The following is a 72,089-nucleotide window of genomic DNA, read 5'->3' on the forward strand; positions in this document are numbered from 1 at the left end:
CACTGAAATTTTAACAGACCCATCAGGACACCCTGAGGAATATTTCCACCTTTAAGATATTTTTTAAAGCAGTTGACAAATTTCCTCTGATTTTTCTAATGTAAATATCTTCTCGAGTACTGAAAAGGGGGTTTCAGGAAGAATGTTGAAATTTCGCTTGGCGATATTTGCACCTTCCTTGTCATTGACAGTGATTTTGATGGCTGTGTAGGCTGGGCAGGCTTTCCTCAGACGTCCAGAGGCTGTAAAGGGGGAATCCGAAATCTGGGCAGATTCAGAACCATGAGCACATGTTTATTAAGCTGAACCGAAATTTTATTCCAATGCTCGAATCCCTAAGAATTTATGAGAGGTAAGTGCTGAAAATATTGACTGAGTTTATTTCACTCTCTTTCAGTTTCCCAGGAGAAGGTGGATTGGAAGGGTTTGATGTCGATTTGCACGGATACCTCAAGCCACAGTAATTAACGAGAAAATTTACATTGAATGTGCAAAGTTTTTCTCTTAAATTCTTTGACTCCAAATCATTAAGCAGTGTCCACAAGTAATATTAGTTACCTGTTCATTGCTTATGATGTATTAGACTCTTTATGAATTTCTCAAACCTCACTCTATTATTATTAGTCCAATTTATAGATGAGAAGACTGAGTCAAGGAGTGTTTGAATTCTCAAGGTCCCACAACCAAGAAGTGGTTGAGCAGCATATTAACACAGGTATTCTGAGTCCTGAGTCCATGTTGTTAGTAGGCAAACTTTGTCACTCATGAGTGGCTGCCACGGCAGGCACTCTCCCCCAGATAAAGATCATTATGGCACTTTAATGGCAACAAAGCACCCAATGAACCCCCAAACAATTGTCCCAGGGAATGGCTACAATAGAAAACCTACAACATTGAACAATCTTTTTTTTCTTTTTGAAATGGCTCAAACGGCTTGTTGCTCCCTTGCCACCAACCAAGGGCTGCCATAAGTGTATGAAGACCAATTAGAAAGTTGCTCCATTTCCCCCTTAATAGAACACTTGGCAATCAGAGACTATCTCAATATTACATCTTTTTACTCTGTGAAACTGACTTGTCTTTAACACCTTGAACACCTGCTGCAGTGAAAGTGACAGTGGATGGTTTCCCTTGACACGTTTATAAATAAGGAGTCCTTACAAATTTGGTTTCAGACTTACCTTTGTCTTTAATGATCTAACACAAATCAGTTTGATCCTTTTGATTTACAGTTATGTTAAAATAATCCAATTCAAAGTACTCTCAATTCCTCTCAACCCACTGAAATTATAATAAACTTTATTAAAACATGAAAAGGAATCCATGTCACACTCTAATCAAGTATTAATTTTGAAAGACATAACTGAATGTTGGATTCCGGATGTACCGAATCATTATAAAATAAATACTTATAATTGATTCCCACAGAGGGATCTGTACAGAAAAATAGAACTATTTCATCCTTACTGGTTTGTGTCCTCATAAAGAGATGGAAAAAATGTCCCTACAGTGTATCAGAGTTAATGAGATATGTCATTTGCCCCAAATACGTCAAGCTGGTCCTAAGCTTTAAGCTATCCCGCTGATCATTGTTATATATCCTCACAAAACCCTGATCTGTGAAGGCTACAAAATAGTTTACTCTTTATACCCTTCATTTGTAGCTGTAAGAAGCAGCAAGACTGTTTTTGCCAAAAGATAAACACTGCCACCTGCTGAGAAATGAGGACAAGTAAAAACAAAGACGTGCAAGCTTATTTGCTTTTTGTTTTTTCACTTTTGGCAGATAAGACCCTCTGGGCTTTGGGACAGGCAGGACTATGCCCCTTTGATGGCAAGAAGCAGCTACAGAAGATGAAACCTTCATCCATTAACACTTGTAAGATTGCAAAGCCTAAGGTGTTTGGGGTGGGGGTGAGGAGCAATGTTACTATACGTAGTTAGCTAATCATTAATAAGAGAGGAAAGAGAATTAGACATTGAGCTTAATAAACTGGAGGGCATAAGCCTGCTTGCCTAGCCAAGAAGCTATAGCTTCACACCCCAGGGGATTACAGTTTCCTCCACCGAGGGGATTAACACTCCTCTCTTTCCCCCTCCTCTACCAGATTGTTGGGGAATGCACAGAGAGGTGCTTAACCAAAAGAGGCCTGTCAGTCTAGCCTGGGGAAAGGAGGGATTAGTTGGGAGCTAGACCAATCAAAAGCCCACAAAAGGCTAGGAAGTTGATTGGTTATTTTGAAAAAGCTCCTAATTATAATCCCAGGGAAACAAAAAAAGCTCACTGGTGCTCGCTCTTGCTTTCTCCTGCTTTTTCCCTCTCTCCCTCTCTCCCTCTCTCCCTCTCCCCTCCCTCTCTCACTAACACTTGCCCCAGGTGTTCATGTGTTCTCTAGCCTGGGCATGCAGCATATTCTAGTTTTCATTACTAGGAGCAATAAAAAGTGTGTTCTTCATTGTTCAAAAAAAACACACAAATATCTGATCTGTTGTGGTAGTTACCTGACTAAGACCCCAAAGCAGAAAGTAGTAGCAATGGCAACTTCGTTCAAAGAGATGCATCCAACATTTTTCAAAAAGTAAAATAAGCATCAGTCCTTGCCTTCATTGCACTTACAATTTCTATATAACTGTTCAGGATTCCCATCTCTTGCATGCCCACAAGTTGTCATAAACTCACCAAGTTCTAGATAATAAACCTAAAACTCCAAACTCAAAAGAAAATTTAGAGAGATAATGATGGTTTTGCTTTGATGCATGTAATTCAAAAAGGACCCCTACCACACATTCATATAAACACACACTCAACTTTATCAACTCTTCTCCATATTTTAAGTCAATATCCATCCTGACATTTCTTATAAAAACCAGGGCATTTCAGAGAAAATAAGATGTGAGAGAGCAGTAAAAGGGTTTAGTAAAAGGCTCCAAGATGAAATCTCAACTCAAAGATGAAATCTCCCATTTATTATCATTGATCTCAGAAGCCTGTGTGCTCCCACTGGGTTTACCTAAAAGATGAGCGTGGTGCTCATAGTGGCATTCCTAATAAAAGCATACTCTCGTATAACCCAAGCAATGGTGGAAAGCATAAAATGATGAATTTTTAAGAAAAAACTTTTTGAGAACTTCTGGGTCTTATAATTTTAAAAGCATCAAATACCAACTTCAAACCTCCCTTTCTGAGCCATATTTTATGCCATAATGAGAGAGTGTTTTTCCCATCAGGATTCAATTACTTCATCGTTCAGATTTTATTTCTTATGTCCAAGATGTCAATTACATTAGTTATTATACTAAACTTCAGAAACTAACTGGTGTTCTCAAAAATATACTCTTAATTTTGGAAGGAAAAAAAAAGAAACTCCCAAACTTCCATAGTCTACTTTTCCACTAAAAACTTAAATTGCTTATAAACACAGTTCCTAGCATAGTGTCTCAGAAATAATAATTGTTGAAAGTTTGTAATCCAACCTCAAATATACCCAATGAATCAATACCAATACCTTTATGGCTTCTGTCTTTTCCCCAATGAAGTCAATGTTTGGTTTTTCTCTAAATAATATGCTTCTAAAAGGTAAACACTAAGTATCATGCTGTGAAAACCAAGAAAACTGATCACCTACCTCAGAAATAACAAATTGCATTTAAAAATGAAATCCATTGTAAATAAATACTGACCATTAGAGAAATATCCAGAGTCAGAAATGCAGTTATATAAGTCACTTTCCACCAACATGGAGGCATAGGTAGATACACTGTGCTTCCTCAAACAACCAAAAGAAGAACCACAAATATAAAACCAAAACAAACAAACAAAAAAAAACAACCAGAACTGCCAGAAAACTGAACTGTATGGAAATCTGACAACCAAGGAGTTAAAGAAGAAACATTCATCCAGACCTGTAGGAGGGGCAGAGACGGGTCGCCAGGCAGAGAGGGTTTGTGGCAAGGTGGTGGAAGGAGGACCAGGGCAGGCAAGACGGTGGCTGGTGGAGAGGGTGACGTGGTGGCTGGCAGAGCAGGTGGTCCCACATTTGCGTGCATATAAACAGGGAGGAACAAGTGGGGAGCAGGACAGACCATGCAACGGCAGGTTCCAGTACAGGGAAATAAAGCCTCAAACCTCTGACTGGAAAAACCTGTGGGGGTTGCGGGGGTGGAAGAAACTCCCAGCCTCACAGGAGAGTTCATTAAAGAGACCCATAGGGTTCTAGAATATACACAAACCCACCCACCTGGGAATCAGCACCAGAAGGGCCCAATTTTCTTGTTGGTAGTAATGGAAGTGGCTGAAAGAAGGCCAATAGCCAAGCAAGTGGCATTGTTCCCTCTTAAACCACTCCCCCATTTACAGCAACACAATGCAGTAATGTGGGTTGCCCCTCCCTGGCAAATAAGGCCCCACCCCTTACTACATAATAGGCATACTGAGACCAAAAAAAAAATGGCCCAAATGAAAGAACTGATCAAAGCTCCAGGAAAAATACAACTAAGTAATGAAGAGATAGCCAACCTATCTGATGCACAGTTCAAAACACTGGTAATCAGGATGCTCACAGAAATGGTTGAGTATGGTTGCAAAATAGAAGAAAAAGCAAAGCCTATGAAAAGTGAAATAAAGGAAAATGTACAAGGAACCAACAATGACAGGAAGGAAACCAAGACTCAAATCAATGGCTGGACCAGAAGAAAGAAAGAAACATTCAACCAGAACAGAATGAAAAACAAGAATTCAAAAAAATGAGGAGAGACTTAGGAAGCTCCAGGAGAACTTTAAATGTTCCAGCATCCTCATCATAGGGGTGCCAGAAGGAGAAAAGGAAGAGCAAGAAATTGAAAACTTATTTGAAAAAATAATGAAGGGGAACTTCCCCAATCTGGCAAAGGAAATTGACTTCCAGGAAGTCAAGGAAGCTCAGGAGTCCCAAAGAGCTTGGACCCAAGGAAGTGCACACCAAGGCACATCATAATTAGATTTCTCAAGATTAAAGAGAAGGAGAGAATCTTGAAAGTACAAAAGAAAAGGAGGCAGTTACCTACAAAGGAGTTCCCATAAGACTATCAGCTGATTTCTCAAAAGAAACCTTACAGGAAAGAAGGGTCTGGAAAGAAGTATTCAAAGTCATGAAAGGCAAGGACCTACATCCAAGATTACTCTGTTCAGCAAAGCTATCATTTAGAATGGAAAGGCAGGTAAAGTGCTTCCCAGATAAGGTCAAGTTCAAGGAGTTCATCATCACCAAGCCCTTATTATAGGAAATGTTAAAGGGACTTATCTATGAAAAAGAAGCAGACCAAAAATATGAACAGTAAAATGAACAAACTCATAACTATCAACAACTGAACCTAAAAAAATGAACTAAGGAAACAACTAGAACAGGAACAGAATCACAGAAATGGAGATCACATGGAGGGTTATCAGTAGGGAAGGGGAGGGGGGTGGAGTGGGGGGAAAGGTACAGGGAATAAGTAGCATAACGGTAGGTAGAAACTAGAGAGGGAGAGGTTAAGGATAGGATAGGAATTGGAGAAGTAAAAGAACTTGTATGTGTGACCCATGGACATGAACTAAGGGGGGAATGAGGATGGGAGGGGGTGTGCAGGGTGGAGGGGAATAAAGGGGGGAAATGGGACAATTGTAATAGAATAATCAATAAAATATATTTTAAAAAATAAATGCAGTTATATAAATCAGAGGTGAAAATCCATATAGTGATAATTCATTAATTATATTAATCTAATAAAGCATCAATTTCATTAAACAAAATTAACTCAATTTACTTAATGTGATGAGTATTTTGACTTTTTCTTGTGGTCTCTTTTGCTCTACATTTTCTAAGCCTTTTTTTCAGATTCTTTGTTTCATATAAAGATGTTAAGATTAGACCACTTTACTAAGCAATTAAACAAATACATATTTTAATATACAGGGAGCCCTGTTTTACACACATATGACTTTGTCTTTTTCCCACTGTCTTAGCAAGAGTGTTTGTCTTGGAAAGAGTGACTCTAACACCTGCATTTATGAAATGAATTCCATAGTAATAATGAGTGGAGCCCAGTTTCATCTAACTGTGGCAATTGTTACAGAGGAGAAAAATTTCGAGTTGAGAATGGGCAGCTTTGTTTTTTTATCTCATGCAAGCCTTTCTATTACCAAAAGGAGCTCCTAGGTAATTATTATATCTACCTTTTCACTGTGTAAGTGTGAACAATAAGAACATAAGCATTTGGCCCTGGCTAGTGTAGCTCAGGGGATTGAGTACAGGCCTGCGAACCAAAGGGTTGCTGGTTTGATTCCCAGTCAGGGCACATGCCTGGGTTGTGGGTCAGGTCTCCAGTGGGGGGCGCGTGAGAGGCAACCACACATTGATATTTCTCTCCCTTTCTTCTTCTTCCCTTCCCCTCTCTCTAAAAGAAAAAACAAATGAAATCTTTTTTAAAAAATGAATCTAAGCATTTGCGCCTTTACATTTCCAAAAGACATTATTTTTAATTATTCATTTAGTTTCTGTAATGTCTAGAGGAAATATTTCTAATCTGTTACAATATTGTTGCTGGCATAAGAGTGAATTTAGAATTATCAGGCCATTTGGAACTGGGACTCAATTACAAAAAAAAAATTATATGCAAAATAAAGATCCAAACTCAAACTCTTATTAACTGGGGAAAAATCACCATGTTTTGTAATGTTTATTTTTTTTAAACTTATTTATCAAGAGATGAAAAATAAATTTGGGCAAAAAAGAAAAAAGAAAAGAGCCATACATGTCAATCCACAACCACGTGGGAAAACTCATACACAGTGCCTCACTATTTAATAGTCTCATTGGGCTATTTGTAGGACAACAGCCTCTCTAGGTTTGAGCTCATGTCTGGCCACCTATTGGCCAAATGGTGTCGAGCAAGCCACACTCCAATTTTTTAAGGTTTATTTTATCCTCATTCAAGAGAGATGGGAAGGCAGAGAGAAAGAAACATTGATGTGAAAGAAAAACACCAAGTGGCTGCCTCCTGCACACACCCCGAACGAGTCCATAGCCCCAGCGTGCACCCTGATGGAACTGAACTGGCAACCCTTTGGTTACAGCCAGGGCAAGCCACCCTCCTTTTCCCAAACATGTTTCATCACCTCCAAATTAGGGATCTAATCATCTTTATTTTATTTCTTTTAATAAATAAAAAAAGTTATACAAGCCTTGTAAACTGTAAAATATGTAAATATTTGGAGATATTTTTCTTTATATTTCAGGAAAAAATAATCCGATAGGGCAAAGAAAGCAAGGAAATTAACTAGAAGATTCGGATTTTAGTGTGGAAGGGAAGTAATGGAATTATAGATTAAAAGGGCAATAAGATTGGCTAGCTGAAATTTGTTTCTTAATGAAGGAAAATGTTGATGATTCGGTGGGGAGATGGAGGAAATAAGGGTGGAAAAGTGACGGGTGACTCCACTGTCAGCAGGACTAAAACTGCTACAATGCTAGGGCGGATGGTAATAGGGCGGGGGGCAAGATGTTCTCTTCTGAACTTGATGAGATTAGAAGAGAAGTCAAGCTACTTAAACTAAGAACGTCGTGCCCATCGTCTTGCACCTGGGGAGGAGACACAGGACAGATGCGGGCAAGAACGGCAGAAAGCAGATGCCCACGCTCCAGGTGCTTGACTCATCCTGCCTGCGAACAGGCGACTTTGGGGCTGACCTGACCTTGTTCTAATTGCCCTTTGCTACTTGCCACCCAAAACATCCTAACCAAGATAGAGTTTAAAAGTTGAAAGAAACAAAAAACATAAAATAATCATGGTAAGACAGCTAAAATGATTGTAGGTATTTTGACTCAGTGTATATTTCCTTGTGTTTGAGAACTGTATTTAAATACCTTAATTGCTTTTTTTCACTTCAAATTTCATCCCTTTGGAGATCCAAAAAGATAAATTATTTTTAGAGTAACAGCAGCAGTGGAAAAAAACATAAGATAATAAATTTACTTGTAATTTCAATGAGAAGATTACTGATATGTTTTTAAATGTAATATAAGATTTACAGGTATAAAAACATTGTTTAGCTCAGGATGCATTTATTTTGCCTTTAAGCATAATCACAAGCTACTATTGTTTTAGATAAAAACTGTTAAAAAAAAGATATCTTATTTTTATGACAATTGATCTACTTTCATAAATCCCACATGAAATCAAAATATATGGAGATGGCTTAGACCATAATCTCCTATAGTGATGATCTTACATCTCAGCTCCTCTGTTCAACAGAGAACCTTTAAAAGAAGATTTTTCCAGGGCTCTTCAATATTCATTCAATTGATAAAAACTCAACTTACAATTCTTCCCAAGAGAACTACAATAAATGAAGTGAGTTATATTTCAACCGTGATTTATGAGTGAATCACACCATGCTCCTTCCTGAAGTTTTTGTCTGTATATGACACACAATTTTTAAAGGATGACTGCTAACTATTGAGCATAAGCATAATAGCAGGCACTTACCACCACGCTTGTGATGTGCCAGAAAGAGCTCTCAAAACAAGAACTATTATTATTACCACTCTCCAGATGAGAACACTGAGACAGATTGCAAAGGTAACTTGCCAACAGTTAAGAGTTTGGAAACAGAACATACGATGCGTACATCCAGGCAATCTGACTCCAGAGCCCACACACATCATTAAACCCTACAGTACCTCAGGTGGAAATGAAATAGGCGTATGTAGTGTAAGTGCCTGACAATAAGCTTTTTTATTGCAGTGGAAGTGCATGACATTAAGCTTTGGATTGCTGAGGCATCCATTTCAAAGACATCCATCTCGAATAAACCCTGCCAGCTACGTGACCCAGCAGCTACTAGCTAGACAACCACGTAGGAAGCCAGGGCTCACCCACCCGTGAAGTTTCCCTTTGGGGCAACCTGGAGAACTCACTGCCTGAGTAACACCGCATTTCCCTGACTGCGCACCACTTCCCAGGAAACCCCAGGCACCCCGCCCTTGCCCGTAACAAAGGCAGACGCCCAAGTCTGCACACCCTCTCTCTCTCTCCCTGATGGTTGTTGCTGAGGTGCATCTTGTGATTGTAGTAAGAACCACAAGGGCCGGGCCAGCCATGACATTAGCTCCAGGTGGGGACATGCCTCTGGGGGCAGCCACAGCAGTAATAGGCCCAGGTGAGGGCCTCCTAGCCAATAGCATCACTATCTGTAGGCTGAGAACCAACACGGAAGAGTATATAGCTTTTCTTATGATTTTAGGCATTTAAACACTTATTTTTAAGTAGGTTGTGATGCCTGGAAACATTCATAAATAATGTATTTAGAAATTCTTCAATACATGGAAATCAGAGGACCAAGTCTTTTTCTGGCCGGGGCTTCCTATACCTAAACTGGTCTGAAGGCACTGGATGATCTCTATAACCACAATTAGCTGACCATTTGGAGTGATGAAACCAAATGGTGTCACTCCTTTCCCCAAAGCCATCAGAGAGTTAGAGAGGAAGAGCCCGTATCTGCTGCTTCTTTAGAGCTTTAAAAGAAGTAGCTAAACTTCGGTCTAGTGTCCTCGAACCCAGGCTCTCCTTGTCCTCCCATCTCTGAACTGCCTCCTTCCAGCAGCCGCCCAGAAATTTTGTTCGCTTTGCTTCTGTTTTATTTTTCTTCTTCTTGAGGGTTAGATGTACACAGATGATCTGAAAGGTGATTCTTTCCCCCAACCTTCCTACTGATAGATCTGATACTCTCCTGCCATAATCAAACCTCATTCACTTAAGAATACAGTGTTTTGGAGTTCAACCTCCTAATATCTAGATGCCCTATTTATCTTTGCTGCAACTCACCTTCCTCCCTCTAAAATCAGGACGATCACCTGCTTTGGAACAGTTGCTGGGGGGATCAAATGAGATTATCTACTATATGGTTGGCCAATGTCTGATGCACGATAAACCACAATGACTACTATTTTTAGTACTAGAAAATAATTCTGTAAGGTTTTCTTGCTCTGGCTTCAGGCATCACTGGTTTTATCTTGTGTTTTTTTTCCTTCAACTTAATTTGCAACATGTATATAAACATTAACTTGTAATATGTGGCACTTTTACATAATACAGCCTTTTATAAAACATTTCTAGTGTCTCAGCTGCAGTCACACTGGTGTTTGGTTATTTCCCCTAGTACAGCGATGGTTTTCCACCTAGATTTCATAATTCAGTCGTCTGAGTGTCTATTCTGTTTAACTCTCCCTTATAAATAAACCTGCCTACACTTTCTTCAGCCCACTGTGAATCCAGAATATATTTGTTATTAAGTGAGACTCACTTGATTTTCTCTACATGTTGCCTTAATCTTAGAGTGTAGGTCCTCACCTTTTGGGGGAGGGTGGGTAGAGGAAACATATTCTTGAATGTGAGAAGAAAAATTAACCTTCTATTCCAGCTTCCTTTCTCATTCTTAGCTGAAAAAAGTAAAATAACTAACTAAATAATGAAACTTCTAATCACATATTTAACATAACTGTCCCCCTTAAAAACACATTATAAATACATACAATTCACACAGAATTTCTCCAAAATCTTTATTCAGCAGAAATCTACATAACACCCTTCAAAGTGGAATCTAGGAGACACACTGTTAAAGTACTCTGGTTTCATTTATTAGTGTCATGATGCTATTAAAAAATAAAACAAAACTGAAATTACTAGTGACATTTTCCAAACAGCAGGCTGTTTCCTGTCATCTCTAGCAAATGATACCAAGAAATGACACAACTTCTCCAGTTTTAATAGTCATATCTGTGAAGCTAAGGACAGTGTATAAACAGTTGACTCACGGGAAAAGAGAATGCGGGAAATATCAACACAGCGCGGGCGCCATCTGGGAAGCTCTGGATCCTGTTCCCACTGCGAGCAAGCGTGCTTGTCGGCTGGCTCTCTCCAGTCAGCGCCATATCCTGCACGTATTATCCTTGCTGCCTATTAAGACAAATGTCACCAAGTTATTTTTTCTTTTTTATTCACTTCACTCTCTCTTTACACAAGTTGACATTTTCGGGGTCACTGTTGATTTTCAGTGTGCTACATGTGCCCACCTACCCACCAAGCTCCTGAGGCACTGAGATCAGGTATCTGGGGAATGGGAATCTTTTTCCCTTTTTCTTTCTTTTTCTTTTCTTTTTCTTTTCTTTTCTTTTTTCTTTTCTTTTCTTCCTTCCTCTCTCCCTCTCTCTCTCACACACTCTGTCTCCCCCTCCCTCTCATGATTCTGTCAGTCCTAAAATGTACAAGTTCACGTCCTACTCACACCAGTAAGATCCATAGTAGGCTAAAATTGCAGAGGACCTGGGATTGCAACTGCATCAGCCATCCTTCTCTGCTGTTCCCTCTGTTCCCCCCCCCCCCCCCGCCAAGCATCACCACCAGGCAGAAATACAGCAAACGTGAACATCTCCAGGTCCCGGTGTTCGCACATGAGAAGATAATGCATTTCACTTTAGAGCAGATCCAAATGTTAATAGATGTTTCTCACCATCAGTTAAAATGGAAAACCTACATCTTTCCTATTCTCCCCACGACTATGACTCACTGTCTTCCAAAGCAACCCCTCCCCTCTGCCAGGGGTCACCTCTCACATTCCCCCTATGGAAACGACAGTCCCAGTGTGGTTTTCTCCAGAGACCAGGTACATGCCCTCAACATAAGAAGTGAGGGCTACGTGGATGAGGAAAGCCTGTGAAAACTGCACATTCCACCAAAAGCACCTTACACTTTAAAAATGTAATGACCATGCTGGCCGATTCCCTTCCGGTTTGTGCTTCTTCACCTCGCCTTCGGCAGTCCCCTAAAACATGTGCGGTGGACGCTGGGGTCGGCCAAACAGAGAGAGCAGATCAATTCAAACAAAGAGAAGGCTCTGCTGTTGGCAAGACAAGCGTTTCACCCCCTTTCTGATAAGCCCTGTCGCCCAGTGGGCCAGTGGCATCTTGTTGCCTGGGGATGCACTAAATAAATAAAAACACCTTTCAAAGAGCTCAGGAACCAAAGTGCCAGCACTAAAACAAGGCACAGACAAAGGGAGTTCCTCCCTGAAGCTCTCCAGGGACTTCATGAAAAGTGGCTGAGGGGGGAGATGTTGCAAAGCTGCCTCACAGAGGCACGTGGACTGGGAGAGGCTGGTCCTCTGCCAATGCAGCCAGGCTTCCTTCTTCCCTCCTTGGCGGCAGTCCCCTGCAGAGAGCATCCTGTGCCTTTAATCACAGCCCCCACGCTTTCCTCTTCCCCGGAACGGATTCAACATGCTGTTCACGATAAAATATATGGCTTCTGGTGGTACTCTCTTAGGAGTAGCTACATGTCAGTAACCCTCGAAAATGATAAACCCAAAGAAAGTAATCTGTAATTTTAGAATTTATTCAGAATTGAGAAGAAAGGGGGAGGTATTTTAAGGCAAAAGGGGAGATTATTTACAGCACTCCTGAAGCTGTATGACTATGAAGCAGCCAGCACACAAAGCCAAACGTGCATGTGGGACATTGAACTTAGTAGATAGTTAGGCAATTTTTAAATTTGCTCAGCACATCGGGAGTCACTGAGTTAGGCACACTGGGTCTTAGTGACTTCTTAGGGTGTCCCGGCCCCACACTGTTGTAACACCCACCCCTGCCAAGTCTCCTCCAGGGGCACCGCACTCACATTATACGGTCTTCTTGTCACTTTTCTCTCCTTTCCGCAATCTACACTAATCTATTCTCAATTCAGTTCTTATCAAATGTCAATATGATCAATTCACAATAAATTGTGAATGGTTAAAAAATGCTCAATATGTGTTTTCTTCTCCAAGTATTTGCATGTTAGCAGGGGACAACAACTTATGCTTGGAAAGGAGCAAGGAAAACACAAATTAACTCAAAGAATAAATCTCTAATGAGCTAAAATCCAACTGGGATGAACCCAGGGTCCTGACTTGTTTCAGCTCCTAACACGTAACTGACATCAACTGAATATTAACCATCCGATCGACAGTACCTGGGGAGATGTAGTAACCAGCAAGGCAGGCTACCAAATTCTTACTTTGCATAGAGCAACTACAATTTAAAATCACAAAGCCTTCCAGCCAGTGGCAGGGCTCACTCCTGTGGTTCTGTGATGCAGCTAAAATTAAATAATGCACATAGGGCACCCCTAGATGTACATGAGCCAGGGTCCCTGGAAGAGAGGTAGGGATGGAGGTGAACTCCTTTTGTATTCAGCTTAGGGTCCCTATGCGCCACTTGAAAATGAAAGCCAAGTCTATGGTGTCTATGTCTCCCCACCTGTAATGATGATGTTGCCTTTATAGTTGAAAGCACATGAGAAGATCTCATCAGTGTGCCCCTCGAGCACCTGGAGGCACTGGCCAGTCTGAGCATCCCAGATCCTTGCTGTTTTGTCCGAGCTGCCTGTTAGAAGACGGTTCCCTTGGGGGTTGAAAGAAATCTGCAAAGAGAAAGAAAATGCTGTGACAGATTTGCATGATGATTCCCAACACATTTTTAACCAGCAAAAACAGGACATTACTAAGCACCTGTCACCTTCCCAGCCTGGTATTTATTCTTACCCAGAACAGTTCCTTCATGATGGGAAAGATATTGCAGGGACTAATACATGCAAATTAAAATCTAGACAGAAAAATGTTATTGCTTACCCACTCACAATTCCAAGGACAAAGACAAATTCCACTTTGTTTCAGTGTTAAATATTTCCATGCAATACTTCCTCAATTGCATCTAGTTTACAGAATACTTGATACTTCTACATGACGTTTTCTTTGCACAATATAAATTTGTGTGTCCACTACCACCAGGACAAGCATTCAGTCAACTTCTTAAATACCTTTAATAAGTACTTTCTGCTCATTAAATCGTTTACTAATGACTGAGGGGAACACTGTTTATGGTTTCTGAAAAGTTTTAGAAATCACTTATTATTCTGAGCTTGAGGACATACTTAAAAATAAAGTCTTTAGGAAATTGATTTCTAGAAAGAAGGAGAGAATTGGATACACTTTAGTAGCCTGGCAATATACCTACTTACACTGAACATGCTATCTATTTTTTGAAAGGAAACAAATTGCTCCAAATGAGAAAGGAACTCACCTTTGAAATCTCACCTTCATGACCTTCCAATTTACTAATGCATTTTCTTGTGGCCGCACTGAAAATTCTTGCTGTTCCTTTTGGAGAGGAGTGGGGATATTCATATAAATAACTTTATCTGAAATACAGAGCTTTGAACCACATGCCTCCCATTATCTACATACCTATCCCTCTGAGGCACAGCTGTTAGCTTTGCCTTCTTGCCCACAAGGAGAGCCAGCCACTTGATTCTGTAAATGCAAGCTGGTCCCACTTGGGTAAGAGCTTCTTGCAAGAGATCATGGGTCCCAAGGTAGAAAAGGCAAAGAGACACCAATTCAGAATGAAAAAAAAGATTTTAAAGGAAAAAGAGGGAACGAAAACAAGACTTGGTAGGTTGGGGCTGTAATAAGCAGAAAGCTTAGCATCATACACCAAACATGAGCCTAAGGTTACAAGAAGGTGCAAGTGGCCCTGAGAAGGAACAGTGGCCGCCACTCAGTGACCAAAGAACAGGCATGAGGAAGCCCTTTTCAACCGATAGAGCTGAGAGAATGATCTCTCCCTGCATCCCTGTTGTATCCACAGAGCTCAGGAGTGCCACTCGATAAATAGATGCGGTGTGGGTAGGCAGACGGACAGATGGATGGATGTATAGATAAATAGAAGGAAAAGTATACTTTTCTTTAGAATTGAGGAATGGAAGAGTTAAATAAGCACAAAGGAGAAAAATAGCAGTAATGCAATTGTTACCAGAAAAAAAGGTAAACTCTGTCAGACCAGGTGAAGGATACTTTCTTATTGCAAATCACAGTGTTATATACAGGTAAAATTAGCAAGGATAGGGTGTTTTGATTACTTAATTTTCTTTCAGAGAAAAGCAAAATATCTTAAAGTATTACTTGCCTTCCTGACAATGTCAACTCAGGAGGAAGTGGACAAAGTGATAAAAATTGCTATTTTAGAATGACTATAATAAAAAATATAAAACTTGCCACTTAGTGGGACATTTCAAAAGCCTCAAAGGCAAGTGACCAACTTGTCTGACAAGTTTGTTAATAACACAAAGGGGGGTATTCTGCATGGAGCAATACTCTAAATTAACACAAAGGCATTTTTAATCTTCAGAAAATATAGAAATAAGATAACGTTGAAACTGTAATTTTTTAAAAGATAGAAATATGAGTAAGACAGAAAATTAAGCCTTCAGCGTAATTCCAGTGAGGAAGATAAAGGTAACACAGAGACAGGGATGCAGGTGAAGAGGTAGTTCACTACACGGATACATTCAAGTTTAAGGAAGAAATGAGGAGCAAAGACCAGACATAAATAAAGAAGATTGGTATAAACATCGATACTTCTCAGGAAACACAGAATGAGAAGAGGTTCACAAAACCTCTCACAACACCAAAAGAGAAAACGAGTTTTTTTTAAGTAATAGCTAATCACACAAGAAAAGAATAGAATCAATCCTAGGAAAACTAGCAAATCAAAGGAAAACAAACCTAGAAGAATTGAACTTGTATTTTATTCTTACCCATTCTTTCGTGTCCTAACCCCCAATCCTGCTTATTTCCCGCCACCACCACCCACCCCGCCCCCGGCACTGACCAACTCCTCCCATTCTGTATATTCTAACATTTCACATAAAACAAATGTGTGGTGTTGGTCATTGCTTCCCTCTCCATGAGAGCAGGCATTTCTGTCTCTTTTGTTTACTGATATACCCCTTGGTTCTAAAACAATTCCTGGTACAAAGTAAGTACTCCATATATACATTTATTGAATGGAGTTTTTGTATAAATGAGAATGATATTTAAAATGAAAAGAGCAGATTAATTTTATAGTTAAGAGATGATTTTTTAAAGGCAAAAATCTGTTAGAAAAATGAAAAAATAAGTAGTTACTTTTAAAAAAATTGTCCACTGCTTTCCACAGTGGCAACACCAATCTGCATTCCCACCAACAGCAAATACGGAGATACCGCCAAAAATTCAACTTGGATCTGCCTTTTGACCCAGCAATCCCACTTATGGGAATATATCTGAAGAAACCTGAAACACTAATTCAAAAGAACATAAGCACTCCTATATTCATTGCAGCGCTATTTACAATAGCCAAGATATGGAAGCAGCCCAAGTGTCCATCAGCAGATGAGTGGGTAAAAACAACTATGGGACATTTACACAATGGAATGTTACTCAGTTATTTTTAAAAAGAAGGCAATTTTACCATTTGCAACAGATAGATGAACATGGAGAATATCATACCCCGTGAAATAAGTCAGTCAGAGGATACCAATACCATATGATGTCACTCACATGTAGAATCTAACAAACAAACTGAACTAACAAGTAAAATAGAGAGAGGCTCAAAGACAGAGAGAAAGATGACAACTAATGCGGGTGGTTAGGTAGTGGAGGGATCAAGCAAAATGGAAAAAGGACTCGTGGACATGGACAACAGTGTGATGATTGCAGGGGTGGGGATAGAGGGGTATAAGGGAACTAATGATAATGGAAAAAATACAATAAAAAATAAAATTGTTCAGATTCAGAGGTATTATATTTACAGGATATCAAAACAACTTATTTGTACAATCAAAGAATTGCCTTTGAAAATCCTAGTAGGACAATGTAATTTTAAAAGAGAGACAAGGAAGAAATAAAAACAGGGTAGTTCAAATGAATCACTAGCAAAATAATGTAATGGCCTATGTGGTCAACAGGGAAATGATGCACATGTGTTGCAGCATCACATGCGGTCTTCTAGAAACTGAGGCACACAGTGCAACACCAGCCTATGGTTATCAATAAGATGGCACGGACGCGGCATAGAATCGTAAGTAGTCATCAAGAACACGAGGTATAGCAGAGCATCATATATGTCTGTCACAAAGATTTGTTAGACATAGTGGAACAGCACATGTGGTTATAAAGGAGACAATGCAGATTTATTATAATAGGACCATTGACAGTGGTCAAGTTGATGAGGTTGACATTGTGTAGCATAATGCACGAAAATCAGGAGGATGACCCAGAACATACCATTGTATATTGCCACCAGAGGTGATGAAGACCTACTATTAAATCATTTGTGGCTGTCAAGGAGGTGATGCAGACCTTGTATAACATCGCACGTGGTTATCAAGAACATGATACAGATATAGTGAAGTAACATACATGCAGAGATGAGGCAGATACAGTGTCTATCAAATCTGGTCCTCAGGAGGATGACCTATAGTGTAGAATCACACATGTTTTTCAAACAAAGCATTACTCCCTCCACAAGTTAAATGTATGAACAGATGTCCTACCATCAGCTGAAGCAGTTGCAATAAGCTTTCCAGTGTAATCAAAACAGCAGTCTAGAATTTCATCATCGTGGCCTGTTAGTGTTGCCAGGCATTTTCCACTTGCAGCATCCCACAACTGCAATTATGACAAAGCAGAAGAAAAAAAAGAAGAATATGACTTCTTGTTAAAATGCAAAGATGGCCACAAGAAGTCTTTATGACATTTTTACGGCTGGTTAAACACCGTGCCAAAATCATGTGGCTAGTCTGCACACATTCTGTTCATTTTACGTTGATTCCTGACAAGAGGACACAGCTAATCAGCTGACGAGGCACACTTTGGACACACAGGAGCCCAGAGAAAGACCTTTAGAATGGGTGGTGCAAATGTGACACTACATTAGGGAAAAAACATCTAAAAGTGTACACTTCACTGACTGGAGTGGAAATGTGCTCTTTTCATGACAAGAATGTTGATCTAAAACTAAAATGTGAGAAAATGAAAAGTTCATTGAGATTATAATACAACTGATATGTAATTAAATAATAACTCCAGAGTATAAGCTCTTGGTAACAGAAACTTAAAGGCAGGGAAGAGAAGCGGGGTAACGGGGGAAAGAAGGGTCAAGTCAAGGAACAAGTACGAAGGACCCATGGACCATGGACAAGTTCAACGGGCGGGGAGGATAGAATGTGGGAGAGGGGGTGTGGGTAGGGCAGGGCAGAGGAGTGGAGTAAAAATGGGGACAACCATAATTGAACAACAATAAAAAAAATTTAAAAAATAAAGGCAGGGAGACACTGTGTTGAGACTTCTTGAGCTTCACCCTAATCAATGTTTAATAAATGAATAGAGGAACAGTAAACAAGAATAATGTGCCTTCTTAAAATAACATCTCCTAATACATTTAAGTCAATTAAAATGGTTTTACTACATCACAGTTCCTTTCAACTTGAGGCATCCAAAACTTGAAATTTAAAAATTACTATTGATAAGTTAACATCTTAAGTTCATGGCACCTTAAAAGTCGTTAATGTTGCCATGAGGGCCTGACACAGCGAACAGCACAGACGTGAGAATCGCAAAGCAGACCCGTTCCTTGAGCTCACCATGCAGGTTTTGTCCATGGAGCCGGTCAGTATCATGGAGCAGTCCCAGTTGAAGACGGCACTGCTGATCTCGGCGCAATGCCCGATTAAGGTGTGCACCTTCCTGCGAAGTGGAAATGACCCAGAGGTGCCTTACGCCGGGGTATGGGCACAGTTCGTGATGGCGGCAAACCCACTCAGGGAGGGGTCTAAATTCTAGTTTTCACAAAATAGCGTCTTTCGTGACTAAACAAAGATGGTTTTACTGTAACTCAAAAGGAGTCAACTACTACTTTCATTTCAACACACATATACTTAAATTTTAAACAATCAAAGATAACATTACTCAAGATAACACTGCAGGCAAGCATGGATAGAAGAATAAAGGCAGTCTGGAATTCCGGCAGTGTTCCTACACCCGACGAGGGGGCCCTTGGTGGCTCAGAAGCCACCCCCCCCAGTCCCCCAGTGTCTGCAGGGCGCCTCCTGTCTCTCATTCCTTGTTGCCCCCTCCTTGATCGCTGCCCCTGACGACAACCCCTCCCGTCCAAGTGCAGACAAGTCCATGAGCGCAGTTTAACAGCACAAAGAGGCTAATTTAGTTACCTTCTTAGCAACTAGAACCAAAAATAATTAGGAAGGAAACTGAAGTTCTCGGGCTAAATTAAATTTGGGAAATTAGCCATGATTTTATGTATTCACGATAGCCATGCCTGCCATAATCACAAGCCATTGAAATTTGATTACTAGCACAAGGGACAAATAACAGCTATATAACCAGGGTATTGCTACCATTCCCCTTTCGTGTTCCTCGTTGGCATTCTTTGTTCAGAATTCTGAGAAATCACATATTTTTTTGTGGATCAGAAATATCATTAAAGAATGAAATACTTATTTGTGCCCTAGTCCTATGTCCCACGGAGTGCAGAGCACAGTTAATACATTTAAGACTAAACTAATAAATAACAAAGATCTGTCTTCTTAACTCTCTGATCCAGGTTGAAAAATTCTAAAAAATTCAGAGTACCTTCCAGTCCCAGCATCCCACACGACAACTGTGTGGTCAAAGGACCCTGTGATGATTCTGTCCCCTGCGGTGTTGAACGACAAGGAGATGATTTCAGCTGAATGTCCCTGAAAAAGAGCAGACATCATCACGCATACTTTTAGTGAAAGCAGGTGCTACAAATGCATAATATCAGTGCCTAAAAGAAAATGCCAGAAAAGGCAAAGCTGTGCATATTGGGGGGGGGGGGGGGTGGAGAAGATTAGTGGTGGGCTGGGGTAGGAATGGCGCGTGACTGCAGTTGGGCATGACATGTCTTTTCAGGGTGACAGAAATGTTCTAGACCTAGGTTTGGGGGGTGCCTGCACAATGTTGTAGGTTTATTCAAAATGGACATACGCTTAAAGCAAGTTCATTTTAACTCAATGCAGCCATTTGTTTGTTTGTTTATTTGTGTTTTAAAGGAAGAGGGCGTGTCTGGGCATTCAGAAGGCTCCTTCACAATGTCTTGGAGACACGAGAGAGGGCTGTAGGCTTCATGGGCCAATAATAGGTGATGAGTAAAAGAAAAAGGTTTGTGAAGTTAATAACCTTAAAAATAGAAATTCTTATGATAATTTAACATGAAATGATGAATAAATACCTGGCCTTTGACCTGACTTCCCCCTTGTTAGGGTCTAGAACCGAAGACACTGAGACAGCGAGAAAAGCCTCTCTCTGCAGTGGTTTCTGCTTGGAGAAGAGCCTTTGTTTTTCTCATTATTTTAGTGCATTCACATAATTGCTTTTTAAAATAATACAAAAGTTCATTTACAAATTAAATTTCTGGTTTATTCCAAATAACAAAAATCAAGCATAGCTAAACATTAAAATTCTGAACACACACACACACACACACACACAATGTAATCTCTGGCAGGACACAGGTGTGCCAGGCAGGGCTCATCCTTTCTAATGTTCTGGAGGAAGAAGCAATAAGAGTCAGCAACCCACAGAAATCATGAGAACAATGATCAGAAAGATACTTTTTTAAATAACACTAGGCACACACACAAAAAAGCTAGGCACTCTGAGTTAAGGAAGAAAAACCCTTAGTGCTGGTTAAAAACACTTTTTTTCTCTCTTGTTTTAGCCATTTCTTAGTCATTGTAGTCATTTTTAAACTTTCTTAGAAAAAGCTCTCCTAGAAAAGAGTTTAACTCATTTATAATTTCAAAAAATAAGAAAACTGGATTTCCTATCCAGCTGTCCCTACTTATTGCCACAAAGAACTGCTCTATTTTTGTTGGGTGGTTTGGGATGGGGAGGGAAAAAGAAAGTAGCTGGTCATTGGAAAGTGCTAGACTCATGGTGGTGACAGGCAGGGGCCCCAGTGGAGACATAGCACCAGCATTCACTCTGGGACAGTGCCCTTGGACCTGTTTCTCTCCCGCCACTTGCCCCTTGTCATTTCAGAGTTTGTGTAATACCAAAGCTGGAGGGGAGGGGAGAAGAGAACCAACAGTCATCCCCTTGAGGAATTTTCCAACAAGGTTCCCTAGTTCTTTCTCTTTCTAAAAGTGTCAGGCTCCACCTACTTTGCTTTTGGCCAGAAAGATGACGATGGTTTTTGAGCTATTATAGGTGTGGACTACAGACTGAAGTGAGTCTAAATAAACATGGCTTCCTCCGGCTTCCCCAGCATGTCCAGCCACATCGTTGAGAACAGCCAGCAAACCTACTGGACAACTCTCTCATTCCCATCTAAAAACCATTTCTAACTTTGTAACCATTGAGCTAATTATGTAATAAAAATGCAAACAAAAACAAACACAAATAACAGGCTTCTCCTAAGGAATGGCTGATAAAAAAAATAGAAAACTATTGAAGTTATTAACATTGTTAACATACGGTTAATGTGACGACTTCCTCTCCATTCTGAATGTCCCACAGTTTGGCCATTGTGTCCATACTTCCTGTAGCCACCAATGTGCTTTGGGGATTGAATGACAAGCACACCTGGGTTACATAAAATGAAAAAGGTTTTAGAAATACAGCATTTTAGCCCTGCCTGGTGTAGCTCAGTGGATTGAGTGTGGGCTGTGGACCAAAGTGTCGCAGGTTCGATTCCCAGTCAGGGTACATGCCTGGGTTGCAGGCCACAGCCCCCAGCAACCACACATTGATGTTTCTCACTCTCTCTTTCTCCCTCCCTTCCCTCTCTAAAAAAATAAATAAACAAAATCTTTTTAAAAAAGAAAGAAATACAGCATTTTTAATTGTTAATTTTTATGTAGAAAAGCTTCAAGATGCATTACCTTAGCAGATTCAGCCTAATTCTTTGTACAAATACTCAGCAAAATACCAACTATGAGCAGTCTGCAATCTGCAGGTTGCACCTGGAAGCAATCTCCTCTTGAGAGGAAGCTGCTTGCTCCTTTGCAGGGGCACCGGCTCCCTTTACCACGTACAGACCACCGAAGGACAAGAACAAAACCCATCGCTCCCACCTTCCTTGTAGCTACCATCACAGTTCTCTCAATCACGCCCCTTCACTCACCACGGGCTCTGGCTGTCTGCTCGGTCTCAAGTCCATGTCTCGGTGGCCTTGGTGAGGGCCATCCATGCAATACCTCCAAACTCCGATCCTGGACTCCTTTTGATAATCACTTCCATGGCCATACCTTAACCTTGACATCAACTTCTCTAGAAGACTCACTACCAATACACTAGTCTCCAGTTACAGTTTCTCAAAACTTCAACTGCCACTCTTCTTTATCACACACCCTTCTCCAACCAGAATATCTTCTATCTCATTAAGGCCACTTCCTTTCCTCCTGGTCCATCATCTACCATTAAACTGGCCCCCTGGAAGCATCACTTCTGCCAGCATCTTCAACACCCTCAGTCCCTATCTTTCAACTGCACCATCCACAGAGCTCCTAGAAACCAGTATGAAGATGGAATCTTTTATCCATGCATTTGCCCTCCCTACCTCATCACTCAGCAAAAGAGATGAATGAGCAATACCGGCAGCCTGCCCTGCTATAAGAGCAGAGCAGACCGCCAGTGTTGCTCATTGATGCTTTCTGGCCTCATCTGTGTCCTCAGTACCATCCCCTACTTTGTCTAATAGGTCTTTAGCTCACCACATTCTCCCATTGCCCACTCTTGCCCACACGCCCATGCTCATCCTCCCTAGCTGATAACCTGGCCTCCTAGTACTTCCCTGAGAAAACTCACCCATCAGGTAGAAATTTCCTCAATGAACCTCATTTCCTGTTCTTCAGTCTCAGATTCAGAGGATCCCTTTGCCTAGTTTAAGACACTGCCTTCTCCCCTGCACTCCTGGGGGAGATGTGCCCACCAACCAAACTAGATCCCGCCCAATGGCCTAAATATGTCTGAGCTTCTCCCACATAAAAACAATTCCTCCCTTGACTGTATGTGCTCCTTAACTACTTTCTTTTCCATCTAAATTCCTCGCAAAAACAGCCTACCATCACTCAGTGTTTGCCCACTTTCCACTCTTCGGCTCCACTTAACCACTCCAGCTGCATGTCCACCCCAAAGGGTGTGACTGGTCATTCCACTTAACCTCCCTGGGTTCTCGATATTTTCCTCCTTCACAGCTTGGACAGTCTCTGCTTTCCTTCTCTTACTTCTCTCTTCTTCTGTATCTTTTAATGGTTTCCCTCCTCCATCCTGCCAAGGTTCCATCAGTCTTCTCCCCATACCCTAACTTTTCCTTTGAGAAATTTCAATGGTTTAATGGCTTCTACTGGCACCCAGATGCCACTGACCCATATCCGTGTCTCCCTCCCAGACCATGCTGCTCAGCCCCAAAGAGCCCACTGCTAAATGGATGCCTGTGTTTGGTTAGCACACAGGAAGCTTTTATCAACCTGCCTAAGACACATGAGTCATAGGAAGCAAACCTGCTCCTTCTCTTTTATGTACAGAATTGGTGAATGATACTACTAGTCATCCAAGCCTGAAATCAGAGAAACATCCTGGACCCCTATTCTTCCCTTCATGCCTCATATTGACCTGGTAACCTAACCATGCTCCTCACACCCCACCCCTCTCACATGCTCCTCACCTGCCTCATGAAGAGCTTTCACTATTTGTGCTTGGACTGCATCAAGGGCCCCCACTGGCCCCTAGTTCTCATCTTACCCACCTCCCATCTCTCCTTCATACTGCCAGAAAAATAGACCAGTACAGCAATATCTGCAGGGTCAAGTCCAAAGTCTCTACCATAGCACCTGAGACCCTTTGTATGTCTATGACATGGCCTCTCCCACTTCAGTCACACACACCCTGTGACCTGGCTTTGAACAGGTTATAAGTACGCCAACACATCAATGCCCTTAACCCAGGCAGTCGGACTATCTGGAATTCTTGCATGTCACCTCTGGCGTGGACTGCAAATATGCAAAATCATGCATATTCTGTGCATGTCACCACAGGGAAATTCGAAAGGCACCGCTCTGCCACCCAGAGCCATGCAAGTGCTCAAGCACATGCCGCTGTTGCACACCATGCCCGCGTGGCTCCTCTGCCTGGAACACACGTGCCAACCCTTTGAAAAGTCTTTCCTGAACACCTCCCTTAGCCGAGAAGCCTTGACCGCTCCCCTCTGTGCTCTCACCAAATTTGCCACCAACTGCCAGACACCTATGGCATGTCTACTCCCCCCACTAGATTTCAGAATGCCGGAAGGGCAAGAGCTAGGCCTGATTCTGCTTTGGTAGCCCCAGCACACAGGCCAGGGTTCACACACAGGCACTCCTTAGAAGGCATGGATTGGATTGATGTTGGCCATGAAAAACAGGAACGTCCTCCTAGGAACTATGTACAAAGATAACTTTTTCAAAATTCCAAGGGAATGTGGAAACGTGGCCACACTATGGTAGTAAAGACCGCATCTTTCTTACGGCCGTGGGAAAGGTACTTAAACTCGCTAGGCCTCAGTCTCCTAACTGTACACTGGCCAAGTACCTCTCCCTTAGGGTTGTTGTGAAGCACAACTAAGCTAATCTATACGTATGGGAAGGACTTAGGAAAATGCTTCATGCACGCTGAATGCCATTAAAGAGTCAATTATAATTTTTCACCACTATATCCCCCGTGTCTAGCAGGGTATCTCGAACACAGCATGAACTCTTGTTGGATGAATACAGCATGAATTTGAAGGGTGACTATAAATACATTTTACTCCTAAAATAAGCATGCGGTTTATTTTTAACAGCTATCATTTGTTCCACGGGGTGCTAATTATCTCACTAACTGCTATAAGATGTGTCACAGAATTGGCCAAGGGCAAGGGCTTCCCAATAGTCACAGCTATTTACAGTGTCCGACTATTTATGTAAATTTGAGTTCTAATGATATCTCGAGAACAATCAGCATAAGTATTGTACATGATACAGAAAGTTATTTTAAAAGCTATTATAAGAACTTTATCAACCCTCATCAAGTCAGTCTTTTAAAGAAATATGAATGAAAAAGAAAAGTTAGTTTAGCTATTGTTCTCATATATTATATGTCTACTGAGTCAATGCAGGTATCTGCAATATATTAAAATTAGAGTAGTTTGCGAATAATATCAACACCACTAAACAAAATAGATATATAATAAAAATACTAGATAGAATTTTAAAATTCATTATAAAGATAGACCCACACCTTTCCGAATGGAATCCTGGGAAAGAAATAGCAATGATGTGTCAGCGCTGGCTCATCGTTTGTGAGAAGTGTACCACCCCAGTGAAGGGCGTGGATAATGGCACCTGCCGTGTGGGGGTGGGGGTGGGGGTGGGGGCGGGGAGGGCACAGGGAGTGTGTGGGAAACCTCTCGACCTTCCCCTCAGTCTGGCTGTGAACCGAAAACTCCTCCAAAAAACCCAGTCTATCGAAACTAAAGAAAGGAAAAAAACAAAACAGAGCAGCGGCATAGAAAGGTTAATGAAATACAGGTACTCACTATTTCTGCCGTGTGGCCCCTAAAGGTGTGGTAGCATTTCCCCGTTTCTGCGCTCCACAGTTTACAGGTCTTGTCGAAGGACCCAGTGGCAATTTTGTCACTAGGACAAAGGAAGCAAAATGTGGGTTTGGGAATCAAGTTCAACCACAGTTATGTGACTCACTGAGTTAAGATAAGATATTAATATATGAATCTCTATCTGCTCAGAAAGTTACTTCGCTTTTAATGCAATATGCAATCCTACAGTTGTTTCATAGGTAACAAAGTAAAGTTCTCATTGTTTTAATGGCATCACTTTGTATGTTTAATCTTAAATAGTTTACATTAAAGGTATATGTTTAGGAGTAAAAATACTTTTTAAATCAGTACCATAAATACAGTAAAAGATTTAGTTTAGAAAATGACTAACAAATAAAAATTAATAATTAATAATGTGTAATAAGTCACATAAACACAGAAAAGTTGTTAGTGCATCTCTTAAAAGAGGATAGCATTGGATTTACAAAAACAATGATAAAAGATAAACCCAGTTAACCGCATGCCCAGATAAGGTTTAATAAGTCAGACCACGAGTGTCTCCTCCAGAAAACACTGCCCCTGTTATCTCAGCCATGAGGACTCGGAACCAGAAGGAGGGTTCAGGGAGGACGTGTGATGAAGACGTCAGCCCCTTTCGGACAAGAGCCCTCCCAGCCCACCGTGGGGCACTGTCCCCGTCCACACCCACAGGGAAGACCAGAGCAGCCTGTTCAACCTTCGACTGTGGGACTAAAACCTTCTCTTTCTCCCCTTACCCCATCTGTCCTTGATAGGAAGTCATCCAAATGCTCACCCAGCTGGGCTATCTATCATTCAAGTGCAAGCTCATTGGTAAAAAGTGCGAGGGGTCTTAAGATCCAAAATACATCTCCCAAAGCAAACCTAAGTGCTCAGCGCAGCGGCGGAATTTCTGCTGGTTCAGACTAGCACAGTGCCCTGCGTCTCTCCTCTGCTCTCAGACCCCCACAGGGTACCCCTTTGGTCTCTGATGCTCAAGGAGAGTGAGGCCCTTTCCGGAACGCTGCAGGGACAGCGTCTCCTGGGAAATAGACCCTGCCGATCCCGCAGGCTGATTCTGCACCTGGAAACTCTGCCCGGCTTCCTCTCATGACACCCAGTCTAAGGCATTTGCCGTCAGCAGCTGTCCTTCAAATTCCGCTCAAAGTACCCTGAAAGCCCTGGGAGTTTTCTATCAGTCCCCTCCCCCCATTTTCCCTGCTCCCTGTGCCTCAGAGATACCAGTCTCGAGCTGCTGTTGTTCCCTGATCAAGGTCTGCTCTATCGCACACTGTTCTCTACATCCATACGACACCATGATATAAAACATACTGACTCCAATATTTTCAGAATTACCAGATTGAATCAAAGTGTACTCCTCACCTAGTAATTTAAACAGACGAACACCAATCTAGTTGAAGTTCACCTCTCTTTCTCCCTTTATCTCCCCCTCCTCTCTCTCTCACGCACACACACACAAACATATAAACACATAAACGCTCCTTCTTATTCTGTTGGCAACTGCCTTGAGCTCGTTTTGCTGAAACCCCAGTGCCCCAGAGTGCAGTGACAACACCACTGCAGCACACACCTGAGTAGTCAGACTAAGACAGCAGGAGCTGGACAAGCAGGTTCTCACCAAGGGCTCTGGGTAGAATCCGATACAAGAGCCGGACAGTGAGGAGTGCTCCTTACCACTCCATCCTCAAAAACTCTGTTCTCAGATACACACCCAAAAATATCACATCTGTTAAAGGATGTGGTATTATGGAGGACATGCCTTCAGAAGCCTTTAAATAACACGTCGGTTGAAAGCAGAAATTATACTAGAAATAAAACAGTATCACTTATAATTTTCAATAAAAACCTCTTTCCCACAAGCTGTTATAATTAGGTATTATAAAAATGATCATCCTCTACAATTTAAAAATGTATACATCAAAGTTAAATTTTCTGTAGTTTAATTGGAACATTTAATCATTTTAAAATACCAGTGAAGTTTGATTTTGCCATTACAATTAGCATGCTCAGAAAGTGCATCACACTGTCAAAAGATATGACATTAGCCATCTAGACATCAAGGTTTTAATGTTTGTGATATAAAATCCTCACTCTAGGGCAGCAAACTCGTATAAAATACACTGTACTGCCTCCACCACTAACCCAGACTGTTCCCATCGCCTCGTGAAGGCGCTACTTGACCTACTTCCTGACTCAACTCCCTGCCTCCTGTTTCTTCCCACCCGCACCCTCCGGTCCCTCCTCCCTGCCAGGACAGTTCTGAAACAGCACTTTCACCGTGTCCCTCCGGCGTTCACACCTCTCTCACAGTGGCACAGTCCTCCAGAGCCGAGGTCCAGCTGCACAGGAGGCTCCAACCTCACTGGTCTCTGCTTCTCGGTGGGAAACAGGGAGGGAAACCAGAGCCTCACCAGGGAGGCCGGGGCCACTGAGCACTCCTGACAAGGCCCCACCGAACACCCTGAGTGGCCACAGTCCCTGGGCCCCGGGGGTCCCAGCACTGCGCTACAGCTCCCACCTCTCATGCTTCTGCCTTAGTCCCCTGTCGTCCTCAAAGACTCTACCCAGGACGGGTCACACTCACGTCTTAGCTTTCAAAGCATTTCCTGTATGGTCCTAGTCATCAGTATACTGTAATAAAGAACCATGTTTCCATCAGACTGTCAGCTGATTTCTCAAAAGAGACCTTACAGGCAAGAAGGGGCTGGAAAGAAGTATTCCAAGTCATGAAAGGCAAGGACCTACATCTAAGATAACTCTATCCAGCAAAGCTCTCATTTAGCATGGAAGGGCAGATAAAGTGCTTCTCAGATAAGGTCAAGTTAAAGGAGTTCATCATCACCAAGCCCTTATTTTATGAAACGTTAAAGGGACTTACCTAAGAAAAGATTTAAAAAAAAACATGTATAGTAAAAGGACAGCAAACTCACAATTATTAACAACCACGCCTAAAGCAAAACCAAAAGAAACTAAGCAAACAACTAGAACAGGAACAGAACCACAGAAAGGGAGATCACATGGAGGGTTAGCAACAGGGGAGTGGGAGGAAGAGAAAGGGGGAAAAGGTACAGAGAATAAGTAGCATAGATTGTAGGTTGAAAATAGACAGGGGGAGGGCAAGAATAGTAGGAGAAATGTAGAAGCTAAAGAACTTATAAGTATGACACACGGACATGAACTAAAGGGGGGATGTGGGTGGGAGGGGGTGTACAGGGTGGAGGGGAGTGAAGGGGGGAAATGGGACAACTGTAATAGTATAATCAGTAAAAAAAAAAAAAAAAAAGAACTATGTTTCTCAAACCAACTTGGTTAATGGAAAAAGTCAGTTAAAGCAGGCAATCATGAAAAAAGACACGTTTAAATTTTTACTCAAATATGTACAAATACACATTCATTTGCCAATCTTTTGGCAAGAGGCCGAGGCCTTCCCTTTGACTGTGGGTCAGCTAATTACTCAGTTCCTTGTCAGCCTTAGGGCAACCACGTATTAACCATATCCAACCTCCACAATTTCCAACTTCGCCTTTGAAATGCAATCAGAACTTAAACTTGAAAATACATGCAGAACCATCCAAATACAGAATTTTTTAAAGTTTTTACAATGTGTTTTCCAGTGTTCAAATTGACTTCATCTACAACTTCATTTAGTAAATTTTTGCAAATATTTCCCTTTTCCGTGTTTTTATAGAAAAACAGCTTCACTTTCACATTCATATTTCATTAGTTATAAGCAAAGTTTAATTAAATTAAGTAATGTATTTTGCCATGTATAATGAACACTTTTTTTGCCCAGATTTTTCCCCACTTTATTTCCACACTTTATTTCCCCAGAGGGGAAAATAAGAATGCACATTATATATGGGTATAACGATTATGTATCATGGGTATAATAATGCTGTGTATAATGCACACAAATATTAGTGCACGTTATACACAGCAAAATACGGTAATTACAACCGAAAGCACGACCAACATAACCAGGTTCATGGACAAACGCAGCCAACTCTGGGTAGGCTTAGAGCCTAACCGGTGGGCAGAGAAATCACACGTCCAGCGGCTGGCCCCGTTGCTGCAAGCACTCAGGGGCCATGGCTGTCAGCAGTGCGTCGTGTGGAAAGACAGAAAACCTGGGAAGTCCACTGACTCCACGAACTACAGATCAGTTTAAAAACGTTCTATTGTATTTGGTACTGCTATTTAGCACGTGACTATACACATTGTTTTCTATCTGGTAAAGCCATAAATGAACTTCCTAACAAAGTAACCCATTTTACCAATGCGTGTCACATTCTCCAGAGGCACCGACCCAGTGCTACAGATACCAGCAGGAACTGCCAGTCCGAGAACTCCCAAGAACAAAGTCAGCCCTCCTTGAGCTCGTCTTGCTCTCCGCTTTACTACTGTGTGATCCTGGGGCGGGAACTTGAACTTCACACACTTTATTGAGGACGGTAATCCCAACCCCTAAGCTCCTTTAAGCATTGAAGGTGGTATTTAAAAGGGTTTCAAAGCATGCATCAGGCACGCAGTACATTTTAGTTCTCCGTCTTCCTACTTTCCTCCCGCCTCCCAGCCCCATCGGTGGAGGAAGGGATGAATAAATGAGTGGATGGATGAACGGGGAATGAGGGAACGTGGCGTTACCCGTAAGGGTTGTTGAAGGCTATGGCGTAAACCACGTTCCTGTGCCCGTCCAGGGTGTACAGCTCCTCTCCAGACGCCGTGTCCCAGAGCTTGCAGGTACGGTCGTAGCTCCCGGTGATGAAGCTAACGCAGGAACAGAAACAAGTCACCAGGTGAGTTAATAAAGACCTCAATTTTACCTGCAAAGCGATATTCCCATGTATCATGCTTCTTACAATGGAAACTGTGTATGCAGAACAGACAGTTAAATTGGAGGCAATATCTCAAGTCCTTTGCCTGAGAAACTTCCCAATGTCACCCCAAACCAAAAAGGAGCCAATAAATAAAATAAAAAGTAATCCTGCCGATAACCAGTCTCATAACAAAACTAATTATATTAAATAATGATCATCACTAACACTTTTTGAAACTCTAGCATCAACCTTTCAGTGGGCCAGACCATAAAATCGTAGTACCGTCCTGGGTTCCTCTCTTCCGCTCACATCCCATACACCACCTGTCAGTCAATTCCGTCACCCCAGCCCCCAAATGCATCCCTGCTGTGGCCACTCTCACCAGCTCCAGCACCTCCATCTCCTGCCTACACAAACGAAACCATCTTCTGATGGGTCTTGGCTCATAAACAGTCCTTACAAGTGGATTTTCCTCACCAAAACTGGAGCTATTTTTTTAACCTTCCTCAAAGGCTTTCCAGCAGTCAAAAGAGAAATTCAAAACTTCTGCCCAAGGTGCACCAGGCCAGCGGCCCTGGCTGTCTCCCAGCAGCCACACCCCCCTCTGTGCTAGTCTCTGGAGACCTGCACCATTCATTTCATACCTGCTCATTCTTTACCCACCTGGCTCACTACCGCCATCCCCAGGGCCTGGAGCATGGCATTACTGTCCACTAACAAGTGTTCAGTAAACATTCATTTAATATTTCACAATTCTTCAACATGACTAGTCTACTAAAGGAAAGGTCGTATATTGACCTCTAATATTTGAAAGTAAAATAGTAGTATTTTAATTATTTCTTACATGTTCCATTAGGAACAGTATTTCCCCAACACAGAAAAAAAAAGGCACCAAATTAAAAAGCGTGTCTGAATGTCAAGTGGAAATGACAAAAGGTGAACGCAGAGTCTGACGTCTAAGCTCGACCAGCCAGGCGGGTGGATGAGGCAGCGTAGCCCTGCTTCTCCTCTGGGCATTCTCTCCCTCTCTCCTTCTGGGACGTAAATGGGTGCGGTCATTATGGAAGACAGTATGGTGGTTTCTCCGAGAATTAAAAGTAAAACTACCATATGGTCCAGCAGTTGCACTTGTGGGTGGATGTACATGCCCAGGGGAAATGCAACCAGAGTGTCGCAGAGACCCCTGCACTCCCACGTTCGCTGCGGCACTATTCACAACAGCCAAGATACGGAAACAGTGTTCAGTGTCCGTCAAGGGATGAATGGATAAAGCACATGTGATATATGTAATGGAATATTATTCAGTCATATGAAGGAAGGAAATCCACCCTGGCTGGTGTGGCTCAGCGGATTGAGAACTGGCCTGCAAGCCAAAAGGTCACAGGTTTGAGTTCCGGTCAGGGCACATGCCTGGGTTGCAGGCCAAGTTCCCTGCTGGGGGCGTGCAAGAGGCACCTGACTGATGATTGATGTAGCTCTAGCACATTGATGTTTCTCTCCCTCTCTTTCTCCCTCCCTTCCCCTCTCTCCAAAAATAAATAAGATCTTTTTCAAAAATTTTTTTTAAAAAGAAGAAAATCCAGCTATGACAGCATGGGTGAACCTAAATGACATTATGCTAAGTGAAATAAGACAGATAGGGAAGGATGAATACTACTTGATCTCATTTATATGTGAAATCTTAAAGAGAAGTTGAAGGTAAAGAAGCTGAGGGCAGAGCAGGAGTAGTTGCCAGGGACTGGAGAATGGGAGAAACCAGAAGGTGTTGGTCTAAGGTGACGAAGTTGCAATTACATAAGATGACTAAGTCTAGGTATCTGATATACAGGCAATGATGACTACAGCTAATGACACCATAATGGATTAATGGAAATATGCTAACAGAATAATTTCCCACACAAAACAAGGTAACTGTGAGATGATTAATACTAATTAGCTTGACTAGTAATTACTTCACTATGTACATGTATTATCAAATCATCATGTTGTACACTTTACACCTATACGACCTATATTTTAAAAAGAATTTTCCCTTGAGTGTTAAATATTATAAATAATAGCACTATATAGAAATAGAAAAATAAAAACAGAAGTGAACAGGCAGAGCCCAGAGGAGTCTGTGGGCTGCGAAACTGCTCTGCGTGACACCAGCATAGTGGATGCACGTCATTACGCATTTGTCCACTCCCAGGACCTGCAAAGCCAAGAGCGAGCCCCCATGAAAACTGTGGACTTTGAGTGACACACGTTTGTCACTGTAGGTTCTCCAGTTGTGACGAATGCCCGGCACTTTGGGGGACGTCGTCGTCAGAGGGGAAGCTGTGAGGTGTGCATGGGCAGGGGGTGCACAAGAAGTCTCTTTATCTTCTGTTGCTCTGAACCTAGAACTGCTCTGTAAGTGAAGTCTAATACAATTATTTTTTAAAGATTTTATTTATTTATTTATTTAGAAAGGGAAGGGAAGGAGAAAGAGAGAGAGAGAGAGAGAGAAACATCAATGTGCGGTTGCTGGGGGCTGTGGCCTACAACCCAGGCATGTGCCCTGACTGGGAATCGAACCTGCGACACCTTGGTTCGCAGCCTGCGCTCAATCCACTGAGCTACGCCAGCCAGGGCAAAATTATTTTTAAAAAATAAAGAGAAAGGCTTACCAAGAGCCCGATTTATTAAGGGCAACATTCGTCAGTGGCAGTATATGTGCTCGGAGAACCTTGAATGAAAGAAAACACCTTTGTTTTAGCTCAAATAAAATTAAATTGAATTAACTCATTTTAACTTCAAACCAATAAAAATATTCAAGTTTGTCTTAATTATATTAATAAGTGGACAATACCCAATATCTGAACAAATGAGGAAAAATGCATTACACCTTCTATTATGCTGACCAACCATATATTTGATAGTTACGAATAATCATGAAAATATAGCTGAATCTGTGTTTTCCATCTTTACCCTTAAGATAAATTATTGCTATTAAATATGAAGTAGCACTAATTTATAGTAGTTTTTACATAGCACACATGGTTTTGTATATGTGCATGAACGGTGTATAGAAGAAATATACTAAATATGTTCACAATGTATTACTTTTTGAATCCTAAAGCTCTTTTAGCGTCACGATATGTCTTATTTTATTTCTCTTTCAATCCCTACACTATCTGGCACATAGTGGATGCTTAATATTTATTGGACAAATGTACATAAATTAGTCCGTTTCTGGACAGAGTGATAGACTAGGCTGGGACGGTCTCAGTTATGTCTACCACCGGAGTGGAACTACTGTTAATAGTGCTTTCTCTCATTGTCATCAGTATTCCCCTCCAAGGAGAAATTACAAGGTCAAGTTTAGTTATAGCACTCCCATTTGAAGTTAAACAGTGCCACCTTCTGGACAAAGAAATTTTACAAGAACAAGCTCAACTGAATGGATGAATGAATACAAAAGATTGCCTGAATATTTTGTGTCAGATAGAATATGTTGAGTATGTAAATAACAATATTTTATTATAATTATATTTAAATCATATAAAATTAATGTAATATGAAGCAATTCTAGAATTAACTATTAAGTATTAATTTAAAAAATGAAAGCTGTTCCTGAAGTAGTAAGTGACTGTATTTGTTATACTTTTAATTTCATAATCAAAAGTATGAAGAAAAGTAAGCATACTTACATTGCATTAAATTGTTATATAATCCATATCAATAAATAATTTACTGGAATATAATCTGTTTCACATGAACTTCTGAAATATTGATATACTATGAAAAACAACTTCTTAATATTACTCTAATTGGAAGAAATCATTTTATTTACTCAATAACTTAAAGCTACCTTAATGCTTATCCTTAAATTTATCATTATAAAAATATATATATTTACTACAAATCTTTATTAAACCTATGTTTGAATTTCATTCATTCAACAAACATCCATTGCAACTTAGCCTTAGCAAATATACGTGAGGCACTGAGGGGGAAAAAACACAGGATTTGTATTTCACCTCAAATTAATCGGACTTCAGGTAACTCACTGAAGTCCCACCGCGAGTTCTCAAAGTGTGCATTACCTTGAAGAGGTAGAATGTGTGGTCACTGTGCTGGCCGAGTTTCTCTTGCAGTCTCTGTATTAAAAGTTTGACTTGGTCTGACCGCGACGCTGTGATCAGAGGCTCTGCTCTCTGTATCTCTTCTACTAGGGCATCCACATCAGTACTGAAATTCCCAAGGAGAACGTTACTTTTCCCCAGGCCAAAAATCACATATGCATTCATTACAGGAGGTTGCACTGTTTTATGAAGCATAGCATTTAGAAACTGTCAAGAACACCATCATCTCTACCAAGAGATTTCTGGGGTGGTGGGGGAGGGGGGCTGGGGGTTGGGGGTCTTGTGATTCAGTACAAAGCACTGAGGCAGGGCCGGAGGCCATGTGAGTTCTCCAGAAGACACCCGCCTTGCCTGAGACTTCTGCGTGGGAGCAGGGGTGGGGGGTGCAAACATTCTGGTTGGCTTACCTAAAGGGGCCAGGTGCATGCTGGTTCTGAACATGAGCTTTTTCTCCATATTATTTTTTTCTTCTTTTTCTTTTAAGTGAACATGTATTAAATGTTCCTGGTACTACTGTATGGGAAAATATATTTGCCAATGATACCTCAGACAAGGGTTTAATCTCTAAAATATATAAAGAACTTACACAACTCCACTCTAAGAAGACAAGCGACCCAATTAAAAAAATGGGCAAAGGACTTGAACAGACTCATCTCCAAGGAGGACATACAGAGGGTCCAGAGACACATGAAACAATGCTCAGTATTGCTAGCCATCAGAGAGATGCCAATTATAACCACAATGAGATACCACTTCACTCCAGTCAGAATGGCCATCATAAACAAAGCAACAAACAACAAGTGTTGGAGAGGTTGTGGAGAAAAGGGAACCCTCCCTAGTGCACTGTTGGTGGGACTGCAGACTAGTACAACCACTATGGAATACAGTATGGAATTTTCTCAGAAAACTAAAAATGGATCTGCCTTTTGACCCAGCAATTCCACTGCTGGGATTACATCCTAAGAACCCTGAAACACCAATCCAAAAGAACCTATGCACCCCAACTTTCATAGCAGCACAATTTACAATAGCCAAGTGCTGGAAGTAACGTACGTGCCCATCAGTAAATGAATGGATCAAAAAACTGTGGTACACTTACACAATGGAATTCTATGCAGCAGAAAGAAAGAAGGAGCTCCTACCCTTTGCGACAGCATGGATGGAGCTGGAAAGCATTATGCTAGGTGAAACAAGCCAGGCAGTGAAAGACAAATACCACATGATATCACCTTTAATAGGAACCTAATCAACAAAACAAACAAACTAGCAAAATATAACCAAATACACTGAAACAATGTCCAGAGGGGAGGGAATTTCAGGGGAAAAGGGGGAGGGTTTGCGGGAACAAGCATAAAGGACACATGGACAAAAACAAGGGGAGGGGGTGGAAACGGGAGGGAGGTGGGGAGGGCTTCAGGGTGGGAATGGGATGCGGGTAAAAGGCAGAAAACTGTACTTGAACAACAATTAAAATAAGATTTAAAAAAAAATATTCCTGGTACTACTATACTTTCCACTTTATGTATATTCTCGTTTAATTCTGCAACAACCCTCTAATTTTATGCTTTTATTGTAATTATCTTTGTGATAAAAAAAAAACTAGGATTAGAAAGGTCAGGCTTTATATAGTTTTAAGGAAAGAAAAAGCACCTAATGAAAAATAAACATTCAAAGAATAATGATGATTTTAATTAATATTCCCTATTGGCTAGAACCTAATTTCCCTGCAAGAGAACTGGTCTGACAAGTCCAGGTTCATGGTTTTCCCCAGTATTCAAATAGTCTATAGCAATTCTGGTAAATTTTGCTCGTCCAGAATAATATTAGATCAAGACAACTACGAATGCCTATAAACCACAAAACATTTAAAATGGGGTGATTTTACCAAACACGCATCTAGGGCGCACTGTCTAGCACCCACCCTTCAAGGAAGGGAGGTAATGATTCCAGTGGACAACCTCCCGCCGCAGCCAGGTCGGGCTCCACCTCGGCCTCTGCACTCAGGGCGCGCTTCTCAGCGGCCCTCCGCCCACCGCCCAGCAAAGGGGCGATGCTAGCTAGGGTCAGGCCATTTTGAGCCTGAGCGAGATCCTTCTAACCAGCAGGCTGTGCTCCAGAGCTCCCCTTTAGGCCATCAGAGATCTTTGTCAAGTCAGTGCCATCGAGGCTCAGGGCTCCCCCTGCCCAGCCCTGCTTCAGCCTTTGGCCTGTCACCAGTGTCCCTGCCCAGCAACCTTTTACCCACCTACTCAGTGTCTACTTCCCAGAAACTCAAACTTGATGAGTATCCTCCCTTCAGTGTCTACTTCCCAGAAACACAAACTCTGGTGAGTACCCTCCCTCTCTCCATCAATAAACACTTCCCGAGCTGCAGTGCTGTGCACCGCGTGAGCTAGGAGATGACTCAGTCTGTTCACATTCACTGAGAACCTGCTGCCGCTGAGGCGCTGGGAGTGTGTAAGATACGGTCCTGGCTCTCAGGAAATACACAATCTGCCAGAACATTTGGAACGGAAATAAAGCAGAGACGGTTTATAATGATGCCTTTGATAAATTCCAAGACAGTCGGTTGGTGAAAACATCATACTTCCATAAGAATTAAAAACATAATAATGCCTTTTGGAAAAGTTTCCAACAAATGCGATGAATCGGTACCGATTTCTTAGCAAGATCTAAATTAACCAGGTATTTAACCCACATACCCCAACCCTCCGGTCCCATCCTAACTGCTGTTTTCCAGCATAGTAGCCCCAGTGTGTCATATATAACGCAAGCATTTTTGGTGAAGGATACTTCCAGATTCTTGAGCCAAACTAGAAAAAAAGTATATATACTTTAAAAACAGAACCTTGAGACGTTTATTGACATTATAGGGCAACTACAACGTCCTAAAGATCTCCACTTTTTAAACACAAATCTGCATTGTTCTGAATCTCTAGCTGGAAGTATCCTCTCATGTCAAAGTTTATCTGCACGGCTCACAGGATGTACTTCTGTTTCATACAAGTTGTTTCTCAAATTAGGCAATTGGCCCACAGAGGTAGGAATTACAATTAGCATCTTCATAGCTTCTCATAAACTGGGATCTAGGGCTTTGTACGTAGAAGGTGCAAATATGTCATTACTGACTAAAAAAAAAAAAATGAGTGTCCTAACAACGGGACTTTGCACCTGCTGGCATAACCACGTGAATAATATGTTCCCTTTACAAAAAGAGCAAAAAGGCTTGATTTAATCTGAGGCCTAGTCTTACCTGAAAATAGGTTAAATAGGGATTGATGCAGATGAAATTCAATGACATTATCTCTGCTACTGTTTTACTCTTTAATTTAAACGACAAAAACACCTCCTGAGGACCTTCCCGGGAATAACACACGGACCCCACCCTAAGCAGCCTGGTCTCAGCCACACCTGTTCTCCACCTAAGCCAGATTCCAGACCTGGCAGCTGCCCTCGCCAGCCCTGGGGCCGTTTGGGTTTATTTTAAAACTAGAGGGCAGCTTGCTACTGTTTCATTTTGGTTCTGTGCGAGGGCCCTTTGCTGACAGTCTCTGGTCCCCTCCCAATGAATCAGGACAAAGTAAAAGGACAGCCACAGTGGGAAATCACTTATTTCTCTGGGGTGCTACTCTAAAACACATATCGCAGTGTTTTTGTCCTTTTTTTTTTTCCTCTCCCGTTGAGGATATCTTCACCTTATCTGAATGCAGGCTCACACAGGTATAAGCACTATTTTGATTCTGTCTCTCAAAGTGGAGTTTTGCATACGATCTCCCAAAGGGAATGGGTTCTGGCCAACACGACCTCACTGGGGGATTTCCTCCACACGCACACAAGCTTCAGAGACAAAAATCTGGTCCTCTGAACTGTGTCCCAGGGCAATTCGTGAGGAAGAGGGTGTGCAGCCGGTGCTGTCAGATGGTTATCTACCAAGAAAATAACAAGCTCAGTAAAACTCTTAAAATTTAATGACCAGCACTCCTCAAAACTGTCCAAGTCATCAAAAACAAGGAAAGCCTGAGAAACTCTCACGGCCAGGACCAGCCTGGGGAGACCTGGCCATTAAAAGTCACAAGAGACCCTGGAGGGGATCATAGAAGAGAAAAAGAGGTTTAGGTGAGAGATAAACACAACAGGCCTGAATAAAAGACAGTTTTAAGTTAATAGTAACAAGGTACTATTATTGTGGTTCATTACTGTACCAGTACTGGTTCATTAATTATTGACAAATGTACCGCACTAATCTAAGATGATAATAACAGAGCATACTGAGTATGGGTGTGTGGGGAATTTCTCTTCACAACTATTCTAAAACTATTCTAAGCTAAAAGGTCTATTTTTTTTAAGTTGTATTTAGAAAAGGAAAGGACAGACTAAGGATCCATTTTCCACCTTCTCCTCACTCAGCAAAACACTCAAGTAGCACTCACTGAAACAAACAGAAATAACACCCCACAGAACATCTCTGGAAGCAATGCACTGTGTGAATTCACGCCGCTCACCCACACATCGCCTGGTGCCAGGCGTTCCAATGAAAGACTGGACGTGATACATATGGTGCGACGTGCAGCAGCTTACCTGGGACGGAGATCGAGCAAATCTATGGATTTGGTCTTCAGTTCCCCACTCTTCTCATATTCCAACATAATTCCTGTAAAAACAAACAAACAAACATGCCATAGAACATTTACAACAATTGATGTCAAAAGTCAATCTACTTTGACAATTTGTTTGGTTTTTATTTCTCAATGTTTTGAATTTTTCAAAATATGCACAGTGATGTCTGATTCTAAAACAAGAGCATGCAAACTCATTATTTCTTGGTCCTTCCACTAAATACAAGCAAATACCCTTGAAATGACTCATCAGGAAAAACAACATAGTTGAGCTGGGTAGAAGGCGGACTGGTCGGATGCCTCAGGACTCGAGGAATGACAATGTGGTGAATTCCCTGGATTCTCTTTTTATCTCGCTACAGACACACACTGCGGACCAAAGGCATACGGCAACCACAAGAAAGCTTGCTTGCTGTGGCCAAAAGACCGAGAAGGGAGCTCAAACAAAGAAGTAATGGGGAGGCCTAACCGCTGCTCAGCAGCTTGCGCCCCAGGTTGTCCTGTTCCCACTGCAAAGCCTCACCCAGCAGCTGTCTGATCTGCCTGCAGCAGACACAGCAACAGGGCCCCAGACTTTTCCAACGTGCGCCCCTCTGCTGGGGCACAGGTAGCCATCTTGCTCATTTCTAGCAGCATCAGGGGAGGGCTAGGATCTTCCACCCCACTTAACCACCAGGCCATCTGTGGGCAGTGTCATCCACCTCCAGGAGGGCAGCAATGAAGTCCCCGGGTGTCCCAGATGCCACACTACAGCCAGGTACCTAAGCAATGCGCCCGCCTTTCAAGCCACAGGCACAACCAGGGCCAGGGTTTTGTCCCCCACTCCCAGGTCACCCAGTGAGGACAGGCATATTGGGATAAACCTTCTGCTCTTGCGAGTGGTACCAGTAGAAACTGAGCAAGAAGCAGCCTTGGCAGCATCAGAAAAACCAAGCAGACCAGGGCAGCATTGCAAGGCCTCAGAAAACTAAGCTGCTATTGGAACTAAAGCAAGCCTGTGCTGGTGAGGAAAACAATGACCACCATTAGAGACTGGGGCCACTGCTTAATTTGTAGAGGGGAATCAGTAGCTTCACCTTCCGCTGCTTCTGTACCATTCGTGCAAATGTCAATACATGGAAAATGCAAATATCATTATTGTGAAAAAAGATAGGATCCTGAGGCCCCACTTTGATGAGGTTCAAGGGCCCCTACAATTTGGGAATCACTACACAATTTGATATAAGAGATGCCAAATTAATCTAGGGAGTTAAAGTAATTATAATGATGTTGTATTTCAAAATTTGAAAATTTACCAAATATTATAAAAAGAAACTGTGATTCTGATGCAAAATAAGATAAATGTAATAGAACCACCTTTATATGAGAAGTTTCTTTATTTTAAAAATTAAGTCAAGGTAATATTTCAAATTAATGGGGGAAGAATAGATTATTCAATAAATAGTGATTTAAAAATCAGCTGAATTTTGAAAAATAAATCTATAATTCTACCACGTGATGTACAAAAATACATTCTAAGCTGATTAGAAATTGTAGGGACTTCCAGTCAAGATGGACGCATAACTAGACACACTTTGCCTTCTCATGCAATCACAGAAAGAATTACAGCTAGGCTTCAAAACAAACAACACCCAGAACTGTCAGAAAACCAAACTGTATGGAAGTCCAACAACCAAGGAAATAAGCCACATTCACCCAGATGGGTAGGAAGCGCAGAAACTTGGAGATGGGTGGAGAGGCAAGGAGACATGGAGAGGCTATGGCAGAGACAGAACAGTGAACCCACATTCACGTGTGGTGGATAAAATTAGGAGAGATGACTTGGTGGCAAGTGATCCCAGGCCCAGCCAACCCTCACAACCCGGGGATCTAGCACCAGGAATATAAGTCCCCATAACTTCCGGCTGTAAAAACCACCAGGGAATGGGGCAGTGGAAAAAAACTGCCAAATTCTCAGGAGATTCCACTTAAAGGGCCTGCATGGCCTTAAAACATATGCAAACCCACCCACTCTGGAATTCAGCACCAGGGCAACAGCTGGAAGGGTGCCAGTCACATACAGGGCGTGGGTAAAGTGACTGGAAATGGGGCAAGCACCGGGCAAACCTCCAGAAGCTAGAGGGCAGCACTGTCCCCCTCTGAGCCCTCCCCCCACACAGAACCACAAGGCATTGAAGAAGGTTGCCCCACTCTGGCAATTACTTAAAGCTCTGCCCCACACAATTTACAGGTGCTTTTTCTAAGACAGAGAATCAACACAACTCAACCTCATATGCAGAAACAAACACAGGGAGGCTGCCAAATTGAGGAGACAATGTAATATGGCCCAAATGAAAGAACAGATCAAAACTCCAGAAAAAGAACTAAATGAAATGGAGCTAACCAACCTATCAGATGCAGAGTTCAAAACACTAGTGAAGGCCCTGGCTGGCGTAGCTCAGTGGATTGAGCGTGGGCTGGGAACCAAAGTGTCACAGGTTCGATTCCCAGGCAGGGTACATGCCTGGGTTGCAGGCCATAACCCCCAGCAACCGCACACTGATGTTTCTCTCTCTCTCTGTCTATCTCCCTCCCTTCCTTCTCTAAAAATAAATAAATAAAATCTTTAAAAAAAAACACTAGTGATCAGGATGCTCAAAGAATTCATTGAATGTGGCAACAACATAGGAAGAAACGAATGTTACACGAAGTAAAATAAAGAAAAATCAACAGTGAAACAACAGTGAACAGGGGGATGCTGGGACTCAAATCAATGATTTGGAACATAAAGAAGAAATGAGCATTCAACCCGAACAACAAGAAGAAACAAGTAGTCAAAAAAAACAAGGTTAGTATAAGAAGCCTCTGAGACATCTCCAAATGCACCAACATCTGAATCACAGGGATGCCAGAAGGAGAAGAGGATGAGCAAGAAACTGAAACTTATCTGAAAAAATAATGAAAGGAAACTTCCCTAATTGGCAAAGGAAGTAGACATATAAGTCCAGGAAGCACAGAAAGTCCCAAACAAGTTGGACTCAAAGAGGGCCACACCAAATCACATCATAATTACATTACCCGAGATTAAAGATAAGGAGAGAATCTTAAAAGCAGCAAGAGAAAAGGAGACATTTACCTACAAATAAGTGCCCATAAGACTATCAGCTGATTTCTCAAAAGAAACCTTACAGGCAAGAAGGGACTGGCAAGAAATATTCCAAGTAAAAAAAAGCAAGGACCTACAACCTAGATTACTCTATCCAGCAAAGCTATCATTTAGAATGGAAAAGCAGATAAAGTGCTTCCCAGATAAGGTAAAGCTAAAGAAGTTCATCATCACTAAGTCCTTATTATATGAAGTTTTAAAGGGACTTATTTAAGAAAAAGAAGATCAAAACTATGAAGGTTAAAATAGCAACAAAGTCACAACTATCAACAACTGAATCTAAAAAAAAAAAAAGACAACCAAAAAAAAAACCCCTAAGCAGACAGCCAGAACAGGAACAGAATCATAGACCTGGAGATCATTTGGAGAGTTATCAGCTGGGAGGGGGAAGGAGGAGAATGAGGGAAAAGGTACAGGGAATAAGAAGCATAATTGGTAGGTACAAAATAGACAGGAGGGTGTTAAACACAGTACAGGAAATGCAGAAGCCAAAGACTTACACGTGCAATCCATGGACATGAACTAAGGAGGGGGTTGCCAGAGGGAAGAGGGGTACCAAGCAAAGGAGAAAAAAAACGGGACAATTGTAATAGGATAATCAATAGAATATATTTTTTAAAATATAAACAAATAAATAAATATCTTTCCCTGAATAAAAAAAAATTTAATATTAAGAGTAAAATATAAATTGGTATAAATAATAAGAGTATATTTTTATCCTAGTGTTTGTAATTGGCTTATTAAGTATGATGCGAAACTCAACAGCTAAAAAAGAAAAAATTGATGGATTTGTCTGAAAAATGTTAAGCTTCTACATAGTAAAGATACCACAAACTTAAAGACAAAAGATAATCAGAAAAAAATAATTTTAACTATAAATACAAACTTAATGAATTTAATATAAAACTCAAATAATTTAAATTTTAAAAAGTTGACAAAAAGCTTGAACAATTTGCTAACAAAGAAAAACAGTAATCATTAAATAGACCTCCAAAATACCCCTAACTTCAATAAGAAATACATTAGCTATCCATTAAATGCACTAGCTATGCATTTTTCACGATTCAGTTATAAGTATAAGTATTACTTTTACATTTAAAAAGTAGCAGAAAAATAAGAACAGGGAGAAAAAGGAAGAAAAATGATAGGGATCAACATTAATAGAATATTGATTCTTAAAGATCAAAATCCCCATAAAGTTGATTGAAAACTCCACAGACAGTACCTTGAAATGTACATTTCTATCAATTTAAAGCATCATTCTCATCAAGGACTCTGTGAATTTAAGTTTTTTACAGTATAGATAAGAGTACTTAATATTTACTATTTTTTGAAATTTTTTTAAGTGTATACTTTTTTAATTTCTTTTTTAAGATTTTATTTATTTATTTTTAGAGAGAGAAGGGAGGGAGATAGAGAGAGAGAGAAACATCAATGTGCAGTTGCTGGGGGTTATGGCCTGCAACCCAGGCATGTACCCTGGCTGGGAATCCAACCTGGGACACTTTGGTTCCCAGCTCGCGCTCAATCCACTGAGCTACACCAGCCAGGGCTCAATATTTACTATTTATTATTGAGAAAAATAGGTATTCAGTAACAGTTGAGTAAATAAATGATATAAACAAAGAATTAGTAATATAATCATGATCTATAGCTCAGGAAGAGATGGAAAGAATTAACATTTGATAGCCCACACAGCATAATCTAACATCTACAGGAAACAAATTTTAAAAAGATAGCAAACAAATTTACACAATTCCACTTTCTTTATTTATAACTGTCTTATTTCTAATGAAATGAAAAATGTTAAACGTCTTTAGGTCGACTACCAAAAATTAGTTGGGCTGATATACAAATGGAATCTCAAAAACAAAGTACAAAATCCAAACCACGTACATTAACTTTTTCACTGTGCCAAGCGCCAAAGCAATGTGGACCCCTTCCATGCTCACTGAGCCACCACGTGGGAGGAGGCGGGGACACAGGCAGTAAAGAAAACGACCATAAAATACACAAAGACATTCCAGAACACAGGTAGTTCTTCAGCAATTGTTTCCCACAGTATCTGAATATTCCTGATCTTCCCCTGCTTGTGAATAATTACTCAACAGGTATAATTCCCAAAACACGGAGTTAAGGAGCCACTAACCCCACAATTCTGCAATGTAGTAAAAGGCTAAGCTTCAAAAGACGTGAAGATTCCTTACTCAGATCATATTCAGTCAACAGAAACTTTTAAAGTGCTGATAACATTCATCAGTTTAATTAATGTTTATTTAATTCCTTCTCCTGGCCATAAAACAAGGGACTCTACCCGATAAATAAAAGACAAAGGCTGTTATACCTGAGTCATTTGGAAAGCATGTATTCAACACCTACTCTTCATGAAGAGAAATGCTTGTGAATTAATGAATGTAGCCAAGATGAAAAGGAAATGCCTAGTGTTTCATTAGTCACGTTCTTGCTCTGTACCTTTAGCCAGGAATTTAGGTGGGGGGAGGGAGCATTCAGTGGATGCCAACAAGACAATGCTCCTGACCTACACATTGCTCAAAGGAAGGTGGGAGGATTGCAAGGAGAGGATTAGCAGGCGAAACAAAATTGCTTTGTAGACCAGAGGGATAAAGGTACCATGCGGATGATTCAGTGGTGAGTGACTTTTTTCCAATTTACAATGTTATTGCAGCACCCACCTGCTCTTCGGGAGTACCTCAGAAATCTGCATACAATGCATGCTCACCAAAGATTGGAATGCGAAGATTAAGCATCTAACATGCTAAGTGATATGCCCTCATTAGAAGATAATCATTAAGGCAGTAGTTGCAAGCAGGAATCTAAAGCTTGAGTCTCACTTGATTCAGATGGCCGTGAGAACCTTGGTCTTTTACAGCTGGAATGGACCTTGAAGATCACGTCAACCTAGTCACATTGCAGGTAGAGTTTTAGGCATTCCTAACACACGCCATCTCATTGAACTCATTCATTTATTCAACAAATATGGACGTGCCTATATATGCATCATGCTCCATTTGTATGCTAGAGGTATGGTGGTAGACAAAATAGACAAAGTCCCTGCCCTCAGGAAGCTTCTGTTCCAGTCGGGGAGACTAAAATAAATACGTCAAATGATGTTGAAATGAGGTAATGCTAAGATGAGGTAAAGCAAGGAATGGGCTATAAATATCTGGAGAAAAAACTGGAAATTCTAGAAAGGGAGGTTTCATGTTACTACTTACTTTTTAGGAAAGAGCTTAAAAAAAAATGTGAGGGTGCTATGCAGGTGTCCAGGGGAAGCAGATCACTAAGAAAATAAAAAAAACCAGCAACCACAGAGACCCTGAGCGGGCACACCCGGCCCATCCAAGGCACACCAAGGAGAGTGGCGTTGCTGGATGGGGAAGCAGGGGGAAGTCAGGGAAGCAAAAGCAGGTGAGGCTCCTGTAGGGCCTTGGGCATTATAGCCTCAGAGGTCATGGTCCTTTTACTTTAAATAAAAGCCACGGGAGAGCCAAAGAGCGACATGATCACGAGTGTGTGGTGATGGTGGCACAAACAAACCCACTGGCTGCCAGTCATCTACCACTGTGGCACATACCAGCATGTACAGTGCACAATACTTGATGATGATAATAAACGACGATGCCACTGGCTTCTGTATTTACTATACTTTCATGATTATTTTCGAACGTAGTCTTTCTGCTTATATGAAAAAATGTTTGCTGTGAAACAGCATGCTGTGTTATGCCAGCAGCAGCTTCACACATCGGTGTTTACCACGCTTCTTGATTGCACCATTTTCTCTCGTGCTTCATTGAAACTTGTGTTGTCTCGTACAGTAAGATGCTGCGAAGGCTTGTAGTCTGGGAGCAATTGGCTAAACCGTCTAGCCTAAGCGTGCGGTAGGCCAGACCACCTAGGTTTGTGTAAGTGCACTCTGTGATGTTCGTACAACAAAGTCGCCCAAGGACACATTTCTCAGTATGTATCCCCGTCATGAAGCAGTGAATGACTACATGCATTGTGAAGGTGAGCTCAAGGGTTTGTTATTGGACCTCATGTGGAATGTGCAAGAGAGGAGAAAAGGATGAGCCCATAGCTAGGGCATGAGCCATAGAGCTACCATCAACCTAGGTGAGGAAGGCCGCAGGCGGCCCAGGTAAGCAGACATCGAACGAAGTCAGGCAGGCAGGCAGCTACGCACTCAGGACTGCCCGGGGGGGGGGGGGGGGGACGGGGGGGGTGTAGTCTGAAGCCTTGAGAATAGATGACATCACCTACCTAGTGAATATAGATAGAGAAATCCAAGGACAGAGCTCTGGGACACTCCAACATTAAGAGCAAAACAAAAGAAGAGATGTCAACACGAGGCACTGAGGAGTGACAACGGAGCAGAAGATAACACAGGTGGCCCGGACGCCAAAGGAGGGCAGAAAGGACAGATGGGTGCAATGCCGCTGTCAGGCACAAAAAGGCAAGGACTGTGGTGCTGTCAGGGGATTCAGCCGTTTGGGGGTGATTGGGGGTCTTGAAAAGGGCAGCTTCAGTGAGGCAATGAGGGTGAAAACGTGATACAATAATGTTCAAGGCCCAAGGGAGAAGAGAAACTGGAAACAAACAACGTGCTTTCCAGGAGGTTTACTCTGAAGGGAGCGAGGTAAGTGGCAGAGTAACCAGAAAGGGTCAGAAGACCTGGAAGATGGGTGCCGGTGTCACCATCCGCCTGGCCGCTGGACAGGTCCAAACAAGCTGCCCGAGTTGCTAGATTTTGACATGGTGAGAGCAGTTACGATCCCAGAGCTCAGATCCTTGACCTACACTCCACAGCAAAGGAATGAACGCAAGACATTCATTTATCATTCTATTTATGGGAACTGGCACCAGACCACACCCAGGCAAAGACCAAGTCAGGTTGTGGAATACTTAAAGAGAACAAGCTGTTCATTTCAATTTAAAATTTTGTATAGACTACCTCTCATATCTAGGGCCTTCTTGTGTTATTTTAATTAGAATTCTAAAAGGAAGAAAATGAATGTGTTTCCTACAAATGTTCACTTCACATCGGAGAAAGTCACCCGCCAGGTCCATCTTGTCGGGAGAACCGAGCTTTTCACTGGGTGCGTACATGTGGTCATCTACTGCCTGTGGTAAGTTTCCCAGACTTTTTACTTTAGTTTCTGTTTTTCCCAAGGCGATGTTTGAATTAGAAGTCAAGAGTTCTGCTCCTATTTCTGTCCCTAACAAGCTGGGTGACCAGTGGACTTTAAATATTCTGTAAAGGTGACCATATCCTCGCCTATGGAACAAGAGATCTAGACAAGTTTATCCTACCGAAACTATAGCATTCTAGGGGCTTCCTTCATCATTTCCTTAACTCATTGCAAGGAAAGCCTAAGGCCTTCTTTCAATCCCCACTCTATAATAAAGTGTCGATGGATTGATATGGCAGTTTGGAAAACTGTCACTAGCGTAATGCCACGTTGAGCGTGCGTTTTGCTTTCCATGCTCCACACACACCTCGACTTTGATCAAAGAAAAACCAGCGTGGCCCTTGCAGGTGTCTTCCCTCGCAGAAACCAGTATCCCAGAACATCGCCAACCCCCGCCTCGCCCTCAGCACCCCACATTCCTAACTAACCGGAAAGCGCTCGAACTCAGCAATGGGAAGGTTTAAAGACTTCCTAAGAGAGTCATTTTTAAAGTTTTGAGCCAAGGATCTGAACGAGTGAGAAGACCAGGCAGGGAAGCACCCAGCTTCCTGTCCCGCAGGGACCCCTGATTCTGGGGGCGCGCTGCTCTCTCGGCCCCCGCACCCTCTTCCACAGCAGACCCGCCCAACGCCGGAGTCCAGGGTCGCACAAGGAGGTGGAGAGGTCCGGCCGGTACCTGGCGGATAATAACGGAGCAGGAGGCTCTTGAGCTTCATTTTCTCGCTCCGGGACCCCAGGCGGAGCCAATTCGTAGTCATGGAAACGGCCAAACAGAGGCAGGAGGCCGGGGCGCATGCGCAGGCGCCTGGGCCGGCTACCAGGTGCAGAGTTTGGAACCTGGTGCTGCTCCGGTTGCAGGTGACCCAGGGCGGGAGGGGAGTCCGGCCCAGAGAGACGAGCGCAGGGAGCAAGACCTGCTTCCGCCGTCACCTGCATCTGCCTTTGGGTTCCCAGGGGCAGCCGGGGGCTCGAGGGCGCGGTACTGAGAGAGCACTCCCACCCGCGTTGCTGCCTCCTGAATCTGCACCCCCGGGTGCCTGGGGTGGGCAGGGGCCAGGTTCCCTCGTGTCCTTAGTAAGAGTGACCTCATAAGGGCAGGCGAGCTGCTGGGGACGGCCGGCCTAGGCCACTGCCTGGTCTGCAAACCCTGTAGCCCATTGGGTTCCAAGAAGCAAGGATGGGAGAAAAATCCCTTTGTCGTTTTCCATTCCTGGTTCCTTCTCATCCCCTGCCGCTGTCCCCGCAAAAGTAAAATGACCTCAATGTAATAGCCTACATTTGCCGACGTGGGGCCATACACTGTGCTAAGCGCCTATACACCTATACTCACCAGCCTTAATAAAAGTATGAATTATGCACCATTTATACCACCCCCATCTCGAGAATGAGACAACTGAGAGTTGGAGAAGGTGAAGAACTACCCCAGGTCTCGGTCAGGTGAGCGGCGGAGGGTGGGAAGGCCGTGCGTCAGCAAGCCTACACCTGCACTCTGAACCCCGGCTTTCCGGGCCTCCCCTTGGCCTGTTCTATTTCTTGTCACCATCATCACTCCCTTGCCTGCCCCCTCCAGGGCTCCTCAGGAGGGCCGTGGACAGGGACAGGAAGAGGCAGTTAGGCAGACCACCCATTTCCTTGAAGGAATTTGGCCTCCAAATCCCCAAGTAGGAATTTCCCAAACTTAAACAATTCCTGCACCCAACTGGGCCTTATTACTTCTCAGAGTCAGAAGGTACTAAAGTTGCCTTACTCTGAGAAAGCAGGGTTCTCTGCAAAAGACAGTAATGCTAGGAAAAATAGAAGGCAGCAGGGAAAGAGAGAGAAACCACATATGACTCCATAAAAGAGACCCTAGGCATGGGTCTACAGGACCTGGGCAGGCCCGTTGAGGACAGGACCCTGTGGACATCATCCATCTATAGAGTTGCCAGATTTCGGAGTCAACTCAAGGACATATAACGCCCTCAGAAAGCTGGAGAGATGAAGGAAATGGGAAAGCCTTTGCTGTTCAGTGATACCAATGGGCAGCACAACATTCACCTCATCCCATCGGGAGTAAGCATCCACATCTGGGAAATGGGGAGCCAGGCGGAATCCAAGGTGCCATGTAGCTCAAACGTCGCCCTAATCATTAAGGCTCTGGAGAAGGTCCAAGTGGGGAGGGGCGCAGAGCTCATCCATAGCAACAAGGGGCTCTTCAGCCGATTTTGTTCACCTATGCGACTGCTTAAGTTCATGCCGTTTAAAATCAGGCCTTTGGGAAAATAGTAACTGTAGAGTGGAGAAATCTGGCAGACACCGTTTAACCACGTGATCAAACTTAACATCACCAGCACTGGGGCACACTGACGTGGGTACTACCTGTTACCACGCACCGAAAGGGCACACCAGTCCCCTGAGGCTCCTGCCCCAATGCATTGCCTCCCTGGAATCATGAGAGAACATCAGAGCAAACCAGATAGAAGAAAGTGTTCAAAACAACTGTCAAAGTCAAGAAAGGAAGGACAGACTGAAAAACTATGCCAGATTAAAGGACCATAAAGAGATTGGTTTTGGGGGGCGGGGAACACCTAAGTGAAACTGAGTGATCTTGGGATCCTGACCCAGAAAAAAAGGTATTAGCTGTGAAGGACACAATTGGGACAATTGGATGAAATGGGAATAGGGATCAGAGTTCAGATTATGTTAATATCATAGAAACACAGTTTAAGTTCCCTGATTTAGCTTATTTCTCTTTGGTTATGTAAGAGAATGTCATTCTTTTGAAAAAAAAAAACACCTCAGATTTAAGGAGAAAAGGGTACAATATCTGCAATCAACTCTCAAAGAGTTTTGAAAAAAAGTATATACGAGTACGATGTGTGTTTGGGAGAGGTGTGTGTAACTGGATAGGTAGATTGATAAGAAACAACAAAGCCAGCGAACAAAATGTTGACTCTAGACAATTTCTTTTGAGAAGTTCCTTGTTCTACTCTTGCAACTTCTCCATATGTTTGAAATCATTCCAGAATGAAAAGCGGACTTGTTTCCCACAGTTCAGAACGTTACCAGATATAGGTGGCAATCCAACTGTTTGGCTCTACTTCTGTTTTCTTAAGAGAGTCCCAAGTTCAAGTTCACTCCCTGTTTCACCCCTAATTAAACCTCCAGCATCCTCTAATTATGGAACCAAGAGTTCCCGTGATTATCGACTACCCTTCCCCACTCTCCATTTCTGGGATTTCCCCTACTTCCTTAAACCAAACTCACGGGTCGTCCTTTTAATGCTTAAGGAAATAGTGCCAGCTCTGCAAATTTGGGCACCTCTTCCTTGGCTCAAGAAGCTTAAGGCACGTTCTCCACGTGAGTGGTTAAAGAACACCCTAACTACCTCCCCACTGTATCCAGAGCCCTCCTTATTAACTCTGGGGCACAGGCCCTTGGAGCTGCAGCCCAGTCTTCCCGCAGCCGGGTTCAGTAACCCCCACTCTCATCTTTACTTGAGAGTCATTTATCTAGATGTGCAAGCACCGGGACTATCCATTGTTTCCAAAGTTCTCCTCCCAGTTTTCCCCAAGGACCTAGGCCCTTTCTGCCCATCAATAGGACTCCTGCTGTTCTACCTTGCCAGCCCAGAACCCTTGGCACGAGTACCCACTCTGTCCCCCATGCCCTTTTCTAGGAAGGCCGTGGAGCCGTACGCAGATGAAGTGGCAGTCCAAAGGGGAGCAAGTGAAGTTCATGAGTGCAGGCAGATTTCTCTCTTGGCCTTGGTTTAAGTTGAGGTTAAATCCGTGCTTAATTGACTCACCATTGACTCATTTCTGGAAGCTGCTGTGTGAACCTCTCAGCCTGAGTAAATGGTTGTTTCATTCTAAATTGGCCCCGATTTAGTTATGAATGATGTACAGAAATATGCAAAACCAAATCTCCTGCATGACCCAGGTGAGGGGCACTCATCCCAGGGCATGGCTGACTGGGAGTGACTTCCTCAGGGGGCTACTGCAGAGACCTTCCTCGCGCTTGAAATCACTCCATGGCATTCGCTGTCGATGTGACCTTTGACACAGTCACTCAACAATTGCCGTTCATACAGATTTGTACAGACAAACGGAACATTTCACTCTTGGTTTCTTCCCACAGAGACCTGCCTTAAACAACCTGAAACTAAAAAATTAGTAGCATCGACTTTTCTCCCCCAATCCAATTCATTCTTGTGCGTTAAAGCCACTCTGGGCTTCAGTTCTCACGCTGTCTTCCTGGGCCAGCCACAGCCTGGGTATCAGCTGGGAACTTGTTAGAAATGCAAATCCTTGCCCCACCCACCACCTACAGAATCAGAAATGCTGGCAGTGATGCCCAACAATCCTTGTTCGAACAAGCTTTCTGGGTGATTCGCATGAATGGTGAAGTTCGTAAACCACTGCTCTAGTGGAGTAAGTTACATTGGCTTGGCCAGAGCTGAGCAACACTGAGCATTCTTCCCCTGTGATCAGGCCTTTCTGTATTCTCAACTGTCTTCCCTGACTGCCAGGGACAGTCATCTGGTTGCTTAGCCACATCCCTGGATAGGAATGAGACACAGAAAGAATGTGAGAAGAAAGTGGAATTCCCTAGCTGATTGGGTTTTAGATGCTCCAATGCACCAGGAGAGACCAATGGATGCCAGGCAGAGGGAAGGATAAGAAGGGCCCTGGGAAGGATAGCTACGGGCGGGGGGACCTCTACAACTGGGGGAAGGAGAGAGGGAAGGGAGGAGGGCCAAGGAAGGGCAGCCAGAGTCAGCCTGGGGGACTCAGGGTCAGCACTGAGGCGGGACAGGAGGGCAGGAGTCCCAGCTGCAGTGGGACTGGACAGTTCCCACGTGACCCAGCTCCTCTGGGAGAGAGCAATGGCATCGATCATTAACAAACTGGGTCATTTGTCTTTGGGGTCCTCATTGAAAGCAGTAGATAAAAAAGAGAGGCCTATTTCCCTCCTGGAGAGAAAGTTAGAAAGAGGACATCTGGGTGCTCAGAGCCTAGCAGGAGAGGTCAGCTGTGCAGACCCCCAAGAAGAGGAGCTCAGGGGCACAGCGATGCCACATCCCTTTTACCTTCTTCCCACGCTGGCCCCCGCCCTACTGAAGGACTCACAAAGTGTCTGATCTTGCCTGGAGCCAGAAAACAGGTGGGGCCTGGGGACCACTAATTGAATCATTCAATAAGTATGTATCAAGGGCTACAAATGCCAAGTATGTTCCAGGTACAAGGGACCTAATTCTAAAAAAAAAAATATTTCAGGGAAATCGCCTAGAGAAAGAATCAGACTTGACTTCAGGTGGGTTTGGAACTCTTGCAGCCATAGAGGGGGACCCCACCTCCAGGTGTGACCACATCCGCATTCACAGATGGGCTCCTACTCAGACACGCGGGTCACCCGGGCAGGGCCGAGAAACAATAGCTTTTCCATGTGTTCGAATTCCTTAGAGCAGAATACGTGACCTGCAGCCTGTCTCCACCAGCCCTGTGATCTGGGGCTGAGTTCGTATTTCCTATGGCTTCAGCTTCCTCATTGGAAAGAAATGATTGCAGTTCCCAGTTAACCGAGTCCATGTTGTAGACTCCATGAGTGTTAAGGATGGTGAAGATAACAGTATTATCTTAAGGTTGCTTGTGTGGAATTGGGGAAAGAGTGTACGCATATTTTTCACATCGTTGCCATTTAAAATGATAATCTAGACCAACAATAACTGTGATCATCATTCTCATGCAGTAGGAGTCCTTCTAATGATATTTGATAACAGGTGTACCTTCCTAGTTATGTTAATTCGTGTGAGAACAATTAGCCTAAATATTAAAACTAGTTTACATTCCTTAAGACATGACTATGTGCTCTGTAGATCTAAATAAATATGTCTCCTTAAAAAAATGGCCTGGGAGAACTTAGAAGAGGGGAGAACAATGACGGTTAAGAGGACGTGAACAAGGTTAAAAGAACATGAACAAAGGGACTCGGGGGGACAGGACACCCCCTTCTGTGCCTGGTACACACTTGGTCCTCCATTCATGCCCGACATTTGAGGGTTTGGGGATCCGTTTAGAAAAGAAAGTAACTGATTATGTGCAGGTAGAGTTCAAGGGTAAGACAGCCAGATATGCCTTGATTGGCGTGGCTCAGTTGTTTGGGCGTCATCTGGAAAATGGAAAGGTTGCAAGTTCAATTCCTGGGCAGGGTACATGGCCCAGTCACCTGTTTGGTCCCAGGTCAGGGCATGTACAAGAGGCAACCAATCAATGTTTCTCTCGTTCCCTTTCTTATTTCTTCCCCCTCTCTAAAAATAAATGTAAATAATTTATTTTATTTTTTTATTTTTTTAAAGATTTTATTTATTTATTTTTAGAGAGGGAAGGGAGGGAGATAGAGAGAGAGAGAGAAATATCAACGTGCGGTTGCTGGGGGTCATGGCCTGCAACTCAGGCATGTGCCCTGACTGGGAATCGAACCTGCGATGCTTTGGTTCACAGCCCGCACTCAATCCACTGAGCTATGCCAGCCGGGGCTAATTTAAATAATTTTTAAAAGAGAGAGAGAGAGTCAGACACATGGAGACGAATTTCAGTTGCACGTGAAGAACTTTATGCCGTGTGTCCAGCCTGGAACTCGGCTGTCTCCGAAGGTCCTGAGAATGTCCCAGCACAGGGAGCACTTCGGCTGAGGAGGCAGGATCACTGCAGAACACAGCGTTAAACTGGATGAGAGACAGGACGGGGTGAGAGGCCTCACTTCTTTTTTGATGCTACGACTCCATACTTTTGTACTGTCTGTGTTTTCACAAGAGAATAAATGTGGGAAGGCGGACAGCGGTGGATTGCACGCTGGAAGATGGAAGTTCCTATCCTGACCTTCTCATCACTGACATTTAACTCTTGGTTACTCATCAGCAAATCATTGTCTTTCGTTCATTCATCTCTCGCATAACACACAGCCAACTTATTCATGCTCCTGGCTGTTATTCTTGTTACTCCTTCCATCTGATAAGCCTCCCACGCGATCCATTCATTCTGAAGTCTTGCCAGGCGAGAATTACCTTCTCCACATGCTCAATTCAGTTTATGCAAGTGTATGTGGTAGGGCAGGGTTTCACACCCCAGACTCTGAAATACCCCTACTGGCCTTCCCTGCCTCAAGCCCCCATCCAGAAGACTGCATCTGACCCCTTTCTGGTAAGTTCACTTGAACCTGTGCCTTTGGGAAAATCACAAAAAGTGTCACCTGTGGATGGCGGGATTCCAAAAGGTGTCCCTTCACCCTTCCAGGGCCTCCAGGCTTAAGGGGGCACTTCCGGAGCTGGCTGGCTCAGGTTTCTCCCAGCTCATTCTCCCTGGCAGGGCTTATTGAGCTGCCCAGACTGGCCGCCAAGCCCAGCAGGCCACGATGGTCCCCCACCCTTGCCCAGGGGCTTACTGATCCTTGTAGAGTGTTGTTCCCACAAAAGCCTTTACCCCTCTCACCTTCCCCATCTGGTTCATACTCTGTTTCTAGTGCATTTGCTTGCAAGTTGCTTTTCAATTCAGAAGAAGTGGGGGAAAGATGGTGTAACGTGCGATTGGAGTAGACCTGCCGAGAGTTAAACTGATGCTGCTGTTGGTGACTCTGTCCTCTTTAGGGATGGAGCATGACCTTGGAAGGACACAACAATGAGTCAGAGGAGTTTGAAGTTTGCATGCCATTCTGCCACTTACTTAGCAAAGTCACTTTTAGAACTTCAGTTTGCTCGACTTACAGCGGGGGCAATAACAGTAGCCGCCTCATGGGATCCCCGTACAGATTAAATGACGTAAATACGTGCCGTGCACCATATACGCCTTGATGGTTCCGGCCCCCTGAAAATGTTTAAACATTATTATACTGCAGCTGTCTACCTTGGCAACTGAATTGCCTAACTCTGGAATACACGGTTTGCACAGTATATCTAAGTATCTAACCACTTCAGAGGATTTTTGCAGTCCAGTTGTCTTGGCTACTTAGCTGCTGGCTAGCCCACTGGCAGTAGGGGACAGCAGTGCACACACGTGACATCTCTGAGCTGTAACACTTGCTCCCGCCCAAAGCCCAGGGCCAGGCCAGACAAAGGAGTTCAAGGTCTGCACAGAGAACAGGCCTCCCTTCCAGTTTCCTGAAACCTGTTTTTGAAGGTCATTGCCCCGACATACCAAAACAGTAGATAAGACAGATTTTTGTTTACCGTTTTATAATCTTGTAATTACTTGTTGAGGTTTTGTAATGTGAAAGTATCTTTCTCTTTGTTCTGAAAGAATAGTCAAAATTGGCGAGCTAAGATTTCTTTATTGTTTTCTACTGCATTTAACTTTTCTTATGTGTTGCTGCTGTGTTCTTCACCATGATTTACTATATTTGAAAGAGGGTTTTAAAAAGCCATTACTTTTTGAATATATAATAAAAAAGCTATAATTATAAGTGACGTAGCTATAAGAAATCAAAACATGTGGTGTGAATAGCCCTGCTAATGACACACAAATTGCTAGCAATGGGGACAATGATCATTAACATTTACTGAGTGCTAGGTTTGCACCAGGGCTGGGTTTGTGTAAGTGTATTATACCAATTATTATCTGATTTAATCTTCACAAAACCTGTATGAAGCAAGGACCATTGTCCCTATTTAACACATGAGAAACTGAGACCCGGAGAGGAGGAGACAGCTTGAGCTTCCCTCTCCCTGTTTCTGGCCTTTTTATTTTATTTTACTTTTTTTAAAGATTTTATTTATTTTTAGAGAGGGAAGGGAGGGAGAAAGAGAGAGAGGAACATCAATGTGCGGTTGCTGGGGACCATGGCCTGCAACCCAGGCATGTGCCCTGACTGGGAATCGAACCTGCAATGCTTTGGTTCGCAGCCCGTGCTCAATCCACTGAGCTACACCAGCCAGGGCCAGCCTTTTTATTTTTATAGTAGGACTTTTGTTTTGTGTTTTAATTACAGTTGATGTAAAATATTATAGAAGTTTCAGGTGTGTGTTTATGGCCTTTCTACATTTTTTAAGGATTTTATTTATTTATTTTTAGAGAGAGGGGAAAGGAGGGAGAAAGAAAGCAAGAGAAACACGGACACGAGAGACAAATATCATCTGCACCCTCACCAGCGACCACGCCCACAGCGCAATAAGGTGCCCTGACTGGGAATCAAACCCGCAACCCTTGGCTTTGCGGGGTGACGCCCCACCAACTGAGCCACACTGCTCAGGGCTGTTGATGACCTTTTTAACTAGTTCTTTTATTTAACCAACTATCTTGCTTGCCTGTTAGCCTAAAATTGTTTTTAAACTTTAAAATTTGATTCTCTCCCACCTTTCCTTTTAAGAACGCAGCACTTTCGCGGCAAATGAAGACCTGCGCCGACAGCTTCGCTGAGCCCAGTGAGTGAGCCGGCGGGGCCGCGTGGCACGCGGTCCCTGCGGCACTCGCGGGTGCTGTCTAGCAAACCCGGACGAGCATGGCGTGGCTGTCGCTCAGCCAGGATTTTGACTTCACATGCGTCTATTGAACAGAACACAGGGTTGCCACAAAGTAATATTTTAAAACGAACACAGGAAGATCACCCCACTCCAAATCCATGTGGTGACATCCTAATGCCCAGCGTGATGGTGTGAGAAGTGGGGTCTTTGGGAGGTGAGTGGGTCGTGAGGGTGGAGCCCCGGGGAATGGGATTAGTGTTCTTATAAAAGAGGCCCGAGAGGGAGGTCCTGTTCTCTCGCCCCGTGTGGGGACACCTCTGCAGCCTGGAAGAGGGCCCTCGCCCGACCACGCTGGCTCCCTGCTCCCAGACTTCCAGGCTCCAGAACTCTGGGAACTGAACGTTCATTGTTTATGAGCTTCCCCATCTGTGGTATTTCGTTATAGCAGTCTGAGCAGACTGAGACAAGCATCACCGTGCCATCCAAACAATGTGGCTTCTGAACAGGGGATCGTGTCCCTGCTCAGGAATTAGGAAGTCACAGGGTTCCCTGCTGTGCCCACAGCCTCACCACCTGGGAGCCACGGGCCCACAGAGCACCAGTTCCAGGGTCGGTGGGAACCAGTACTTGGTCAGACCCGGGTGTGTCAGCCCTGACATGGTTATTCGCTCCGAACCAGCAGCCACAGTCAGAATACACTGTTTGGGGATCCAAAAATGGAAATGCAGTGGCATCTCTCAACATTCCATCTAATAATTCATTCACAAAAGGTGAAAAGTTTATCTTTTCACCTTCCGTGCTGCTGGTGTAGAAGTCTGAGATGCCACAGACACGATTATTCCACCATCAGAGGCCACCCTGTTCCCATAGCTACGCACTGCCCTTTGGCCATTTCAGGCTCCTTGTGTCCCTGCATAAACAGGGGACAAAGGAGGGTTACCACTTTGACTGGGGCGATTAGAATGGTGACCAAGGGGAACTGGAGTTGCTGTTGAATTAGGCAGACAGTGGGAGAATAGTCCTCAAACCAAGACATCCTATGGGGTTGTCCCATATCATGTCATGTCAAGTGGTAAAAGTCACCGGGAGACCAGGGGAACCAGTACCACAAGGACCTCGCTAAGACTCGTGCCCTCCATGCGTGAAGGTTGAGTTGTTCCCTGGATAAAGAACCCTAACCTGCCGAGGCGCTGGCTGAGGCAAAGAGCCGGCAGTGGAGTGAGGAAGCTATAAATAACAAACACTAAATAAAGCCTCATGATCAGCTGTAGTTAACACATTTCTTCTCTCCGAGCTGTGTCATATCTTCGTCTTTTCTCTTCCCATTTTCCCTCTTGCTTTACAGAGAGACAGTTTATCATTTTGTCCACAGGTTGGACTGTAACAGTACAAGATTGTAATTAAACTAAAGAGGGGAAGACCAAGAGCCAGGGATGAAGGCTGCAACTGATGACACTTTGGGTCTCTGCTTTGGGGGCGATGTTGCATGTATTCCCATTTGCATGAGGGTTGATTTCACTATAATAATGAAAGCATTTTTGTGGCCGTCGTTGTGGTTTGAAAGTGAAGTCCTGGAAGAAGGATGTTCATTGTTGTCAAGTAGCCAAAGGTGAGACTGTGGCAAAATCTGACACCGGCTTCACCCAGGCCATTCCAACCCCCTGTACTGGGCCCTGATGCAAGCTGGAGGCTGAGAAACCAAAGACTACCTTTCCCAGGCATCCTTCCGGCACAGATCTCCCACGTGACCTTGCCACCCCAGCCCTCTCTAAAATAGAATGGGAGAAGCAGTGGGAAGGCCCAGATCTGGGCTACGTTTTCAGCTGCAATAGAAATTCCAGGAGTGTTAGAGTAGAAAGATGGGAGTTTGAATCCTGCTGCCAGGTCTTATGAGAATGTGGGTAATTTCCCGGCCTTCTCAGAGCTGAGCCTCAGCGCCGCATGTGCATACTAATAACCCACTATGGAAAACCTGTTACAGGAACTAAGTAAGATCGTGAGCGTAAACCCCCTGACAGAGCACCTGGCACATGGCATCAGATGTTGGTTCCTCATTCCTTAACAACTGAGAGATCTACCTGTTTAGCAGTTTGGTAATTCATCCAATCTTTCCCAGAGGTATAATGAGTGAAAAAAAAATACATATGCCACATAGTGTGAATGATAATAAAAGAATTTGTGATGTTATCTCATGGGGCACGAAGCCAGAAGAAATATCGCTCCAACTGGGGTCTGATTTCTTTTGGGGGGTGGGAAGTTATCTGAGCAAAGCCCCCCTTCGAACTCAGGGCCAATGTCACGCCGGAACCTCTGGACCACATCACTGGCGCAGCAGGTATGCTCGTTAAGTCGTACACAGGTGACCACGCCAGGGCTTCTGTGCGGCCCCTGCTTCCCGCGCCATCACGGGTTATTTGTCTTTCGAAGCAGGAAGTGCTATTTCATACATAACAATCACCTAGAGTGTTCTTTTTTTTTTTTAGTGCTTTTCAAGTGAAAACTCCTAAATATGTTATTACATGCTCTCCACTTTCATGTGAAAAGCAGGACTTCTTTGAAACGCTTGTTCTTAAAATTCACCCATGACTTCACCTTCAGAGGTCAAAAGAACAGAAATTCAAAGTGTGTTTGTCCACAGTGGAAAGCACCACTTTTGAAACAATGAAGTGAAGTTAGCTTTCAGGGCTGTCTGTCCTGCTGAGCTTATTTTTCTAGAAGTGCTTCGCACCTGACACCCCGGAGCAGAACAAGCAAGCTATTCATTATCCGGTAACAAAATACACAGTGCGTGATCTATTTTCTATTATAAACTGCTCAGTACTTCCCAGCCCAAGGTGCAAGGAGGAAGTTTACCTTTGAGGATGGGTTCAGACAAGAGAAGGAACTCATTTTCTTTCAGTAAAATATTTCATTGGCCTGACCAAAGTTCTGTGTGATACTTAAATATCTGCATGCTGTGTTTATTTGACCTTTTTAGGATAATGAGGAATAAAGCAATGAACAGGTATTTAAGTATATACCTATGTAAGTAGAGTACTTAGGTATTATTTAATAAATGCATTGATTCCACCCACTTATTAGCGGATAACAAGAAAGAGGCAAAGGGAAGAATAGAGGATAAAAGAGAGAAAAAAAGTAGCTAAAACAGGCAGTTATAGAGGAGAGAAAAGGAGATATTAAAAGAATAAGAGAGGGCCCTGGCTGGCGTAGCTCAGTGGATTGAGCGTGGGCTGCAAACCAAAGCATTGCAGGTTCGATTCCCAGTCAGGGCACATGCCTGGGTTGCAGGCCATGACCCCCAGCAACCACACATTGATGTTTCTCTCTCTCTCTTTCTCCCTCCCTTCCCTCTCTAAAAAAAATAAATAAATAAAATCTTTAAAAAAAAAGAATAAGAGAAAAATATAGGGCACATGAACAAAAGACGAGAGGATGAGGTTAACTCTAAAACATAATAGGAAACACAGGGCTAAATAACCTGAATCGGACTTCTAGGTGCTGGGAGCAGGTGATCATAAGGATAGGTGACAAGCTGTTGATGTCCAGCTTCCCTAATCGCCAAGTGGGTGTGTTCACCACCGTGCCCCTGACACCTAACCCCGGGACAATAAACCCTTGTTCAGAAACCCTCACTCACAGCACGAGGGATCGTCACAGAACCACAGAAGGTCAAGTAGCCAACTCCTTGGACGGTTCCCACCTCCAGAGAGTCATTGTTCAGTCTATCTAGGTTCTTTCCAGCAATAGAGAATACACTTCCCTAGGCTTCTAAGGTCATCTTTCTTCCAATAAGATAAATCCTCACCTGTGTCCCCTACTCCGGAGCCTGGACCCAGCAAGTCTAACCTGCCAGTCTTCAACGGGACAGCCCAGCGGAAGCCCAGTGTCCTTCAAGGCCACCTTGAAACCGCGCTGGCTCCCCATGCCATTGCCTCCAGCACCCTTTACAGCATGGCCCTTCCCTCTAACAACATTTCCCCCTTTTTCCTTCTCCTGTTCAAAATCTGGTTCATCCCCTCGGCACAGTCTGAACAACACCAAGGAGAGGGGCTGTTCCTGCCCTTCCTTTAGAGATCACACATCGAATACGTACCTGCAGGTCAAACGCCTTTCCTTTGAGCAGCCACATGGGAGTAGGAGAGACCGCCACAGTTCACAGGCCTCACACTCATAAATCGGTTCCCTTGTCCTTCCCCGGGAGCACAGCTCTGGGAGGCTGTCGGAACAGGAGGAGGAAGCCTGGTCTGGGCCAAGTCTCGGCTTCCTCCACGCACCAAGTGCACTTTTCCTTCTGAGCCTGCCGTGAGCAAGGGCTTCCGTGGCCTCACTCTCGCGGCCAGCATTGCAAGCCTCGGCATCAGCTGCCCTGCTTACCACTCTTCCTGCAAACCCTTTCCCAGCCCAACTTCTCCCTCCCGCACAGCATTCTGGTCAGACGGGCAGGTGCAGAGCCAGGCTGCATCAGCAGCCAACTGCATGAGGACAGGCAACTGAATTAACCTTTATGCCCGCTCTTGTAAAATAGACACTATAGCAGTGCCGGGCTCCTGGTGTCCCTGTGAAATAGTGCAACACGTGCAACCCCCTAGAGCAGGACAAGGCACTCGGCAAGTGCTTAGGAAATGCTAGCTAGCGTTCTAACGCTTACTCTGGCTCTGCCTCCCACATGATTCATAAAGTCACACCAAGGGGCGGCTCACTGTCGTCTTCAGTGTCACATGCAGGATTCCTTAATACTGGGCTCCTAAAATGGCAGGCAAAATTATATGATATACAAGCGTTATTTTCCCCTGTCATTCCCAACATTGACCGCACATCAGAATCGTCTAGGGAGCATTTAGAAACTACTAAAGCCCTGGCTCCCTCCTCCACCAGAGATTCTGATGGAAGTAGTCTGGGTGAGGCCTAGGCATCTCTCCCCACATTAACACAATGGGCAGCGTGGGTGGGAATCACTGATGCACAGCCAGGCTCTTAATGAGGGTGGGCCTCAGACCACTTGTGTGGTTAGAAAATATACACGCCAAGACACCCATGCCAGAGACTCTGATCCCATAGGTCTGAAGCGGGGCCGTATACCTACCCATTACCTAAAGCGATGCAGGTAATGCTGGTGTGCTTTGGAGAACCACCGGTCCCCAAATCCATGTCACGTGTCCAAAGGTGCGGAAGACGGGTCGGCTCCCAAGCAGTAGTGTGAGATGAGATATCATTCAGGGATGACACTTCCCCTGGTCCGGACTGCTCTTATCTAGACCCAGGTGCTGGCACTCAGCTCGGGGCCAGCCCTGGGCAGGAGGGGCTGAAGTTGGGCTGGGGGGAGCGGGGAGGGAGCCCTGCAGCCTCTGGCTCTGTCCTCCCCAATCCGGCAAATCACTGCCCACAGCGGCTGTCACGAGAAGCATGAGAAGAAGCAGGAGAAATGGTTGGAGTCACAAGTCCCCTTCTTTCTCTCTGTCCAGAATGTCTTAGACTGAGTGGAAGTTGCGTTTATTTCTGTCAACATATGCCTGTGAGAACAGACTTTCAATGCCAACGGATCCAAATGAAATCTAGGAAGAAGTGCGACAGTGTCACTTCATTTCACACCACACCAGAGACAGATGTGCAAACTGACAAGCTTGCAAAGCGAAAAAGAATACACTCACAGTTAACCAGTTGTGTTGTATTTATTTTTATCTGTCTACAGTCTTGAACCTACTCTCTCGTTTAGAACACACGTTCGATGAGCAGCAGGACTGCACTCCCTGTGCTTCCTTGAGATCAGTCTTCATTATTCTGAAACCGCTCTTCCCCTGTGTGTGGTGAGAAGATGTTTTTTCTGTAATGAAAAGGTGGCATATTTTTTGTTCATTTGTTTTTAATGCCCTTGCTTTGAAAAATAAAGAACTGCTAACTCTATGTTAGTCGACCCCCTTTACAATAAATCACCCACCTCCTTTGTTAAAACCAGCCTGTAAAGTCATAGAGTCTGGGAGACAGGTAATTTCTGCAAAGTGCTTTTCAAAGTACTTAAAGAATATGCAAATGCACAAAATACTTAAATAATGTGCAAATGTACAAAGTATACAAAATGCTTAAACAATACACAAACATACAAAGTATACAAAGTACTTAGCCAATATATACATATACAAAGTACTTAAACAACATACTAATATACGAAGTATATAAAGTCCTTAAGCAAATAGTATTAAATCCATTTTTATAATAATAGTGATAGTACTAAATGAGTATCTCCAAAATATTGGCATCTTAACAAACATCCCAGATGTTTCTTATGCATGGAAATATGACAACCCACCTAGAACTATTACATTGTTTAGAGGGCAATGTAGTTATTCAAATGGATCTATAACTAGCCATACACCATAATGAAAGAAAGGACAAAATAATTAAGTATTTTTGAGAGCGGAAACTAGCAAATTTGAAAAGTGCTCTTTTGGAAGAACGAACAAAGCAAGGGAGAGGATGTCGGGTGGATGGGGAAACAACCAGACGGACAGATGAGCAGATGGATGGAAGAAAGAAGGAGAGTAGGATAATTGATGGAGGAAGAATGGGGGAGGGAAAGAGGAAGAGCAGGAAGAACTGGGAAGAGGGAGATAATCAACTGAAGAGGAGGAGAAAGAGGAAGAGAAAAGACGAGAGTGTGTAGACAGCTTCAGGGAGACAGTGCTGAGGGTTACTCTACAAGTGGGTTAAATGGTGGTTGTGTCCCCAGTTTCCTCATTTGAAAAGGAGAACGTTGGCTCTGATGAGCCCCGATACCCTTCCCAGAAAGGGCACTATCTGTGCGTATGGGGTAGACAGCATCCCTCACCTATTTCTGCTGCCTCTTTTATTATTGAGTCCTCACTTCTCCAGCCCTTACACACATTTCCGGAGCCTAAATGAAGTTCGCCTGTTCCTCCCTAGTTGCTCAAAGAAGAAAATATGTCGCAACTGAAATGAGCTGAATGTCACCGAAGCGAACCGCTAGGGGCATGCAAAAGAGGGGTCTGCCAGTCAGCCCTCCCACTGCCCGGTGAAATCCCCGGTTTCTTTCCAGTCCTGTGTGGACCCACAGTGCAGCCTCTTTCACCGGCTCCAGCAGTTTCTGTGAGCATCTCTGAAAAGCTAGAAAAGAAACCGAATATAGAAAATAGTGCAAACTCTAAATATGATGAAAGGAGGGTGGTTTCTAGGTTTCCGTTTAAAAAGAAAATGGCCTGACCCAGTTTTCAACTAGGTCAAGATGTGGTAGACTGAGTTAAATCATGAAAGGCACAAATTACCCTAGAGCAGAGGCAGAATTTCATGCGGTCACTTCCTAGCCGCCCCTTTAGCAGGAGTGGAACTTGCCTTTCCGGGGGAAGGAGCGTCATACCCCGAAGGAAAAGTGAGCTCATGATTTTAACATCCCTCTACTCACTTTCCTGCCCTCCTCCCAGCTTTGACCAGGTTCCCCCATTCTTCCCCAGAATGGCTGGTTTCCCTCCTCTTTATTTAACCAATTGGAGGAAGCCAAAAAGGGTGGCATCTTTTCTGTCCCCCTTTGAATTTTAGCAGAGTAAGATGCAAAGAGTCCTGAAATTTAGAAAATCTAATCACTTACATTCTTCTTCCTCTTCTTCTCCTTCTCCTTCTTCTCCTCCTCCTCCTCCTCTTCCTCCTCCTTCTCCTCCTTCTCCTTCTCCTCTTCTCCTCCTCCTCCTTCTTCTTCTTCCCCTCCTCCTCTTCCTCCTCCTCCTCCTTCTTCTTCATTTTCACCAGCATCCTAACTCTTAAATGTTTTTTGCTTCTTTTGGCTGATTATTCCCCTCAGCATCTTAATGATTGAATTATTAGGGCTTTTCTCTTAAGCCATGTTTGTTTCTTTTCTAAAGGTTTTTCCATTACTTGATTTTGTTGATATTTGAAATCTGAGCCCTTTCAATTTCCTATGTCTGTCCTTTTAAAAACAAGCCTCATACTATTCTTGCCCATGAACCTTTTTCTTAAGAGGGGAGGGGTAGGAAGGGAGAGAAGCACCGATGGGAGAGAGAAACATCCCAATTGGTTGCCTTTCATGGGCACCCTGACTAAGGACCGAACCAGAAACCCAGGTGCCTGCCCTGGCCAGGAATCAAACCCGTGACCTTCCGGTTTCCAGGACAACATGAAACAACTGCGCCACTCCAGGCAGGGCATGCCCGTGGACTTTTAATCTTCACATTCTTACTGGACATTTCTCATCAATTTCTCTTTTTTTCCTGTTGAAACTTTGTTTTTCATTTCTCTTTCATTCATCTTCTTCCTCTTCCCTCACCTGAAGGGAAAGAAAGGATCTTATCAACCCAGGTTCTAAGGTCTTTTTTTAATTTTATTTTTTAATTATGGTTAACATTCAGTATTATTTTGTATTAGTTTCAGGTATACAGTATGCAGGTCAAACAATCATATAATTTACAAAGTGATCCCCCAATAGTTCAAGTACCCACCTGTCAACATGCATAGTTATTATAAAATTATTGACTATACTCCCTACGCTGAACTTTCCATTTGTACTGTTTAATCTCTCCACCTTTTTCACCCAGGCCACCAACCCTCCTCCCCTCTGGCAACCACCAGTTTGTTCTCTGCGCCTGTGAGTCTATTTCTGTTTCAGTTATTCATTTTTTCTGCTCTTTACACTCCACATATAAATGAAATCATATGGTATTTGTCTTTGTCTGACTTAGTTCATTTAGAGTATACCCTTTGGTTACACCCCTATCATCATAAATGGTAAGATTTTTTATGGCCGAGCACTCATCCTTTGTGTATATGGACCACACTTTTGTATCCACTCACCTATTGATGGGCACTTGGATGGCTTGCCTCTCATACATGCCCCGATCAGGACCAAACCCACAACCCAGCAGTGAGCCCTGACCAGGAATCGAACCAGCAATCTTTCACTTTGCAGTATGACACCCAACCAACTGAGTCACACCGGCCAGTGCTATGTCTTTAATATCGTTATCTCCGGCTTCCTCCTGATCCATTTCTCATCCTCTCTTCTCTGTGTCTATGCCTAAGTTCTTCCCTCTACGTTTTCCTGAGTGCCTTCCTCTTTTCTTTAGGTCTTCCTGTTCCTGCTTCATAACAAAAACGTCCTTCCTTCAAAAGAGCCACGAGTAAATTCTCTAGACACAAGAAGGACATCTTCTGACCTCTAAGCTGCCTTGCCAGCACCAGCCTGGTGTATAATGTCTTATATTACTTATAAGGAATAAGTATTTCTTATTCCCTGACACACAAGCCTGGGATCTGGGCATCAAGACTGAGCCTCACCTCCACCTCGAATTCTTGTCCCCTCTCTCTCCTGGGGTCCCACGGTCCCTCCGAGCTCATCCAGGCTGCCGTCTTTTCCCACCACTCGTCTAGTCAGCCGGTGTCATCTGTGCTTCTGTTGCCCCCTGGGTTCGGCCTCCTTATCAATCAAAACTCAAGGTGGGATTGTAAATGTAACCTTTAAAAAGGGTTTCAAAGACTTAAAAATATGTCAATAGAGCAATATATGAAACAGTGCATAAAATGAACATACAAATAATTAATTTTGAAAATCCATACCACCTCCACCCAGGTCGCCCCTCCCTGAAAACTCAACTATTTAGTTTTAGTCGCAACCTGCTTACTCTCCTGAAAATAACTGTTAGCCTTGCCTTTATACTGATCACGGCCTCACTTTTCTTCAGAGTTTTACCACTTTTGTATGCATTCTTAAGCAATGAAGTTTATTTTTCCTGTTTCTGAATTTTAGAGAAATGGGGTCCTTCTGGAGGTGGCTTTGTGTTTCTTCTTTCACTCAGGGAAGCGTCTAAGGCTCCAGGCTGTCTGTGCCTTTGGCTGCTGGGCGTATGTCTTCCTGTCTGTCTAGATTTCCATAGCGTGCAAGCTTCTGCCATTCACCTGTTTATCCCACAGTTGATGGACTGGTTTGAAGCTAATGAAAACATTCCTGTGTGAGGATCCTGGCACATGTGTGCATGCGTTTCTCAAGGGTATGAATCAGAAAGAGCAGTTGAGTCATGTTCAGTTTTAGTAAAAAGTACCAAACTGTTTTCCGAAGAGGTTGCAACAATTTGTCTTCCTACCTGCATCTTTGGGAATTCTGTTTGATACATAAACTCACCAACCTGTGCCCACCTGATGGGCGTGAATGGGCAGCTTCATCTCTGTCTGCCAGGCGCTACCCCATTGGCTGGAGCGTAGAAGGTGCTCCCATGAAGTTATTAATTCATAAAATGCCCTTCTGTTCATCCATCACTGCAGATTTATTTCCAAGTCTGAATATTTTCCAAGGATCTATCCCAGGAGGACTTGTGGTCAAGTGTGCGTGGATGGTCTCTACTCTGATCATTTATTTTTGTTTAACGTGGAAAAAGATTAGCTTCACAAGTGTTGCTGGTCCATACAGTGAAGTCATACAAGCCTTGATGCAGAGCAGAGGGAGGGAGGCTGAGGCAGGTCAAACAGCCAGTGCCTTCGGCCCTAAGACAAAGGATGGAGTGCACCACTGAGTCCCCACATTCTTGAGTTCGGGGGCGTGGGGGGTGGAAGCCATCCCCCTCTGCCTCACAAAGCAGTTCTGGATTCAGGAGATCTGAGCTTTCCAGGGACTGCTATGGAGTCCTGCTACCTCCGCAGGCACCGTAATGCATTCTTACCTGTCTCATGGAGCTTCTCCTTAAACCCTCCCCCTCCCCCAAGTAAATCAATTCATGCCCACCCATACATGTACTGAAATCACAAGTCTTTATGGATGGACACTTTTATTAAAAGGCGTGAAAACAGAATTTTGGGAAAGACCCCACACTGTGTCTTTGTGCTTCTCCTTCGGAGTCATTTACTGGCGTGGTGGTGGGAGTGAGGCAGAGGGGAGCTACAGATGGTAAAAGAACTGTCGTTTATGAACGCAAGTTCAAGGACTATTTCTGAATGCCAGTGTTGCTAATGAAAATTTCCCCACCTACAAACAAACGTTTCCCTTAAACCAGATGTTAACTGAATGTATGAATTAATACCCTGTAATTTTCTGAAACATCTTTTGGCTAGGGCTTCTGTCATAAGCTGGTTTAAAATCCTTATCTTTACATCTCTTTTTCTTTCAATATTTTCTCTTTTAGATAACGTGTCTTTTTTAAAAAATGCTTTACATTGGATGTTAGGTATGCATGTATCCGATAGGTCATCCCCTTTAAAAAGAAATGCCTAAAGTGTTGATAAGAAAAAGGAGTGTTTGCCATTGGAAAGTTTCTGTCAGTTGCCCTAACATTCTAAAAAAGTGATGTTTGAGACATGTGAAGTGAAAAGAACCTCCAGGCCTTAACCCTTTCAGTTATCGGCAACCATCAGATTGTTTCCTAATTGATGAATGAGTACTTCCTAGGGAGTTATGAGTCAGTGAAATAAGAGGCTAAAACTCCATTCCAAACAATTGCATTTGTCCTTCTGCTCAGCCATGTTAATTTTTAAAAGTCAGGAGTAAGCAACTTTTTGCAAGAAGAGAATGTCATTACTAAGGGGGGAAAACACATAATTACATGGCAGGGACTTTTAGAATACAGAAAGCACTGGGCTGGGGCTCTGATGGTCACAATCTAGAACATTCTCAGTATATATTTAAATAAGGTCCCCTGAGCCTCATTTTCTATACCTGCAAGAACAGCGAAATTAGATAATCTCTAAAATCACTTGAAAGCATTAATTTCTGTGATTGATTGATACTAAGACTCCAGAAATAATAAAAAACTAAAAAAAATTTTAAATCAAGGAAAAGTCATAACGTTTTACATATTTGAAAGATTAAACAAAAAATCCATTACACAGAATGGCTAAAAACATTTTTCCTTTAGTGATAATATTAAATGTTAGCAAGAATGGAGAGTAAATGGAACTCCCTTACATGGTTACGTGGAAGTTTAAACTGTCATAACCATTTTGGGAAAAGGTATGGCAGTTCCTTAAACAACTAAATATACATTCACCCTCTGACCCAGCAAATCTACTCCTACTTATTTATCGAAGAGATATAAAAATATAGGTCCACAAGGAGACTTTATAAGAATATCTGTGGCCGTTTTTATTCATGGTAACACCAAACTAAAAACAGGCTGGATGCTGGTCTACTCTAATCACCCTTGGTCCTGCAGTCAAAATGATCTTTCTAAAAAGATGCGGGCATTTTATTCATCCTTCAGTGGTTTAGGATCAAATCCCAAATCCCTGTGCTTGCCTCCTGACATACTCCTATTTATTGATATATTCCCCACAATAGTCAGACGAGTGATTTTCTCTACTTCACAGAGATGCCCTTGGTACCACAGCTTCCCTTGCTCTCTCTGTGTGATGGGTACCACTCCGCCTCCATGCCGCCTTCCTTCCTCCCCTCGGAGGGCTGGGGAAGCTAAAGCAGCATTTCGCGCGCTCCCTTTCACCTCGGGTGCCGGATGTGACGTGATCTCCCTATTAGATATACTAGTTCAAGACTTGGAATGTAGAAATATGACAGCGGCGTCTTTATGTCCTTTTCCTCTGGTTTTTGCTGTCTGGCAGAGCCACAAATACATGAGGTTTCTCTGCTGTCATTCCACATCCTTCTCCAGCTGCAAGGGTAATGAGTTATCGGGGTCCCTGGATGAGGTTTTCTGTTACCTGGGCCGCAGGGGAGGGTCTCCGTTTCCCAGAGTCTGGGTAGTCTACAGGTGGTCGAAGGGGTGGCAGCAGCGTCATCACTGGCTATTGGTGGCTCAATCAAGAGTCTTGATTCCACCCTGGCTGATGTAGCTCAGTGGATTGAGCTCGGGCTGTGAACCAACACGTCGCAGGTTCGATTCCCAGTCAGGGCACATACCTGGGTTGCAGGCCAGGACCCCCAGCAACCTCACATTGATGTTTCTCTCTATCTCCCTCCCTTCCCTCTCTAAAAATAAATAAATAAAATCTTTTTAAAAGGCGGGGGGGTCTTGATTCCAGCCTAGCTCCCCTGCTAGGTCAGTTCCTTCTGGTTCTAAAATTATCCCTGGAGGCCCAACTTGAAACCCATCCTCTCAGACCCTCCAATAATTTTCTAAGATCTAATTTCCTTTATTAAAATCTTTCTTAATTAAAACAACTAGAGTGGTCTTCCTTTTACCCATGGAACTCTGGCTGCTAACACTGTGTGAATCTGAAAAATAAGTATCTAAAAATATAGGAAACTCTGAAATACTATGAACGTAACACTTGGGCAGGGATTCCAAAATCTGGAACATTCAACTACCTTGGACACCGGAGAAAAAAAAATAGATTACCTGACTCCACGCCAAGCCGACAAAAAAAGAATCTCTCTGAGTGGAGCCTAGGATGTACTTTTAAAATCTCTCCAGGTGAGTAAACCTGCTCAGCACAGAACTGCAAGGACAGGCAGGTAGGGTTTAAGCTGTAAACGGCTCATTGACAGCACAAGACCCAATCTGCCTCTGACGCAAGAATCTCCATGCTGACATTTTGATATTTCCCAACCTTCCTCTCCCACAGATTTATGTTTCTGTCTGTCATAATGTATCAGCTTAGCAGGAACTCTCTGTTAAGAAGAACCACCTTCACAGAAAGAATGAAACAACTTCTTTCAAGACTGCACAGCAGTGGATTTAATGCAGCATCCGGGGCTCTTTTGAAATAAATGCCAACACATGTTTGCTTGCGTACTTGACAACTCGTCCATTTTCCCTGAGGTCTTCCCTTCAGATGCTTGGTCACCTTGCCCCTTCTGTGGGTCCAACTCTATCATAAACAGAGAATGGAAAAAAGTCCAACAAAACAAAGTAACAAACAACTAACAAAAACCTGTACTTTTTAAAGAAACAAGTGACTAGGGACATGTGTACAGTAAACTTAAATCACAGAGCAAAGGCCAAGGGGCAACGTCTCTTCCCAAATCACCTTGCAGAGGCTGAGATAAAATTGGAAATGGAAGCCCACCCGCCCCCAGCCGTCTGCCTCTGACAGCAAAGCTGCGGGGTGTTGCTTTCCGGTGATGACGACAAGGCTAGCCCACATCTGCACCCACGTTTCTTCAAATGCTCGCCCCTCATCGGGGCACCAACTAAACTGAGTTCTTTGAAAATCGGAAGACTGGATGGCTAAATGAGAGTTAACTCTCACAGAGATGGTCTGATCTGACCGTTAGGGCAGAAGATTTACCTTAGTAAACAAACAAACAAACAAACAAACAGGAGAGCCATCTGGGTCTGTTCACAAGTAGGTGCATGGTTGACAAATTCACGCAGATTCTGCCTCTGATAAAGTCAGGTGTCAGGTCTAAGAGTCCGAGTCCCTGCTTCCCAGAACAGTGATTGTCAATAAGCATTAGGAAACTCACAAAGGAGAACAAAAAACTCAATTTAGTTGTTCAAACTCCCTAAAGAGAATCACGTTTATTTTGCTGTAGTCCAGCAGGTGAACGCACCATTGTTCACTAACGTAGCAGGCATTCCCTGAGTACCTACAATGTGACAGTCACTCTGCGGAGCCCTGGGAGAGGGTGGAGGGCAAGGCCCTAGCTTCCATGGAGCTTGTACTCTAGACATGCTATGTGTGCCTAGAATGCTCCCAACAATCGGGTGGTCTCATCCTCTGTAGAAGCTCTAAGGGCATACGTTCCGGGACCATGCTGACCTGGGCCTGATTCCCAGCCTCCTCTCTTGCCAAACGTGCGATCCTGGGCGCTGTCCCACCCGCACGGCTCTCTCCGGCTCCTTGGAGTGGGCAGTAACCTGATCCCAGCATGCGGGGAGAGAAATCTCACCCGTGTCCTTCAGATCAGGGAGACCAGTCCTTGGGGAAGAAAACATAATTGGTCTTTCCTTAATCAACGTTTCCTTTTTCCTTAATCATTTCCCAGCTTAGGGAACTCATCTTGGTAGGACTTCTAGAGGTTGATGGTGACCTTCAAGAGATGAGCAGGCCTGTTCCCTCCCCCATGGACTTTTCCCAGGAACCAAATTTACTTAATCATGAGAATCGGCGGGGCACATGTAAAAGTGAAAATCCTCAGACCCCCACTCTAGACCTAATAAATAAATCAGAGTCTCCGTGGATTTCTATTTTTAATAACTGAGAGATGAAACCAGGTGGCTGTTTCTATATTTAACAAGTCCAGACTTCTACCCAAACTTTAGTGTTCTTGTCTTGACTGGCGTGGCTCAGTTGTTTGGGTGTCATCCTGCAAAAGCAAAGGGTCACCGGTT

At 43.3% G+C, this 72,089-nt stretch overlaps 1 protein-coding gene across 1 annotated transcript; it reads right to left on the bottom strand.

The window, feature by feature from the left end:
• Positions 1–10,687: 10,687 nt before the first annotated feature.
• On the bottom strand, positions 10,688–48,459 carry DAW1 (dynein assembly factor with WD repeats 1). Its single transcript, XM_028510599.2, has 13 exons — positions 48,097–48,459; positions 39,031–39,103; positions 34,414–34,558; positions 32,995–33,053; positions 30,171–30,293; positions 25,470–25,569; positions 21,392–21,499; positions 19,523–19,629; positions 18,517–18,619; positions 17,428–17,542; positions 14,133–14,209; positions 13,311–13,473; positions 10,688–10,974 (listed from the first exon to the last, which is right to left on the bottom strand). Exons 1-13 carry the CDS (start codon positions 48,176–48,178, stop codon positions 10,940–10,942), a joined length of 1,290 nt encoding a protein of 429 aa, XP_028366400.1. The 5' UTR covers positions 48,179–48,459; the 3' UTR covers positions 10,688–10,939.
• Positions 48,460–72,089: the final 23,630 nt, after the last annotated feature.

This window comes from Phyllostomus discolor, chromosome 4 (assembly GCF_004126475.2).
Source record: "Phyllostomus discolor isolate MPI-MPIP mPhyDis1 chromosome 4, mPhyDis1.pri.v3, whole genome shotgun sequence".
Classification (NCBI taxonomy): Eukaryota; Metazoa; Chordata; class Mammalia; order Chiroptera; family Phyllostomidae; genus Phyllostomus; species Phyllostomus discolor.

Excerpts from the sequence above, each read along its gene's own strand:
- DAW1 (XM_028510599.2), bottom strand. The coding sequence starts at position 48,178 with ATGACTACGAATTGGCTCCGCCTGGGGTCCCGGAGCGAGAAAATGAAG. Across the intron at positions 14,210-17,427 it reads TGCAACTGCTTCAGCTGATG|GAACAGCAAGAATTTTCAGT; the intron begins GTAGGACATCTG and ends CCTCTCCAAAAG. Across the intron at positions 13,474-14,132 it reads ATGAAGGTGAGATTTCAAAG|ATTTCTTTCAACCCCCAAGG; the intron begins GTGAGTTCCTTT and ends TTCTCTTTGCAG.